This window comes from Pelophylax lessonae (genome assembly GCF_965119305.1).
Source record: "Pelophylax lessonae genome assembly, chromosome: 3".
NCBI classification, from domain to species: Eukaryota; Metazoa; Chordata; class Amphibia; order Anura; family Ranidae; genus Pelophylax; species Pelophylax lessonae.
This window is the reverse complement of record NC_138770.1, coordinates 181,138,620-181,210,708: the sequence shown is the minus strand read 5'-3', so window position 1 is coordinate 181,210,708 and position 72,089 is coordinate 181,138,620. Positions and strand designations below refer to the sequence as shown.

At 43.7% G+C, this 72,089-nt stretch overlaps 1 protein-coding gene across 1 annotated transcript; it reads left to right on the top strand.

The window, feature by feature from the left end:
- Positions 1-47,866: 47,866 nt before the first annotated feature.
- Positions 47,867-66,906, top strand: LOC309551328 (galactose-3-O-sulfotransferase 2-like). Its single transcript, XM_082251870.1, has 2 exons — positions 47,867-48,106; positions 65,889-66,906. The coding sequence occupies exons 1-2, from the start codon at positions 47,930-47,932 to the stop codon at positions 66,669-66,671; spliced, it is 960 nt and encodes a 319-aa protein (XP_082107996.1). The 5' UTR covers positions 47,867-47,929; the 3' UTR covers positions 66,672-66,906.
- Positions 66,907-72,089: the final 5,183 nt, after the last annotated feature.

The following is a 72,089-nucleotide window of genomic DNA, read 5'->3' as shown; positions in this document are numbered from 1 at the left end:
AGCACAGACAGGGCCAGATTAACGTAGGGGCTATTGGAGCTGCAGCTCCAGGCCCCTACCTTTATATAGGCCCCAGGTTGGCCATATTCACTGTTACCGCTCTTCTGTCACTTGTAAACACAGAAGTCTGGCTTCTATGCTCGCTTCCCCAGGCAGCTCCCTCAGAACCTCCCCACACAGCACGAAGGCCGGACAAGGAGGGACAGTTGCCGATGCATGGATGTGTTTATGGGCTTCAGAGACAGCATCCCATGTGGAATTAGGCATGCATGGCTGCACCCTTCCTCCTCTGGGTGCATGCCAAGGCACGGCCCTTAAGGCCCTTCAAAATCCTCAGCACCAAGCCCATGATGCTCTTAATCCGGCCCTGAGCACAGATGCCTAATAAATAATAAACTTCTAGTACTAGATGTCTTGTGACAATTAGCACTGTCTAGGGCTGTCAGTTAAAACCTTTTGTAAATTATCTAGTTGTGAGCTATGCAGAGGTTATTGCTAGGATATGGAATAGGATATGCTATTTCACTAGATACTAAGGCAGTCAAAGTGCTGACAAGGCCAGTTCAGGCTGCAGTTTGAATAACTGAGTGCCCTTTATTTTCAAAGGTTGTTTGGAAAAGTTAAAGATTTACCATATTATTTCAACCCAAAAATGCCATGCATGTGCCATGCTACCACTGGAATGCAATGCATTTGTAGTGCTCACTCCCATAGGAAGCCCTGGATTTGGTGGGTCTTTCCCCCTAGCAGCCAGACAACAAAATTGTTTACACTTTTTCAAAGCTCAATAGTCAGTCCAGGGGTTTTGGTTTGGTTTTGTTTATTTAAGGGATGAACTTGGATAGGAAATAGGGATGCATGGGATCAGGGGCGGATCCAGAGTCTAATCTCAGGAGGGGCACTGTCATTTTTATTTTTTTACTAGTAATGGTGGTGATCAGCGATTTTTAGCGGGACTGCGACATTCCAGTGGACAGATCGGACCCCTAACTGACATTTGTGACACTTTTGGGGGAACCAGTGAGCGACATTACTACAGCAATCAGTGCTAAAAATATGCACTGTTACTGTAATAATGACACTGGCAGGGAAGGGGTTAACACCAGGGGCAATCAAAGGGTTAAGTGTGAGCCTGGGGGGTGCTTTCTAACTGTGGGGGGGCTTGTAATATCAACACAGAGACCTGTGTTCCTAAATAGGAGGAACACAGGAGCTCTGCAGTGATTCCTGAGACAACAATGGTCTGCTGCGTTTACAACTGCAGACCGTCGTTCTCTCTTCACACGGAGCGATTGCGGGTGCCCGGCGCCAATCGTGGCTGCTGGCCCTGCGTCTCGGCTTCCTTGCTGACAAGTGGGCGCGCACGCCCCCAGGATCGCTCCCGCACACCACTGTACAGGTACATCGATTTGCGAGAACCTGCTGCCATATAACTGTGGGGGCTGGTCGGCAAGTGGTTAAAACAGTGACACTGTTTTAAAGTGTTCCATGCATCCCCATGCCCGCATGCCATTTATTTGTATTCTGACACATGGCTGCACTGTCCTGATATGACATGCTGGTGCAGGTCCATGAAAGCACCCTGCATGCACACCCGGAAGCATGACATATTGGGACACAGTGTCTGTGTGTCTCAGTAAAAATAAATGGGATGCCAGCACTTTATGCATCCTAAAGCCATTAAATGACAGCCCTGCATGTTAGACTCATGTCTGCAGCACACCCTGTGTAAAGGAGGCAGAAAACGGAATTTTTGAAAATCTTACCTGTAAAATTCCTTTCTCTGAGTCCTCCCACAGTCGCCGCCTCTTCATATTCGTCACATATGAGGTATTAGACTTTGCTCCGAAGGAGTAGCTAGGCAACAGAATATGTTAACAATAAAGCTTTAACATATCCCACCCTCAAGGGGTGGTCCCCTCAGTCAATACCCTCCTACTTCCTGCAACCATATCTCAGTTTTAGTGGAATAGCAGTAGAGTATACATTCAAACCCCAAAAGAGGGGCGGGGGCGGCGACTGTCGGAGGACTCAGAGAAAGGAATTTTACAGGTAAGATTTTACAAAAATTCCGTTTTCTCTTACGTCCTCCGACAGTCGCCGCCTCTTCATATTCGTCACATATGGGGACGTCCCAAAGCAGTGCAAACATGAGGGGTGGGAAACGCATCCGCGCCGAAAGGCAACGCAGTCTCCACATCAAAGAAAGGAACCTTACCAAAGGAAGGAAACCAGCTGGGCAACAGCAAAAATAAGTGCTCAACAGGAGCAACAACCCAGGAAAAGACAAAAAACCCAGGGGATACAAAAAACTATCCCAACAGCCAGGAGTCCCCACAAGGGACCCTAGGGAACAGCCGCACTAAGAACCTTGCGGCCAAAGGAAGCATCCGCCGATGCCTGAACATCTACTTTGTAGAATTTTGTGAAAGTGTGCACGGTCGACCAAGTCGCCGCCTTACACACCTGGGCTACAGAAGCCCCATGACGGCAGGCCCAAGACGTACTCAGAGATCTAGTAGAGTGCGCCTTCACAGGCACAGGGGGAACCTTCCCCTGCAAGGCATAGGCCTGTTCAATGGTCTGCCTGATCCATTTGGCGATGGTAGAGGCCGAAGCCGCCATGCCCTTCCGAGGACCCTCTGGAAGAACAAACAAGGAGTCCGTCTTACGAAAAGACTCAGTCGATTTAAGGTAAACCCTTATCGCCCGAACAACATCCAGAGAGTGCAATCTCATCTCCTTTGGATGTTTAGGCTTCGTGCACAATGAAGGCAAAACAATATCCTCGTTAAGATGGAATTCCGAAACTCGTTTCGGCAGAAAAGAAGGATTAGGTCGCAAGACCACCTTATCCAAATGAACAACCAGGTACGGAGACTTGCAGGACAAAGCCGCCAGTTCCGACACTCTGCGAGCCGAAGTGATCGCCACCAAAAAGGCGACCTTTTTGGACAACATAGACAACGAGATCTCCCTGATCTGTTCAAAAGGAGCACGTTGTAACACAGATAGAACGAGATTCAAGTCCCAAGGGGGCAAAGGATCCCTCCTAGGAGGAACCAGATGCCGCACACCCTGAATAAAGGTGCCAACCAAGGAGTTGGAAGCCACGGGACGTTGAAACAGAACGGCCAGCGCAGACACCTGACCCTTTATCGTAGCCAGCGCCAAACGCTGATCGGCACCCGTCTGAAGGAAAGACAGCACACGGGAAACCGAGTACGTGCGGGGTGAAAACCCCCTGGACTCACACCAGGCAAAATATGCCTTCCAAGTACGGTAATAAACCTTCCCCGAGGAAGACTTCCTCGCGTTGATCAAAGTATGAACGACCTCTGGAGAGAGACCCTTCTCCTTCAGGACCTCGGTCTCAACAGCCAGGCCGTCAAAGCCAGCGACTGTAAAGCAGGATGGTAAATCGGTCCTTGAGACAGTAGATCGTCTCGAAGAGGCAGACGCCAAGGGGCGTCGACCGCCAGATTCACGAGGTCTGCGTACCAGGACCGGCGAGGCCAGTCCGGTGCCACAAGAATCACCGTGCTGCGTTCCGAGTGTAACCTGCGAAGGAACCTGGACAGCAACTGAATCGGTGGAAACGCGTACATCAGCCTGTACTGATGCCACGGGGCCACTAACGCGTCCGACGCGTCTGCCCGAGGGTCGCGCGTCCTTGCCACGAACCTCTTCACCTTGTAGTTGAGGCGAGACGCGAACAGGTCCACATCTGGAAGACCCCACTTCGCGCACAACATCTGGAAGACAGCCGGGTGGAGAGACCATTCCCCCTGATCCAGGGTCTGGCGACTCAGATAGTCCGCCTGCCAGTTCTCCACTCCCGGAATGTGAACCGCCGTTATCGCCGGGACATGAGTCTCGGCCCAAGATAGAATGTCGGCCACTTCTCGAGCCGCTCGGGCACTCCTGGTGCCCCCTTGGTGGTTGATGTAGGCCACCGCCGTGGCATTGTCCGTCTGCACCCGAACCGGGCAGCCCTGCAGCCGGTCCGTCCAGCGATGAAGACAGAGCCTTATCGCACGCAATTCCAGAATGTTGATCGGGAGGGAAGACTCCCCCTCCGACCAGGTCCCCTGGGCGGACAGAACGCCCAGAACACCACCCCAGCCCGACAGGCTGGCATCCGTGGTGATTACCGTCCACGAGATCGGACGAAACGACTTGCCCCCGGACACCAACGGGGACTGGAGCCACCACAGAAGGTTTTCCCTGGTGCGATGACTCAACGAGATCTGAAGATCCAGAGATTGAGGTCGCCCGTCCCACCTGGACAGGATCTCCGCTTGGAGACCCCGCGTGTGAAACTGCGCGAAAGGAATCGCCTCGAAGGCCGAGACCATCAATCCCAGACATCTCATACACGTCCGCAGAGACGAGTGTGGAACGTCCCTGAGGGACCTGACTTCCTCCTGAAGAGTCCTGAGTTTGTCTTCCGGCAGGAAGACCTTCGCCTGCACCGAGTCCAGTATCATTCCCAGATAGGGGAGACGAACCGACAGACTCAGTGTCGACTTTGGAACATTTATCGTCCAACCAAACTCCTGCAGAGTTTGCATTGTGACAGACAGGTCCTCCTCCAGACCCTGTCTGGTCGCAGACCGAACCAGAATGTCGTCCAGATACCCCAGGACAGAAATGCCCTGGGCCCTCAATAATGCCAGAACCGGTGCAAGCACCTTGGTGAAGACCCGCGGAGCCGAGGCGAGACCAAAGGGCAACGCCACGAACTGGTAGTGATCCTCCGCAATGGCAAATCGAAGGTATCTCTGATGACCCTCGAATATGGGGATGTGAAGGTACGCATCCTTCAAATCGATGGAGGCCATGAATTCCCCCGGAACGAGGGCAGCCACCACCGAGCGCAGGGATTCCATGCGGAACTTGCGAACCCGCACAGAGCGGTTCAGAGCCTTCAAGTCCAGAATCGGACGAACCTTGCCCTCCTTCCTGGGCACGGTGAACAGATTGGAATAAAACCCCCGAAATCTGTCCCGATGAGGCACCGGAACCACCACTCCCTGAGCCCTCAGGTCCCGCACCGCCAGGTGCAGATCCCGCAGGCGCTCTGGAGACAGTTGAAGATTTGAGGGAAAAAATCTGCTCTCCGGCCGAGAGAGAAACTCGATCTTGTAACCAGATCGAACGATTTCCAGAACCCATCTGTCCCGCACACGGGCCAACCAGGGCTGAAGAAAACCGAGCAAGCGTCCCCCCACCCCAAAACTGGGTGAGGGCGCCCCTTCAGGCCGAACTGTTATGGGCTGCAGGTCCGGATTGGCCGGACTTCTGTTTCCCAGACCAGGGCTTCTTCTGAGAGCCTTGGCCTTTGAACGGTTTGCCCTTGTAGTGCGGCCAAAAGGCACGAAAGGACCCCTGAGGGGGCCGAAAATTAGCATGCTTCTTCCCAGAAGCCCCCTTAGCCTTGGGGAAATGGGGCAAGAGAGTGCTCTTACCCCCGGTGATCCCCTTAATCAACACATCCAGGGACTCCCCAAAAAGGCGAGACCCATCATAAGGCAGATTGGCTAAGGTCTTACGTGAAGATTGGTCCACCGACCAACATTTCAACCAAACCAGACGGCGAGACAACACCGCCACGCTGTGCACAAGTGCAGCCAACGGAATCAGGTCCAGGTCCGCATCACACAGATACATGACACCCTGGTGGATCTGATCCACCATATCCAGGGTCGCCGCCGAGGCCGAATCGGCCACTAGGACGCGCCTAAGCATCTGCGTCCAACTTGCGATCGCCTGGGCCGCCATGAGAGAAGCAAACAGAGCCTTAAGCATAGAACCCGTAACAGAATAAGTATGACGGGCAAGAGACTCCAGTCTCCTATCCGTGGCATCACGGAAAACAGGGGAACCCTCTGCAGGAATCGCAGTGGCTTTGTTCAAAACTGCAATTGCATGATCCACTGGCGGAGGCACACACCACCGTTCATCAGTGGCAGGCGAGAAAGGATAACGCAGCTTGAATTTACTTGGTACCGCAAAAGGCTTGCGCAGATCGCGCCATTGATCCTTAACAGCGCGCTGAAAATCAGCATTGCAGGGAAAAACCTGAGGCGTCCTGCGTTTCCTCTGCGTCCCATAAGCCGCCAAGGCAGCGGGGGGACACACTTCGTCCTGCAAACGTAGCGTCTGCTTAATGGAAGCAATCAACTCATCCATGATTGCAAGCTCTTCAGGCGAGCCAGGGGGAGAATTATCAACCCCTTCAACTTCAGCCTCTACCTCAGACCCCACTAGATCAAGAGAGGAGCGGGACCCCGATAAGGAGGTCCCTGCCAGAACAGCCCCATCACCTTCACCCTCAGAATCAGAGGACAGAGCAACTCTGGGCCGTTTAGTAGATTGAGCAGCCACCAGCATTTGCACCTGGGCAGCAAGGCCAGCCACAATAGCGGCTAAATCCCCCCCTGGGGGGGAAACAGCGGTCCCCTGGCTTTCCACCAATACTGTAGGAAACTTGCCCTCCTGAGAATCCATTGCCCCTGTAATGCCAGACAACCAAGGGTTAACTGCCCCCTTTTAGCAAGCGCGGCAAGCGCAGCCCACCGAACCACACTCAGGCACAATGAGACCCCCACATGGAATATACAAACTGAATACAGGCAATGGATAGCAAGAACAGAAGGATAAAACCTGAGGAGACCCCGCTGCTGCTGCTGCCTCGATCGGTGTTCCTGGAAAGAGGAAGTGATGCTGCCAGGGCGCTCTATGTAAGCCTATGGAGGCTACAAGAAAATGGCCGCCGTGCATGTAAACCATGCGGCCGGAGCGGGCGCCGGTAAAATGGCGTCGTTTGGCGCCGAAAACGCCGCTCCACAGTGCATAAAAACACACACATTACATCCCAATATAAGGATACATGTTAGATCGCCGCAGCGATCGCTGGATATGCCCAAACATGCCAAGAAAAAACATGCCCCACAGCACACAGCTTCTCACACTGCCCAGCCTGACACACACAGTGTCATACAGCTCCCCCCCCCCCTTGCAGCCCACAGCATGCAGCCGAGAGATAGGGAGACAAGCAGTGTGATTAAAGGCAGGTTACACAGTCCCAGACTGAGACCCTCCCAGACAGACAGGTCCCCACATAAATACACTTACCTCACATGGCGTGGGGAACCCGCACAGGCGAACAAGCCGCTGCACATGAGGCAGGGAGAGTCGCAATTCAAGACGCACACAATGGGGGTTAAGAAACCGCACAGCGTCCGGTGAGGTAGCCACCTCACCAATCATCCCTGCACCGAACAGGGATGGGTCGTTCACTGTGCCAGGAGCGTTACCTGGCTGAACGCTCGATGGCAGACTGGGAAGCCACTGACCCACGACCTGCGACCAGGGGGATCAGCCCGAGACCCAGTCCGCATGATCCTCTTCGTCCGAAGAACTAACTAATGCTGACAAAAATAACAGCTAAGTAAAGATAGAGAGAAAACTCAAACAAAATATTAAAAAGAAGAAAGAGTCTGGGACAGAAAGTCCCAGCACAGAGAGAGCCAGCCACTCCTGACAAGCTAGACATTAAAACTGAGATATGGTTGCAGGAAGTAGGAGGGTATTGACTGAGGGGACCACCCCTTGAGGGTGGGATATGTTAAAGCTTTATTGTTAACATATTCTGTTGCCTAGCTACTCCTTCGGAGCAAAGTCTAATACCCCATATGTGACGAATATGAAGAGGCGGCGACTGTCGGAGGACGTAAGAGAAAGATTATTTTCACTGTTATTCTATATCATCATTATCATCATGACAATCACACAATACAGGTGCTGTGGCTCAATGCATCTGTACTGTGTGCAGGGCAGCCATCAGGGGGGGGGGCAGCCCCTACACATGTAAGGGGCCCGGGCATTCCGAGGGGCCCCATCGCCCAGGCCCCAACCAACGAGACCAAGTTGTTGCTGCTGTAGTAACTAGCAAAAGCAGAGCGGCTGCAGAATAAGCCAATGCAGCTGAAGGGATGTCTCTTTGCTGAAAATATGAGACTGTCTCTTTGCTGGATTGGGATATATGTTTGCTGAATATATGAGGCTGTCATTTTACTGGATTGGGATGTGTCTTTGCTGAATATATGAGGCCGTCTCTTTGTTGGATTAGAATGTCTCTTTGCTGAATATATGAGGCAATCTCTTTACTGGATTGGGATGTCTCTTTGCTGAATATATGAGGATGTCTCTTTGATGGATTGGATTCTATTTCATATATTAAGTTGCAAGAGTGTTAAAATAGAAGCGGGGGAACTGAAGGACTTGGTGGGATGGCCAGTGGGCGAATTCGGTGGTACGGCCAGAGGGCGAGCCCTGCAGAATGTTGGTGGTCAGGCCCGGAGGGGCCCAGGTCTAAAGCTGTGTAAGGGGCCCCAAAACTTCAGATGGCTGCCCTGACTGTGTGATTATCATGATGATAATGGTAATGAAAGCATTTAGCTGCTTTATAATTCCTCATGGTGACTGGCCAGCAGCAAGGACATGGCATAGGTGAAGGGGGATGGGTGTGTTACTGTACCTTTTTGGAGACAAATGAATTCATTGCAGTTTAGATGTTTTCCTCACTGCCCCTGTCTGCTGTGGAGCCCTGTTCACACACACAGACGCTGCTGTGAGGACCTATACCTCTGTGTGTTCACACACACACACACACAGACGCTGCTGCTGTGAAGACCTGTCCCTCTGTGTGTTCACACACACACACAGACGCTGCTGCTGTGTGTTCACACACACAGACGCTGCTGTGTCTCCAGCTAATTCCTCTCAGCCTGAGCCCGCCCTCTCCTCTCTGCACCCATTGGCTGAAGGAGTCAGGCAGTGATGAGGCTGCTGCCTGATATCACTCCGCCTGGCAGGAACCTTCATTTTATTAATGCGGCTCCTGGTGGTATTAATCCACCTGAGCAGGGAATTTAAAAAAAAAACTCTCTCTATGAAACAGTATCCTGGGCCCCTAAATGAACTGGGATTATATTTTAGGTCTCCTGTGAGCCGGGGAAGCAGAAATAAAGTCCCTGCAGCTGCATTTAGATAAAGCCTCTGTAAACTTAAATCTGGTACTATTTTCTCGGGGGGGGGGGGATAGACTCGATGCCCCCCCCCCTGGATCTGCCACTGCATGGGAAGCTCAGAACTGAACAACTTGGATAAACACTTGCGGACTGGCTAATGTCTCTGACTGCTAAGAACTGACTACAACAGTGCTGCTCACCTGTGTGGATGATGATGCAGCTAAAAAAAACATCAAAAAGGTTCCAAAACTCCTTGCAGGAATACCAAACCACTTGGCTACCACTAACACAAGCTAGAGATGTGGAAATGCTTCAGGCTGCTTTGCGCTGGCTCTAAGCTGTTCCCTGGTCCCAGAGATGTAAAATATTGCAGCCTAACTGTCTTCTCTGTACAAGCTTGAGGTAAGTTGAAATGGAAGTTACTCACTCAGTCCCTTTAAATGATTTCTGGAATCTGTTAACTCGTTCACGTCAAAAGGCAGTTGCAAGAGGATTTTCCGTTTAGGTCCCAGACCCACGACCCTTCAGTTCTACTCCCTCGTGCAGTGAATTTTCCCCCTCTGGCCAGGAGATGTACAGGCACACAGCACTCAAGCTTGGTGGAAATACATCTGATTTGTTTATTTACAGCTCACACATTTATAGGTAATTTCAGCGGGAAAAAAACAGTTTAAACTGGTGTATAATCCATGGGTCAGCTTAACAATAGAATATATCTAATAAGACAATACATGAAAGGTTTTGTTGTCCCTAACACATTTATGTAAATGTGAGACGTCTTGTGTCTGAAGTTGCTAATTTGTGGAAGGACTTTCCCGTCTATGCTCAGCTGTCTGATGTGTTAATATGTAAGTACTTATCAATGTATTCAGGTGTCTTCTGTAATCTATATGTAAAGTCTAATTGTTAAGTGTCCAGTAGGTATGGCTGAGATGTGTTGATGCTGTCTGAAATGGTAATGAATGACTTAATGTAATTTCCAGAGACCACATTCCATTGTGAGTTGGGCACTAGCTGAAATGTATGTCTCTGGTATCGGGGGATGTCAATATTTTATTAAGGCACATTGATACACTCTTTCAGAATCCAATAAGTCTTGTTTTCAGGATGGCTTCAGATAAGCCTAGCTGAGGCAAGAAAAGGGAGCTGCTCTTTCTCTCTTCCTCTCACTTTCACTTTCTCCTGCCCTTACTTCTGCCCAGGGGCAGAGTCCCAGCACAGGGGTCCCCTTCAGATGACTGGACTCTGGACTATGCTCCTCTGACTGCTAGGCTTCTGAGCCTTGACTCCTCAGGGATTGATGAGAACTCAATAAATATTCAGACTGCAGTCTCTGTTCCTCCACCTAAGTTCTAGAACTATCCAGTGAGTTCTAGAAGACAGGTGGAGGTAACAGAGCCACAACCATGAAGCACTGCACAGTCTAAAAACAATAAAACCCCTGCACAGTCTAAAAACTAAATTTACCTACACTTAGTAACACTGAGGGTGCTACACATGGGGACAAGAAGTGGCTAAGAATAGGCGGCTAAAAACAAGTAAAAGGTGAAAGCATGACTTGCATTATTATAATAACAATTGTTTATGACCGATAGTGCTTTAGTAAACTGTATATCATTTAGTAAGGGTTTACACCTGCATTAAAGATGTCTGTAGACACCTGGATATAGTGCATCTAAAGACAAAGGAACAATTGGCAATGGAGGACACTGGTTTGCTTTAACCACTTTAGTACTGGCCTGCAATACCCCTTCTTTACCAGGGAATTTATCAGCTTTCATTGCTCTGATAGTTTGACATTTATTTGGTCATGCAACACTGGACCCGAATAAAATGAATATCTTTTTCATTTTAGACAGGTAAAGCTTGCTTTTGATGATTTTTAATAACCACTGGGTTGTTTCTATTCTTTATTATATTAAGGGAAAAAAATACTTTGAATAAATGGTTTCCTAATGTCATGCTGGAAAACAAAGCAAATAAAAATGGGAAAACTCCAAAATTACCCTTTTTTGGAAAGTAGACACCCAAGGTGATCCATTTTTTTTGGCACAGTTTGTTGAAAATGAAGAAGCGGTCTGGTATTGAGGAGGTTATAACATGGAGCTTGGTCTTGGTGCACTATGTACATTACTGTAAATGTACAGGTCATAAACAATGGAAGGAGGAGGTGAAGAGGATAATGTAGAAATATGCAGATTGAGGGAGGTGAGGGGTTATTGTACAAGTCATTGTATAGACATAATGAAGATTAGATACAAGGGGTGCAGGTGAGAGGGTTAAAAACAAACCAATGCTTCCTCTGACCTGAAACTGAAACTAATGAATACATTAATCATTAATTTGTAGTATTATTTCCTCCTTCTTCTATTGTAAGAGGAAGGGTGGGGTTAGCAATGTAAACTATTTACATGTATAACTGCTGTCACTGGTCCGCTCTGTACACAGTATCCGTGACTCAAGCCATCTGAGTACATAGAGGATTGACTGCTGCCAATCAAATCCTATTATCAGAGAGCAGGGGACGTTCTGTTTTTTCCTGCTGGTAGTGATCACAGCTGTCAGCAAAGGGAAGCGATGCCTTATGTTTTTACAATCAAAGGCACTTGTAGGCTGGTGCAGTCTACGCTTTACACAGCAGGTGGTGCTCTTCAGCAGTGGCCCTGTTGCTGGAGAGGAAGTCAGGGGCAACAAGGTCCCTCTATGGTTTCCTGGGTCACTGGGGAAGCTATCCTTTTGGATGCTGCCCCCACATTACTCAAGCAGCCATCTTGAAACAGGCAGAGCCTTTTTAAGGCCCTGGCTCCCGGTTTTGGCACACTTTGGCTAGTGGACAATTTAGGGGCAAGTTATCCATCTGTGAGGGATAGTAATAGTGCTAGGGAAAGGTTCCTGGTGAGTTGGGTAAGCATCAGGCCTCATCTCTTCTTGACATTCTCCTGATTGTGGTACTCAGCAAAGGTGAAATGCCAGGAGCACCGGCGGGGGACCCGAAAACTGGTGAAGAACTGGTTTGGGAGAGCAAGGCACTGGACTACTGGACAGGTGAGTGTATTTTTATTAAAAAGACAACAGCTTCAGCATTTGTAGCTGCTGACTTTTACTTTTTGTTTTTTTTTAAAAGGGGTGAAGAACAGCTTTAAAAATGATACTTATAAAAATGAAACTATTTGCAAATATTTGGATGGTTAATCTACACTCATGTACAATCTTGATAACCTATTAAATAGGGATGAAAAATTTCCATTGGGTCATGGTTGACGGAGCAACTCAGCTACAATATGTACGAGAGGAGGAGCGGAAGCCTTTGCCGGAAGCCGGAAGCTGCGGGGTGATCGGTGCACAGCGAGGGAGCTTTGTGTGTGAGAGGAGGAGGAGCGGAGGAGGAGCCGTGAGCCACACGTGCGGGGGAAGCCGCACCAGGGAGCCAGGGGCCGGGTGAAGGAGCCTCAGAAGGGTGACCGACCGACAGGGAGAGCGGGGACGGAGCAGCGGCGGCGGGGGTGACCGAGAGCTCTGCGACAGGGTGACAGAGCAGCGGCGGCAAGGACAAGGACCTGACAGGACCTGACCGGGGACGTAAGGTAACAACTGATCAGCTGGTAGGGGGGTGGGGCTGGTGGGGGGACTAAAAGCATAACACTACAAGCAATACAGGCTGCTAAGGGGCTGCTATCTGCTTAAAACTACTCTGCGACTGCTCTGCGACTGACTGACTGCCCTGCGACCGACTGCTCTGCGACCGACTGACTGCTCTGCAACCGACTGACTGCTCTGCAACCGACTGACCGCTCTGCGACCGACTTACCGCTCTGTGACCGACTGACTGCTCTGCGACTGACTGCTCTGCGACTGACTGACTGCTCTGTGACTGACTGACTGTGCCGCGACTGACAGACTGTGCTGTGACTGACTGCTCTGCAACGGACTGACTGCGCTGCGACTAACTGACTGCGCTGCGACTGACTGCTCTGCGACTGTCTGACTGCTCTGCGACTGTCTGACTGTGCTCTGCGACTGACTGACAGTGCTCTGTGACCGACCGACTGGTGAAGATCTTTTGACTGGTGAGTATCCTTGCGACTGGTGAGGATCTTTGCGACTGGTGAGGATCTTTGCAACTGGTGAGTATCTTTTGCGACTGGTGAGTATCTTGCGACTGGTGAGTATCTTGCGACTGGTTAGTATCTTGCGACGGGTGAGTTTCTTGCAACTGGTGAGTATCTTTGCGTCAGGGAGTATCTTTGCGACAGGTGAGTATCCTTGCGACTGGTGAGTATCCTTGCGACTGGTGAGTATCTGCGACTGGTGAGTATCTTGCGACTGGTGAGTATCTTTGCGACTGGTGAGTATCTTACGACTGGTGAGTATCTTTGCGACTGGTGAGTATCTTGCGACTGGTGAGTATCTTGCGACTGGTGAGTATCTTTGCGTCTGTTGGTATCTTTGCGACTGGTAAGTATCTTAGTGACTGGTGAGTACCCCAGGTTTAGTACCACGGGAGTTAGAGGTAGTGTAGGTAAGGAAGAGCAGGTCGTTAACATTATCCCCATAGAGTAGTGGGTAATAATGTCCGACAGGATTGGGGATGCCACTCAGTGCACTTCTTGCGCCATGTATGAGTTTCTTGATGAACCAATCGAGGACGAATACTGCTGTGCAAGATGTGAGCGACTTGTTGCTCTGGACGCCCACATTGTGGATCTAGAGAACACAGTGGCAAGACTGCGTCGCATCAACAACCTGGAAAGGAGCTTGGACATGACCCATCAGGCGCTGGCAGGGGCCAGCATAGAGGAGGGGGGAATAGAGGAGACGCAAGCAGCAGAGGTACGCAGCTGGGTGACTGTTAGGAATGTTAGTGGGAGGAGTGTCAGGGAGGCCAGTCCTGAGTTGGTACACCCTAACATATTTGCCGAGTTGCAGGTTGAGAGGGATATCAACTTAGGGGTGGCAGAGCTGGAGCAGGCACCCTTCCCCAGCTGCCAGGGGAGGGGCGGCTCCAGGAAGAACGGGGGCCATAACTCAGGAAAGGTTAGAAAGGTTGTGGTAGTTGGGGACTCAATTATCAAGAGGACAGAGAGGGCAATCTGTAAAAAAGATCTTGTGAACCGAACAGTATGTTGTTTACCGGGTGCCCGCGTTCGGCACATCGCAGATTTGGCAGACAGATTATTGTGCGGGGCTGGGGATGACCCAGCGGTCATGGTGCATCTGGGCACTGATGACAAAGTTAAAGGTAGGTGGAGGATCCTAAAGAACGATTTCAGGGACTTAGGTAATAGATTGAGGAAAAGGACCTCCAAGGTGGTTTTCTCTGAAATACTGCCTGTACCTCGAGCCACACAGGAGAGGCAGAAGGAGATTAGGGAACTTAACAAGTGGCTGAGGAACTGGTGTAGGAAGGAGGGGTTTGGGTTCCTGGAGAACTGGGCTGACTTCTCAGTCGGCTACCGGCTCTTTAGTAAGGATGGGCTGCACCTTAATGGGGACAGTACAGCTATTTTGGGGAGAAAGATGGCCACCAAGTTGTAGGGGCTTTTAAACTAGGAGACGGGGGGAGGGCTCAGAAGTAGAGTCAGTTAGGAGGGAGCAAAGGACTGAAGGCAGTTGTAGCGTCAGCAGCGACAGTAGGTCCACAACGTCAATCGGTAGGTCTGTGCGGGAGAACCTCAGACTAAACAGGAATAAACATAACCACCAATCACTTTTAACTTCCGTAAAACTAAGAGGGGTATATGCTAATGCCAGGAGCCTAGCTAATAAAATGGATGAGTTGGAAATGTTAGTGCATGAGGAGGACATAGACCTTGTGGGAATAGCGGAGACTTGGTTCGACCCCTCACATGACTGGCTGGCAAATATCCAAGGGTATTCGGTGTACCGGAAGGACAGGGTAGGAAAAAGAGGGGGAGGGGTATGTCTCTACGTCAAGAACAATGTAAGGGTGATTGAGAGGAGTGACATTACGGAAGGGATGAGTATGGAGTTAGAATCCGTATGGGTAGAACTCCATAGGGAAGGAGAAAAGGGAAAAGTAATTGTGGGGGTTTGCTATAGGCCACCTAAACAAGGAGAGGAGGTAGAGCTGGAATTTTTAGCACTTTTCGGTAAAGTGGCAAAGCTAGGATCAGTCATCATATTGGGGGACTTCAACTATCCAGACATTGACTGGGGAGAAGGGACTACACACTCACATAAGGCCGGTCTATTCATGGAAACCTTACAGGATAATTACATGTCACAGCTGGTGGATTCTCCTACTAGAGAAAATGCAATCCTGGATCTATTGATCACTAATGACCCAGACCTAATCTCGGAGGTAGGAGTCCAGGACAACCTGGGCTCTAGCGATCACAGGATGATCACATTTAGCGTAAATAACAATATAACAAGGCAAGTGGGGAACATAAGAACCCTTAACTTCAGAAGGGCAAACTTCCCAAAATTGTACTCATTGATGGAAAGGTTAAACTGGGACCGAACCCTGGGATCCCTGACCACAGAGGAAAAATGGGAATGCTTTAGGAACATATTAAGCAAAGGCATCTTGCAGTGCATTCCTATGGAAAATAAATTTAGAAGAGACAAAGCCAAACCTGGCTGGCTAAACCGTAGCGTTAAAAAACTTATTAGGGGAAAAAAATTGGCCTTCAGGAAATATAAATCAGAAGGCACAGTATTGGCTTTCGACCAATACAAGGAGGCAAATAAGAAGTGTAAACACGAAATCAAGATGGCTAAAATAGACTTTGAGAGACAAATAGCGGAGGATAGTAAAAAAAACCCAAAGAAATTCTTTAAGTATATCAACAGCAAAAAAACTAGGGCAGAGCATATTGCACACATAATTAACGATGATGGGAGGATGGTCACAGAGGACACTGAAAAAGCAACCGTGCTGAATGCTTTTTTCTCGTCAGTATTTACACAGGAAACGGAGGGGTACACTGACCATGACTGTATGGGGTACACTGACCACGACTGTATGGGATACACTGACCATGACTGTATGGTTAGTAGTAATACACAGGACTTGCCACTATGGCTAACAGAGGGTGAAATCAGGGAAAGGCTGGATAAACTTAACACAAACAAATCACCAGGCCCGAATGGCGTACATCCGAGAGTACTCAAGGAACTCAGTAAGGTTATATCCAGACCACTGTTCCTGATCTTTGCGGACAGTATTAGGACAGAAGATGTACCAGGGGAGTGGAGGAAAGCAAACTTGATTCCGATATTCAAAAAGGGTCAGAGGCATATACCCGGGAAATTATAGGCCTGTCAGTCTGACATCAGTAGTATGTAAACTTCTGGAGGGGATGATAAGGGACTATATCGTAGAGTTTGCTAAAGACAACAGCATCATCATTAGTAACCAGCACGGGTTTACAAATGGGCGTTCTTGTCAAACCAATCTCTTAACATTCTACGAGGAGGTGAGCTGTGAGCTAGATAGGGGCAGACCAGTGGATGTGGTGTACCTAGATTTCGCTAAGGCGTTTGATACAGTTCCCCATAAGCGCTTAATTTATAAAATAAGGTCTGCAGGTATTGACAGCAGGGTTTGCTCTTGGATACGGAACTGGCTAAAAGGGCGTGTCCAAAGGGTGGTAATAAACAGCGCATACTTAGACTGGTCTGAGGTAGTAAGCGGGGTTCCCCAAGGCTCAGTCCTGGGACCAACCTTGTTCAATTTATTCATAAACAGCATTGAGGACGGGATCAGTAGTTCGATATCAGTTTTTGCAGATGACACAAAATTGAGCAGGGCAATAACTACACAGCATGAAGCAGATATCCTACAGGATGACCTGGACAAAATAACGGAGTGGGCAACGACATGGCAAATGAGGTTTAACGTGGAGAAGTGTAAGGTTTTGCACTTGGGGACTAGAAACATAAAAGTACAATACACGTTAGGAGGGGAACCCTTGGGGGAATCAAAAATGGAGAAGGATCTGGGAGTCTTGGTTGATGATAGACTAGGCAACAGCATGCAATGTCAAGCGGCAGCTGCCAAGGCTAGCAGAATATTAGCATGCATAAAGAAAGGGATGTATTCCAGAGATAAGACTATAATCCTTCCACTTCATAAAACTCTGGTCCGACCGCATCTGGAGTATTCTGTCCAGTTCTGGTCGCCAGTCCTCAGAAGGGATGTGTTGGAGCTGGAGAGAGTCCAGAGAAGGGCAACTAAACTAATTAGGGGATTGGAGGACCTTGATTATGAAGAGCGTCTGCAATCGCTTGATTTATTCTCCCTGGAGAAGAGACGCCTGAGGGGGGACATGATAGCAATTTTTAAATATCTCAATGGGGATCTCAGCTTAGAAAAAAAACTGTTCAGTCGAAGGGATTGCATGAGGACTCGGGGGCATACAATGCGATTAGAGGAGAAGCGTTTTAACCTCAGGCAACGTGGGGGGTTCTTTATTGTTAGGGCTACAAGATTGTGGAATTCTCTACCACAAGAGGTGGTTTCTGCGGGTAGTATATTGGCTTTCAAAAGACTATTAGATGTACATCTCAAGGATCAGAACATTCAGGGGTATGTGCGATGATTACAGCCACACACACCTACACAGGTTGAACTGGATGGACTATTGTCTTTATTCAACCTCACCTACTATGTAACTATGTAACTATGTAACTTGAGAAGCAACTGACTTGCAGGAGTATGTAAACTGTTAAAGAGAGAATGAAATTGGAGAGCTCGTACCTGAGTACACAGAGTAAGTAGAGATGTGAGCAAATACAGGAGACAGATCATACAAGAATTTAGAATGATGACTTGGAATAAGGATATAAGTCTATGAAACGGAATTCCTGGTGGTGTGAGAAAGATCTTATTTAACAGTGATTGCTGTGAAGTGCTATTTCATGATGTCAAAGCAAAGGGATCATTGCGGGTAAGAAAAGTGTGACATTTACATCTATTATTGACTAACTTTCAGTATCCTGTACCTGTATATTGTATAAATTTTGTAATTTAAGTAAAATATGACTCATGTTATAAAAATGAATCCTGGTGTATATTGCACATTACATGCAGACCCTTTAGTAAGAACCACTGCACCTTGGTGTTTTAAGATAAAAAAAAAATGAACTGCCAGTGAAAGTTCATTTTAAAATTATTTAGGTTTATTCATAAATTATTATACCTTTCCTTTTTCTATTTTCATTACAAAAAGTACAATGTATATTTTTGCTTAAACCGAAGGGCAGTCTGTGCTGCCATTTGAGGTACAGCTTGGCAGACTTGGTGCACAAAGATACTGTACAGTATTATCTCCAGCAGCAATTGTCAGTTTTATCAATGTAGTCAAGTACAGAAGTGCAGTAGGTTGGCTTGCTTTTAGTCACTTGACTTGCTTTTAGTGAGCCTGATATAGTCAAAATGTACAGATGGTGGTTTACAAATTAGGAATAAACATTCCTTGATCAAAGATTCTTCTGGCATCACTCTCTCCAGACCCCGTAGCAAAGAAAGGGGAAGAAAATTAAGATTTTTCATACAACGTATTTGTAGGCTATTCATTTAAAAATATATCATGTGCTTGAAATGACACTAAACATCATCATTAGTCTACAAAAATAATTCATGTACATTCATTAATGGCCCTGTATTTTTTTTTTTTTTTTTTAATGGTTTCTTATTAGGTTTTTTCTGCCTCCTTATAACTTGCTTTGTGAGCACTGGTCTCTGTACACTAGAAATCCCATAGTCCATATTCTCTAGTCAATCTCAGGAGTGAGCAAGAAAGGGTGGCTACATTCTTACATAGAGTGGGACCATGGAGAATGAACCTAGCCGCCTTCTAACTCAAGAAGATGGATCACAGCAGCAAAAAAAAAGACTGGCTAAAAGCAATAGAAGTTTTTTTTTTTAAACTAGAGTTTAGTGTCACTTTAAAGTAAACAGGTGGCCAGGGTATAAACATTTAAGTATGTATATATTCTTAATATAATTAAATGAGTTTTAATACAAGTACTAAACTCATTATCTCTTGACAGCTCACCCTGCTCTCAGTGGAAAGCAAGGTGAGGTACCTTTAGGGCTCCTGCTGTGATCATTGTGGGTGAATTGTTCCACAGTGTCTGAAGCTACAGAGGTCAGTGAGGTTAACAATTCAACTTAAAGTGAAAGCGGTACCTGATCCCAGTTGCCTATTATTGGACCAGAGTTCAGCAAACTCTACAAAAGCTACACTTCAGTTTCATCTAGCTATACACAGTGATTAAGTTGTTGTTGAGCAGTAGTTTTTTAAGGCAGGGGGGGGGGGGGGGTCAAATATCTTTCTTAAGCAAGTGCCCTTTAGTGACTTTGATTGCAAATGATATAAGCACTTCTAACTCTCAAAAGCACTTACTCTCATCCCGTTAAAATGACCAGAATATTCTTGTCACAAGATGTGCTTGGATTGTGTTGTATGATTTATGCCATGTATGGCCACTCTTCATGTTAAAATACACTGTATGTTGATGTAAGGCCAGTACCAATATTTTAAATATAGGATTTATTCCAGTCCACTGTATGTAGCAGAAGCAATGCTCAGGCAAATCAGGATCTCACTTTGTGGGTCTTCATGATCATCATTCTTCTAATCTGGAAGCTATGTTCTTCACTGATTACAATAACAATAAATCATATCATATAATTAATTTGTAATAAGACCACCCTTGCCCACCTTTTAATTTCAGAAATAGCCAATCATTTTACTGGTCTTTTTCCTTATGGACATTACTAGCAGTCTTTGTGGTCTTACATCAAAGACTTGCCCCCAAATATTGGACACTAATTAGACATTTCTATATAATCCAACTGATAAAATATACTTTTCTTCACATAAACACAGCATTAACTTCCAAAATGCAACAAATATGACTCTAGATCTTCTAATGACATGTTTTTTTTTTTTTTTTTTTTTTTTTTAAATCTGGTCTGATTAGCACCAACAAAACCTTGGAGGAGTCAGGCAGATTAAAGATTTTAATGGGTAGAAGGATGTTTTTTATTTAGTTTACAAAGAACATTTACCATTTTTTTGCCAATATTAATGATCATTCTGAAAATTAGCCCACCCCCTTAAAGGCTGACTTTAATATTGTTTTGCATTATTTTTCAAATACATTTCTCTGCTTCTTTATATTTATTCATAGTTAGTTAAGACATACTATAACATAATGACAATCTGAAAAAATGTTTTTACCTCTTTTATTTCCTTTAATATTGTTTTATCAGCTTAGTTTATCTTAAAACTTCAATCACATTGTAACTCGGGTCGAACAGTTCCTTCTTGTGGAACTGTGATTTATGCACCTCTGACACACTGCATTGTCAGACAGGTTATACACTTCCTGATTGAGATTCTGGTTTGTGCCTTTATGTTTAACTTCTCTGCCTCCAGCCTGCTAAGTGATCATGATGCCTACATACGTCAATTAAAATTATTTTGAACCCTCCTTTTTAAAGCACTTTCAGAAGCTGATTTAAACACTCTAATGCAGCCTTTTTTCAATCAGGGTGCAAAGAAACCCTGGGGTGCCTTGAGGTTTCTTCAGGGGGTGCTTTGGCAAAATACTTGAAAATTGTCCAAAATTTGAATATAAGCTGGCCTGTGGATGAAGGTTGCTTTTAAGTTAAACTGTCACAGGTTTTCATTGTGCACCATTACAGCCTTCTAGCTGCCGGCGTCCTAATGACCAATGGCATCATCAGTTAATAAGAAGGATCCCAGTCGCCTGCATAGCATCTTTAAATGACCCTCCTCTGCCCCTCTTTATCAACGGTGGGGTCACATTAGCTGAGTGATGGAGAAACATTGAAATGCTAGTCAGTACCAGTTTGCAAAAGTGTATTTGCTTTGGAAGAATAAATCACCTCTAACGTTGGGTGTCCTACTTGAACTTGTGGAGGTTGCTGCAATTTGTAAAACTATTAGAATCATTTTTACATTTTAGAATGGGGTGCCTCGAGACTGTCCATAATTTTAAAAGGGTGCCTCGAGATTCTCCATCATTTTTAAAGGGTGCCTTGACTGAAAAAAGATTAAGAAACACTGCTCTAATCAATAGGCTGCTTCTTTATATTTTATTCCCTGCCTATGTTTTCTATGACCACTACCCCAGGTTTCCTGTTTCAGAATGGCTCCTTTCTCTTGCAGTGTTCTATAAAGCCACATAATGCTGTGTGCATTATAGTGTAGAGCTTACCCCCTGCAGGATTTGCCGGCGATGAAGTATTCTCTATTCTGCCGTGACTCAGTAAACGGCATGTTCCCCACTGACACACCTGGCTGTGGCATGAACCTTGCTCACACCTGCGTGACTAAAGCAGTAATGAGCTACCACTTTAAAACAATGCACAGAAATTAGACCACAGACCACCACATGGTAGATTAAGAAACTGTACTATAATGAATGGGTAAATTGGCATCAAACAATATAACTCTTTAAAGAGGCAGAATTAGGTCCATTGAACTCTGCCTTATGACAGTATGAAACAAGTGAACTGTAGAAATGTCAAATCAAAATTGAAATAAGGTAATTAGCAGTGAACATAGCTAGACCCAGCTAATGCAATAATAATGTTCTTGAGTGCACTCTAAATTTATACCCCGACTGTGGGTATCTGTAAGTATTCCTCAGCTGGGTACCCATAGAAGGTGATTGCAAGGTGTCTGGCACCTGAAAGTTAGTCAACACAGACTAATATCTGGAGTTTAGCAAAAAATACCAGACTGGCAAAAAAACTGAAGCTACACTGAACCTTCCCTTTTTGTACATGTATACAGTCCAGACAATGTTTTACAGGTATGAATAAAAGTTATAATTTAAATACCTATGGTTTATGGTACGTAAGGGAATGCATCCTTTGTTCAGTGTAGCTTCAGTTTGTTGCCAGTTGTTAAACTTCAGGTATTAGTCTGTGTTGATTGATTGTTGCATTTGTGTTAAGCCTCTACCTGGGCCAGATATCTCAAACTGGCAGGCTTCCCTGAGAAAGGAATTGACTTTGAGTCACTCTGTCTGGAAGCCAGCCAAGTATTTTCAAATGAGGCACTTGCTGTGCCAAAAGAAACAAATATTCATGAGACATTCAGACGCACACTGCGAGCCTATAAAAGATATAAAGATGCTAGTGGGAGGTGGCAAGCTTGGACATGTATATAAAGAAGCAAATCACGGTCCGTGGTCTGAGAATTATGATCGGACCTCATACCCACACTGAAAATCCAGAATTCATGGCAGGCTGGTACAAATTACAAACTGATAATACTTTCAGAATGATGCAATATCTGTTAGAGTTTGAGACATTCCAGTCAGTTGATCTGAATGCCCAACTGAAAGCCAAACAGACCAATATCCTCCAATATAAAGATTATCCAGATTTTAAGAAACTGGAAGAGAAATTACAAAGACAGCTTGAACAATATAAAGAGTTAATTAGAGTGAAAAAACACAAAAAAATTATTAGGGATTCCGAAGACTTTGAGAATGGGAGGGTCTATAACTGGGCTTGGAAAATGGAGGGGGGGACCCCACAACCCACCTACAGTTCAGACTCAGAGACCACTTGTGAGTCTGAGAATTCAGGCACAGAGGGTGGGATGGAGTGACCTAGTGACTCCAAGGAGTCACATCCCGGCTATAAACAAACCCCAATTCAGAGGTCGAGGTAGGAGGGGCAAAACAAGACCCCCAAGAAATAGAGATTATTATTTTTTAGGACAACCACAACATCTGAGGAATCGGGAAAAATGGGGAACCAAGAGGGGGGTGCAGCAAACAACAATAGATCCATCAACATCCACCAAGGTTGATTTGCAGGTTTATTTTCTGTCTCATTCGAGACTTACAGAAGCGCATTTGGCTGCACTTAAAAGAGGCCTATCATTTGTACCCACTCAGGATTTTGATTTATTCGAATGGGTAAAGGATTTAAATCTATTTGCCAGGAAACTAGCACTAAGAAAAGAGTATGAGGATAAACCGATCCAGCAAACTAATGATATGACAGCAAAGGATATTGAGGCATTGAGACTGTTGGAGTCACTACAAAAGGAATGTGAGGGAGGAAGTGGTGATGTAGTGGGCCCCCCTTCTCCCCATTTAAACTTAGTAGTATCTATACTCCTCCATTCCCACAGGGAAGTCACATTTAGCTTTTTGTCAAACTAGTTAAGAGGGACTTACAGTAACTGTAGGAAAAGAGGGGAGGCAGGCAAAAATCCTTTAATTCATCGTTTTGCAGAATGGAAAGCTCTAGAAGAATTGCGAAATAATAAGTCACTGGTGTTTAAGCCAGCAGACAAGGGTGTAAACATTGTCCTGATAGAGAGACACTTCTACCTCAAGATGTGTCAGGACATCTTGAGTAATGAAGTTAAATATGAAGTGTTATTAAAAGATTCCACACCAGAATACCTAGAAGAACTGAGAAGTATTTTTAACCTCCCTGGAGGTCTGATTATGTCAGAATGTTTGTGCTAAAAGCGGTACATTGTTTTGCATTGAAATATGTTGTTTTATATTTTAGGCCTGTAATTCTTAGGCCTCTTTCACACGGTCCGTCGCTTGCAGTGCGAAGAGGGAGGTGTCACAGCCCCCGCTGCTCTCTATGGGGGATCGGATGAGAGCGGACCGCCTGTCCGCTCTCATCCGATCCGATCTGATCCCTGAACCGATGGAAAAATAGGGTTTCCATCCGTCCAGATTTCACGGACAGGATCGGATACGGATGGCAGCGGGTGTCAGCGGAGGTGTCTCCGCTGACATCCACTGCCCCATAGAGCTGCATGGAGGATCCGATCAGATCCGCCTAAAAAACTGACAGGCGAATCTGATCGGATCGCCCGTGTGAAAGAGCCCTTAGGAATAACTCATATTACTAAGATACAATAACGAATTTTCCCACAAATCGCTATCGCTCAGTTCTTCAAATATTTCTGATTCACCACCGCTGTTTTCCAGTTCGTACAAAAGCGTTTTTGAGCTAAAAGAACGCTTTTTGGACGCTATGGACGTTCTCAATTTTCCAGGCACAAAGTACTGCAAAAAGTACAGGCAGGGCACTGGAAAAGCCACCAGGTGGAAAGGCATAATACAAAATTGTAATCCTAACAGTTCTGTATCATGTCATTTTTTTATTTTTTATATCTCCCGCCGGTTCCACCCACGTGCGACGCGGCGCTCGCAGGGAAGGGAACCGGAAGACAGGTAACGGCATTGGCCTAACACACAGCTGGAGGATGGCTGGAGGAAGGCTGGTAAGGACAGCAGGGGATCGCAGAGAAGGTGAGTTTCATTCTGGGGTAATCCTGAGTGTGGCTCGGGGTTACCGCTTTTGGCACTGAATATTAACCCCAAGCCACACTCAGGAATCCCGCTAGGGAGGTTAAAAGAGCACTTGATAGAGGCATACTTTCCAAGGATGAACATGCTTTTATTATCAATAATTTCCCTACTATAGCAACCTTCTACGCTCTCCCTAAAGTGCACAAACAGCAGGGCAGACCTCCGGGTCATCCAATTGTATCCGGCAATGAGAAACTGACGGAAGGAGCTAGAAAATATATAGACTTTGTCATGCGTCCACGAATTAACGTCCTATATTAAGGAGACACAAGGAACTTTGTGAACAAGCTGACTGACATAGTTTTGGCAGAGGATACATGGCTAGCGAACCTGGATGTTGAAGCCCTATACAGCAATATCGGACACGATTTGGGCTTACAGGCATGCAGATTCTTTTTGGATGCGGGAGGAGTTGTTTTCTGGATGCACACAGAGTTCTTTTTGGAACTATTAAGTTCATACTGGAACACAACTTCTTTCTATTTGATGGAAAAATATATAAGAAGCGGAAGGGCACTGCCATGGGCACTGCATGTGCGCCAACGTATGCCAACCTATCTTTGGGCCGGTGGGAGTGCACTTTGGTATTCAGTGAAGCTATGGATCATTACACATCAAGGATCCTTCTCTCGGTATGCATTATAGATGATATATAAATCTTGTGGAAGGGCCAGAAAAAAACTTTTGTGTAGTTTGTGAATTGTCTGAATGAGAACGAGATTGGCATGTACTTTACGCGTAAGATCAATTACAACAGTATCAATATTTTAGATCTGTCGTTTAGAAGGGATGCCCAGGGCTCAATTCAGACAACAATATATCGGAAATCAACATCCACAAATGCCCTACTCCACTGGGACAGGAACCACCCAGCATCCCTTAAAAAGGGTATACCCACTGGCCAATTTATGTGAGCCAAACAAAATTGCTCAACGGAGCAGGCTTTCCAGACAGAGAGCTCCTTGCTAATGGAATGGTTTTCACGGAGGGGTTATAAAAATGCATGACTTTAAAAGATCATATCAAAAGGTAAAAGACATCCCAAGAGAAAGTTTATTGGTTGACAAACGAAAGAAAAGGGACACACAGGCAGGTCTTCGAATCATTGGCTCATATTCTAATCAGTCGGGTTAGATTTTCAATGTCAAATTTCAAACGATATTAGAATATCTTACATGACAACAAGAACCTGCATGGTGTCCTTACCCAGAATCTTTTAATTACATATAGGAGGGGGAAAAAATCGAAGAGATATGCAAGGCATGCACATAAATCCCGACAACTAAGGAATTTGTAAACCAAAAGGATGATACAAAGATCCAATAGAAATCATTTTTCAATTGCAGCTCAGAAGGAGTGATGTACGCAGCCAAGTGTCCGTGCCCCAAAATATATATGGGCAAGACTCAATAGAGATAGAACCTTGGCTAAACATATGCGACAAGTGCATAGTAAGGAACCACAGCAACTCAAGTTTTGGGTCATTGAACAACCAAAACTGGGTGCAAGAAAGGGAAACCTGGATAAATATTTATTAAAGAGGTTGTAGACCCTCTCTTGGAAGTTGTACCTATAGGTAAGCCTTTAATAAGGCTTACCTAAAGGTATTGTAAATATCTCCTAAACTTGCACCGTTTAAGAGATATTTACTTTTAATGCAGCCGATTACGTCATCGGCGCATGCACTCTGAAGGAACGGCCACCCGTGCCATTCCTTCAGAGCCCTGTGCCGTGAACGGCGGCTACTGTGCCCATGTGCGGGAGTAATGTAATTGCACCTCCGGCCAATCAGATGGTCGGAGAATGCGAACCGGAGGACGCAAACATGTCGGCTGTCCTGTCGCTGTGCGGGCCGCACTGCAGGGGTTTCGTTCTAAGGTAAGTATTTCATAATGAGCTAGCATGCGATGCATACTAGCTCATTATGCCTTTGTCTTACAGGTTTTTTTTTCTCATTTTTTTTGTCCAGAGTTTACTTCCTCTTTAAAAACAGAGGCAAGGTGGATTTTCCGGTTAAACTCACTTGTGCCATCAAGCTTAAATTAGGGTTTTACTTATCTTCCCTTTATTAAAATGATCATGTTTTCCAGTGTGCATTCTAAGTTCCCCTTGAAATATAATATAAGCCTATAATGTTCTGGACTGTTAAAAATGTGTATAGAAGACTGGGAATATAAAGAAAGTGTATTTAGAGATAGACATAGGAATATTAATATGTCCTTAGTTAATTGTCTCTATGCCTACTTATATGGACTTTTAAAGAGGTCTCTTGGGGATTTGGGTGAATTTTTGACATTTCCCCAGATTGGGAGACTGTTTTATGGTTACTCCCCAACCAGATGGTGATATTCCCCACCGAAATTGCGTCTGGATGTATATTTAGGTCATGACGTGATTCCGCAGTAATGTCATGACGTCATATTATGTCGTGACGTCATGACGGGACGGGCGTGATGACGCAAATACGGAAATAACATGGAAAAACCCTATAAATAGAAGGAAGAAGGGGGCCCCCATTTTGACTCCAACCATGTGGGGATAGTTTGGTCCCCTTAATTTTCTTTCTTTATCTTTTAACACTTTTACTTTGGTGCATTTATTTTTCACTCCTGACAAAGCTTATTTACTAAGCAAAACATGTAGGGTTTTTGGTTTTTGGGAGCACAATTATGATTTGGGATACAGCATGGTTTGTGGGGAGGGTGTTTCTTTAGGGTTGCTAGGCTTTACCAGTGCTAAAAGCATTTCGTTTTTCGATGAGGCAGGCTTGATCAGCTTTTCTAGCCTTTTCAGAAATAGACTAGGCAGGACAATATTTGTCAGTCTATTTGTTAGCCAGCCATCCTACTTTGAGAGCAGTAGATATTAGGAAAGCTTGATGAGCAAAAGCCAACCAATTTAATAGTGTGTAGCTATCAAGATTCTGATATGGCCATATTCCCTGAGACAGACTTGACAAGAGAGCTTATGAGAGAGAGATTTGCTATGAGGCACGTTTGAACAGCTTTTCTAACCTTCAGATTCAGACAAGGCAGGCAATATTTGCTGCTTCAAATGTCAGACAGCTACTAAGCTTTGTGAGGAGTGAACATACAGATACTAGCTCCAGTCGATTGCTTTGACACAAGAGAAGATATTTAGGATAGATATAAATCAGAGAGATAGAGCCTTACAGCTTTCAGTGCCATGTATTAGATAGACTTGATGAATAAGAGGAGCAAGCATAACCAGTGGTGTGCGGCTACCTAGATTTTTATAGACCATCTTGTTTAGACAGGCACAGTTCGAGACTCTATAGAAGAGAATGATTGTCTTCTCTTTTCTCATTATCTATCTTCTCCTTTGGTTTGATTATTTATTTATTTATTAGTGTGTTCACTCAATCATCACTAGTGGTCAACCAATAAACCCACCCTTTTTTCTCGGCTGGGCTGATTATACTCCTCAGCGCTTGGCTATAATCTACCCCTCCGCTTCTTCTAGCTGCTCTCATTGTCAAATATCCGAGGCCTCCTTCTTCCATATAGTTTGTTCTTGCCCATTGCTCCAATTGTATTGGAAAAAGGTTGTGTTGGTAGTCTCCATGCTCTGAATGTGGTTCTGCCATTACACAAACTTACCTAAACAAGCCACAATTGTCCCAAGAACTTTTACAAGATTTGGTCTGCGTGGATAGACTCTTGGAGCTCAGATGTTGATCTAAATGTACAGCCCTGAGTGATTCTAACTGTCTGTGGGTGTGTGCTGGTACCAGAGTTAGGTTCTAGTCCCTATCCATCTTTTCCCTCCACCGGCCCTTTCCTGCCCCTCTCTTTGACTATGTAACTATGTAACACATACCATGGTCATGGAAATTTTAGCTGTATAAACTAGGGATCGACCGATTATGGGCAACACCGATATATCGGGGGGCCGATATGCACTTTCCCCGATATATCGGAATCGGCCTCTGAAGTTACCGATATTGCCGATATTTTCGTCACGTCTTTGTGTATGTTGCGCTGCGCACGTTCTGACTTCTAAGACTGCCTCCCACGCCTGCACGGTGCATACATGACGTCATTTTACCGCGCGCTGCACAGGTTCTGCCTTCTAAGACTGCTTCCCACGCCTCTGACAGCCTCGTGTGCAGCCAGCCTGGTCACAGTGCTCACGATGCCAGCCAGCCACCCACAGGCCCTGGCCTCAGCCACTTACCACAGGGTGCCAGCCGCCAGCCATCCGACCCACAACAGAGCAGAGTGCCAGGCCAGCATCCAGCCACCCACCCCACAACAGGGTGCCAGCAGCTAGCCACTCACCCCACAACAGGGTTCCAGCAAACCAGCCACCCAGATGACACCAAGCCAGCCACCCACCACCACACAGTGTTCCAGCAAGCCAGCCACACACAACAGGATGACACCAAGCCAGCCACCCACTACAGTGTTCAAGAAAGCCAGACAGCCACCCACCACAGTGTTCCAGCAAGCCAGACACCCACAACAGGGTGACACCAAGCCAGCCACCCACAACAGTGTTCCAGCAAGCAAGCCACCTACAACAGGGTGACACCAAGCCAGCCACCCACCCACCACAGTGTTCCAGCAAGCAAGCCACCCACAACAGGGTGACACTAAGCCAGCCACCCATTACAGTGTTCCAGCAAGCCATCAACCCACAACATGGTGACACCAAGCCAGCCACCCACCACAGTGTTCCAGCAAGCCAGCCACCCACAACAGGGTGCCAGCCAGCCACCCACACTGCCAGGCGTCAGCTACCGATCCACAAAGGGTGACAGCAGCCAGCCACCCCACAACAGGGTGCCAGCAAGCCACCCACACTGCCAGGCATCAGCCACCAACCCACAACAGGGTGCCAGAAGATCCTAACTGCTGGACAGAGTAATCACAGAGATGATTGTCACTGATAACTAGGGAGGATTGAACTTTTGAAAAGTTCGGTTTGGCCAAAACATCCGAACTACCCGAAAGTTCGGCCCGGATTTCAGAACCCCATTGAAATCAATGGACCCGAACTTCGGTAATCAAAAAACACCATTTTAAAGCCATAAAACCCAATAAATGCCCCTAAAAATTGCCTAGGGTTCTGGGTCATGCCCCAGGGGCTATTAATCACACAAAAAAAGTTCTTAAAAATTGTCATTTATGAAAAAAAAGCCAATTATTGAAAAAAAAAAAATAAATAAAAAAAGAGATTGGATTTAGTATCTGGGGGGTCTAAAAAGTGTACCTGTGAAGTTTCAGCTCTGTAGCATGTCCAGAACCATAAAAGAAAAGATTGTTTGTATTTTGTCACTTAGAAGTTAGAACACAGGTAGTTGGCTTCTCGCTTTTCACACCTTGCCGGTTTAATAGCAGGTGTTTTTTGGGCATTTTTTGGGGTTCTTTTGAGGCAGGAAAAACATCTGAACTTGTGTATACGGGTATATATACCACTATACACAAGTTCAGATGTTTTGCCTGCCTCCAAAGAACCCAAAAAAATGCCCAAAAAAATGCCCGCTACTAAACCGGCAAGGTGTGAAAGGAGCGAAGCCATATTCCAGATCTATAATTTCACTAATACAAATGATCTTTTTTTTTATGGTTCTGGACATGCTACAGAGCTGAAACTTCACAGGTACACTGTTTAGACCCCCCAGACACAAAATCACACAAAAAAAGTTCTTAAAAATTTTAATTTTTGATATTTTTTTGATAGAGGGCCATTTATTGAAAAAAAAAAAAAAAATTAAAAAAAAAAAAATTCTTTGGAGTCAGGAAAAACATCTGAACTTGTGTATAGTGGTATATACCACTATACACAAGTTCAGATGTTTAGCCTGCCTCCAAAAACCCCCAAAAAAATCCTGCAACAACGCACCTGGGCGTTTTTTTTTTTTTGACGCTAGCGTTTTTTGGGCATTTTTTTGGGTTCTTTGGAGGCAGGCAAAACATCTGAACTTATGTATAGTGGTATATATACACACATACTTATATGTATATACACACCTAGACATATATAGGTGTGATAGTAGCAGAAATATATGCTTGCGCTAATGAAATCATTTACACTAATACGGTTATGCTCCTATAACACCTATATATGTCTAAGTGTAAAATACATATAAGTATGTGTGTGTACACAAGTTCAGATGTTTTGCCTGCCTCCAAAAACCCCAAAAAAAAATGCCTGTAACAACACACCTGGGCGTTTTTTTTTTTGACGCTAGCGTTTTTTTTGGGCATTTTTTTGGGTTCTTTGGAGGCAGGCAAAACATCTGAACTTGTGTATAGTGGTGTATATACACACATAGTTATATGTATATACACACCTAGACATATATAGGTGTGATAGGAGCAGAAATATATTGGTGTTAATTATTTCATTAGCGCAAGTAGTTTTTTCTGCTCCTTTCACACCTGTATATGTGCAGGTGTATATATACAGACATTGGTGTGTACATATACCCCCTATACACATGTTCAGATGTCATTTCTGACTCCCAACATGTGCTCAAAAAAGCACTAGCAACGCCTGCAGCCAAAAATGCTAGCGGCTGCGAAGCCATATCCCTGCAGCGAAGGTGACACAAGAGAAACTAGCTTTTCTCTATAGCGGTCACCCTGCTATGGAAGGGTTTGGTCACCCTGCCATAGCAGTCACTGTCAGTTCACCCTACACTACATTACGGTCACCCTGACACTTCACACTTTCCCTACAGAAACTGAATAAATTGAAGCTAACTAAAGTGTAAAGGAGCACTCTAACTACACTAGATATCCCTTTCCTCACACTAATAAATGCTAAATGACACTTTTAAAGTAAAATTAACAGAACTGCTTCCATTCTCTTCCATGTCCTGTATAACAATGCTAGGAATATGGCGGGGGCTATCTTATATACTGGGGGGTGTATTCACTAATGATTGGTCTAGGGACCCCCCAGTCACTCCAATCACATTCCTAGCATTCTTCTGTCCCCTAAATTGGCTTTTACTAATAGTTCTGGTCCAATCACTGGCTTTTAAAGCCCATTTCCTGAAGCATTGCATTTTGGTCGGTTCTGGTTGCCGAATTCCGAACTTTTTGGGCAAAAAGTTCTAAATTCGGCCGAACCTCGAACACCCAATGTTCGGGCCGAAACGATGGTCGACCCGAACCGTTCGATCATCCCTACTGATAACCAGCCATTTGCAATGGTGTCTGACTCAGGATTTAAGCAGTTGATGTCCATACTTGGGCCAAGTTACACACCGAAGAGTGAGAAGTATTACCAAACCGAAATGCTGGGAAAGATTCACCAAAAGGTCGTTGAGAAAGTAAAGGCTATTCTGCAACCAGAGAATTCTGGCAACTCGCTCTCATTCATGACTGACTGCTGGTCGTCAGGACAAACAGAGTCACTAATGATTCTTACATGCCACTTGATTGACAGCGGATGGACAAAAAGGTAATTGGTGTTGAATACAAAAGTGATGCAAGGATCCCACACTGAGTACAGTGGAGAAATGTTTCTAGGCATGCTTGAAGAATCAACAAAGACCGAGTGATGCTTGTGCTATTTTAAGACAGTGGAGCAAACATGCGGAAAGGAATGAGGCTTGCTGATATATAAGACATCAGTGTCATGGCACACAACACCCTCCAACTTTCAAATGATGGTCTGTCAAGCCAAAGAGCTTTGAATGATATATGTTTTGAGAAGCATGAAGAGATTAAAAATGTTGTGCTTGCAAGTCTTTTGAATCCTCAATACAAGAACCATGCTTTCTCTTCTGATGATGTAGTGGCTAAGGCAAAACAATGGCTGACAGAAGATATTCAACAGGAGGCGCAGGAGGTTCCTGCCGAAAAGACAAGTCCAGAACATCATTTTTATAATCTGAAAGAGCAGCATGCTGCAAAAACAGAAAAATGTCCAAAAATAAGTCAATGAACAGAAGAGAATCATCTTCATCGTGGTCGAATTGATCAGGACATTTTCAGTGTTTTCTTGGGGCCTCATGTGGAGGATTCAATTTCTTCTGAATCTGCAATGAGCCAGGGATGATGAACTTCATCATCAGGAACCAGTAATTGACAGAAGAAGTGATCCTCTTCAGTGGTGGAAAGGAAATGAGGCACGCTACAAAAGACTTACTTCCCAGGCTAGAAGATACCACTCTCGCTCTGCTCCTCTGTCCTCCTCTCCTCCTAAACATGTTAATGAAGTGGCAGCATTATATGAACAAAACAGAAGCCGTTTAACAGGTGACCATGGACATGCTGAAATGTTCTGCTTTCTGCAGTAAAATATTGTTCTACTTAACTGGGAGTATTGAAAAGTGTAGTAGTAGTGTCTACTCCAATCCACTGTGTAGCTTTTGTCTAGCTTTTTTCTAGCAGTTTTGCACTGACTGCAGTAGTTGCAGTGAGTGGCCTACTGCAGCGGTAGTTCACTGACTCCAGTCCAATCCACTGTCTAGCTGTTGCCTAGGTTTTTTTCTAGCAGTTTTGAACTGACTGTAGTAGTTGCAGTGAGTGCCCTACTGCAGCGGTAGTCCACTGACTCCAGTCCAATCCACTGTCTAGCTGTTGCCTAGCTTTTTTTTTCTAGCAGTTTTGCACTGACTGCACTGCAGTAGGGATCTAAAATTATTGCAGTGAGTGAGTGCACTACTGCAGCAGTTTATTATGCATTAATGCACAATCAGATGATGTGAAACTGATGTCCCTGCAAGTGCACTTTTCCTATCAGTTTTCATGCAGTTAAGGTGTGAAGAACAAGCCCTTAATGTTAAAATAAAGATTAACATGTTCAGTAACAGATTTGTGTCGAAGTTTGTGTTTATTTTGCAAAATTTGAAATGTACAAAATATCGGCCAATATCGGCCAATACCGATATGCGATCTCCAAAATATCGGTATCGGTATTGGCAACAAAAAACTGATATTGGTCGATCACTAGTATAAACCTATCTTTGGCTGAATAGTATACTTTTTTATAGCCTATCAGAGCAATAATGTACCAGTCCTTGCCTGGGCCTGTGGTCCTACAGAAGTTCCTATGGAAATACAGACTTTCTTGGTACTTGGTATTGGTAAAGACTTAGGCATACTCTCAGCCCCTTGTATAAACTGTGCTTAAGCCTGTTGATGGGTTTTTTAGACAACTACCACTGCTGTGTGCCTTGAAGGGGACATGCCTCCTCATTCTATACCATTAAAGTCTCCATCTTTCTAAAGGTTTTGTAGGCACTCTGCAGATGTACCTAGTATCTAGGATCTAATGGAAAGTCACACCTTTAGTACATTTTCCCATAGGCTATCCAAACACATGACATAATTGTCCCCTAATGTAGCTAGTTTTAGACCACAACTGACCAGGAAACTAGTAATCAGTTGGATTGCATTTTTTTTTTAGATTAGACCACCTCTGGGATGTCCGATGGCTCTCTTTCTATTCACCACCAGAGACAATTTAATGTATAGGCAATCTGAAATTTTGGTAGTCACCTTAATCTTGTATGTCTAAAGACCATCTGATGTTGAAGGCTAGTTTTCCTTGAAAAGAATTACAAGAAGGACCTGAATTATATTTCCTGAAAAGTATTAGTAATTCTTTAAAGTTGATCTATATATAATATATATATCTTCTGTAAACCATATTATTTTGATGGAAATACTTCCTAGCATGGGGCATGTAATATATTCTCTTTGAGGTGTTCTCTGTAGATTGCTGCAGAAAAAACTTGTGGATAGGTCAAGGTCATGTGACAGGAAATAACTGGTTCATTCCTTCTGACATTTACTCCATGTGATTATAATTGCCACAAAGCCTAAATAAATATATTATTTATATTATCTCTACAGCAATATTCTGCATCTGAAAAGTGTAGGCGCTGTTCTCATTGTAACTGGTACAATGCTCCTAATTCTACAGATTTGGTCTTTCAAAGTCCCAGACAGGTAAGTGGATTTATAAAAAAAAACAAATAAGTGTGGAGCTCTAATATAATTCATCAGATAAATATTTACTGCAAAGACATGTACAGTTAAGTAAAGTTAAAAGCCAAAAACAGCTCCCACTAATCTCTGTGTGATCTAAAGTGTGTTTTTACTGTTGCAGCCAAATTTGAAATAAGATATACTTTATTAGATGTTTTCTTGTTAACCACTTTACGTCTGCTCGCGGTAATACTACTGCGGCAGAGTGGTTCGTTATCGTCTGACGACGTAGTATTAACGTCGTCAGACACTCCCCCTTCTGGGCGGCGCTTGCGCGCCGCCGGAGGCTTGCTCCCGCTGTTTTCATTCACAGTGGGAGTCGGGCCAGGGGAGGAGCAGCGGCGATCGCCGCTGCTCTGCCCCGATCGCCGGGGATCTAGTGTGGAGATCCGCCCGCCTGTGTAAACACAAGCGGGCGGATCTCCATAGTGACAGGGAGTGACAGATCGGACTGTTCAGCATAGCTGGACATCCGATCTGTCCATGACTCACTCAGTCACCTCCCCCCCTACACGTCAGTAAGCACCAGGCATACATTAACCCCTCCCTCTCCAATAAAATTAACCCCTTCCCTGCCAGTGTCATTTTTACAGTAACAGTGCATATATATAGCACTGATTACTGCAGTAATGTCACTGGTACCCCCAAAAGTGTCAAAAATGTCAGTCAAGGGTCCGCAATGTCGCAGTCCCGCAAAAAAATCGCAGATCGCCGTCATTACGCGTTAAAAAAAAAACACCAAAAATGACAGAAATCTTTCCCTTTGTTAGTAAACGCAATAACTTTTGCGCAAACCAATCAAAATACGCTTATTGCGATTTTTTTTACCAAACATAGGTAGCAGAAAACAAATTGGCCAAAAATTTTTTAAAAAATTGGTTTTTACATCTTTTTTGGGGGGAATTTCATATAAAGAAAAATATTAAAAATATTGTTATTTTTTCAAAATAAACGCTCTTTTTTTGTTTATAGCGCAAAAAGTAAAAATCGCACAGGTGATCAAATACCACCAAAAGAAAGCTCTGTTTGTGGGAAAAAAAGGACGTAAATTTAGTTTGGGTACGGCGTCGCACGACCGCGCAATTGTCAGTTGAAGTCGCAGAGAGCCGAATCGCAAAAAGTGGCCTGGACGGAAGACAGCAAAATCCTCCGGCGGTAAAGTGGTTAAAATAGTTTATTGCACATCGATACACTGGAGTCAGAAAAAGGTTAGATACATGTACAATATTGCGCCACAGAATATGTCATCAACATTTAGTACATAAAAAAAAAAACAAGAAAGGGGCCTTGGCCAGGCTTGTAGGATTAAACTGTGGCTGACATAGGAGGGTGGACCCTCTAGTGGGAGGAGGATAGGTTACACAGTATAGTCGGAATAAGGAGAAACAAATACATTCAGGCGTGAGGACAACCTATAGAGGTACAGTTAGGCATTTCAGAGGGGGAGGTGAAAGAAGGATGGTAATAACCACATCAGGGTACCTACGTGTAAACCTAAGGGGGAAGCCTGAGGGTCACCATCAAAATCCGTCAGTAGACATCTAACTGAAAAGTAGGAGGAGGGTGTTTTATTTGCCCATATGAGTAGGGTGAGACATAGGAAAGAATTCTCAGGGACCACTGGGGGTGGGTGTAGATGGAGAGAGAAAGTGAAAGCAAAGCAAAGCAAAGGGTGGCTTAAGGCTATGGAATGAGAGAGAAAGAAAGGAGGGCAACCTTGTCTAGAATTACAGCTTCAGTTTTAGCGTGGGTAATTGCTTAAGTGATTCTGTGTTTCATTGCTAGAATATTTAGGGAGGGAGATTTCCATGCTTTCTCAATGGTTTGTTTAGCTGCTGTGGTGATGAAGAGCAAGAGTTTAAGTTGGCGATGGGTCACAGCCGACGGTTGGTTGTTCAGGAGAGTCACAGTTGGATCAGAAGGTAAGGGCATGTCAAAGAGAGTCGATAGGATTGGGAATACTGCGTGCCAGTGTCCACTATGGAACATTCCCACCAGTTATAGTTGGTTTCCAGGGCTACAATGTTGGGGGAAGCCGATTTGGTGGCCTGCCAGATGTATGAGCAGTCAGCTGGTTCTAGCATAATATCAAGGTCTCGTTCCCACATGGTCACATATGTCGGTGGGGATGTTGAGGGGTAGGTAAGAAATTGGTCAGTTATAAGTCCCCTTCTATGATCGGTTTCCTTGGGCCTCCTAGGGTCCCCCACTGGCATTCCTGCCTCCTCCTCATCTTAGTGCACCACCACAGGAAGTTGCTTCCTATCATTACATAGCCTGTCCCCGCATCACAGAATTTGATTGGCAGCAGCAGGAGCCAATGCCCCTGATATGTAGCAGTATGACTTTTGGCCAAAATTTATGAGGAAAAATCACTAATTTGCTAAATTTTATAACAGAAATGAACAAAAAATTTTTTTTCTTCTTTTTACAAAACTTTCAGTCTTTTTTTTATTTATAGCGCAAAAAATAAAAAAACCCAGTGGTAAATAAATACCACCAAAAGAAATCTCTATTTGTGTGGAAAAAAAAAATCATATGGTTACGGTGTTGAATGACTGAGTATTTGTCTTTAAAAATGTGAGAGCACTGAAAGCTGAAAATTGGCCTGGTTAGGTAGGGGGTATAAGTGCCCAGTGGGAACTTGGTTAAAGAACAGATGGGTATAGCAGGTGCTCTACTTTAAGCCTTCAAACTTTAAAAATATGCCCAATCAATATGAAATAATAAATGAAAAAAAAAAAACCCCATGAAACAAAAGCACATTTTTTCCATGGAAGCCTTGCAGCAAAGGTTGTCGTGGATGGGACAGCAGCTAAAAGTGATTGCTGACTTCAAATCAACAAAAAATAAAATGAAAGACAAAATAGTCTCTAAAAATATTAACAATTAAAAAATAGGTTGGTTGCCCAAGGAGCTAACAATCAGAGTGAAAGTACAGTTTCCTGACAGACTCCATGGCAGCCTACGTGTGGGTTAGTCCCGCCTCCTCCTACCTCATAGGACCCCACTCCCATAAATTTCACTCTGCCCCAGAGACCATGTTCCTTTTTTGTCCTCCTCCTGTTGGATGGATATCAAGTCTTACCTCATGAAGATTTTCGGTCTATTTCCTGGTGATTTACACAATTGATTCCAGGCTGAATTCCTGAAGAGTCCAGTACGCCCCAGCTACTAGCGGGGTAGGACACGGGTGTGCAATCCCATGCATTGAAGAAGCATAAAGCCTGGCCACTGGCGGGCAAGCTGAATACGGCCAATCGTCGTAGCTACTAGCGGGAGGCCCATTAATACACCCCGAATCGATGTGCTGGAGGTTTTCGTGTCCCAGGTCAGACCGTGGTTTGGAGCGTGCTTGGTAACGTATGGCAGCCATTTTTTTGTATATGTATTTTGTCTTGCGGTGTTTTGGAACGCAGGTGCTTTCCATCTTGCGGCCCCGGCTCTTCCTGTGTCCCAGCGCAGCTTCCGGGTCACCGCTGGGTGTCTGGGGGCGGTGCCGGCGCAGTGGAGTAGCTGTTCCGTGCTCACACATGCGCACGGATGCTGTCTGTCACGGGGGGCGGTGACGTCATCATCTGGCGGCAGATTTAAACTGCTGTCACAGTGGATCACATTGGGATTGTACTGCGGGCATATGGGGCAGCTTCCCTGTGCTTGATCGGTCTCTGCTAGTGGTAAGCTTAATCCTGCTGGATGTCTGTGTTCAGTTTGGTGTATGCACTATGCAGCACTTCCTTATTCCTGTGTTTGTTACAGTCTTCCTGTTAAGAGCAGTATGGATACTTCACCACCCCCCAGTGGCCAACCCTTACTCTACAGGTAAGAGTGGTATTATTTTTACCTATCCCTGTACGGTTCGGATTTAGGGCAGTAGGGGTAATTTTTCCCTTTTCTCTTAGCCCTTCTAGGTCTGATAAACAAACTAAAGCACGCGAAGATAAGGACCTTACTAGGTCACAACGTCATCACACTTCTCCTGGCACTAGTCGCCACAAGTCTTCTACCAAACATCACAGGGAAGGCTCCACGGTTGCATCAGCACAAAGACACCCTGATAGAAGATCTTGCTGGGGTTGTGCAGCACGTGTTTCTGATGGCAAATCAATATGCGATGCATATTTTGCCCATGCTTCTAGAGAAAGGGGGAATGATAACCAGCAGGTGGAATCCCTGGTTAGACGGGTGGTCCAAGAATCCCTACAAAACCTGGAGGTTGACCGCACCTGTAGCCCCTCAGCTGGTATGGCAGACATCCCTGTTAGGGATAGCCTCAGTACTCCCGGCCCTTCTCAGCAGAGCATTTCCGGCTTCAACTCTTCGGATAGTGAGGACGAATCGGATACTCCTGGCTCAGGCTTTGATTTTGCCTTGGTCCCTACCCTGGTTAAGGCAGTAAAGGGAGCCCTAAAGTGGGAGGAGCCAGTAGAGTCACCATCTAAACAAAGAAGGTACTTCAAGCACCTAAAGAAAGAGCGCCATAACTTTCCCTTTTTAGGTGAACTTGGTGAAATTATCTCGGATGAGTGGGGATGTGCAGAGAGGAAAAATTCTCTGGTACCCAAAGTTTCCAGGATGTACCCATTCAAGAGTGAGGATGTGAAGCACCTGGAGTCAGCGCCCCTAGTGGATGCCGCCCTCATGAAATTAGCGAGGCACGTCACTCTTCAACTCAAAGACACAGTGTCTTTTAAAGATGGGCTGGAAAGAAGAATCGACACTGACCTTAAGAAGATTTATGTGTCTGCTGGAATGGCTTGTAAGCCAGCCCTAGCCATTGCGGCTTTATCCAAGGCCATGGAGGCCTGGACAAGAGAGGTGGATTCGGATCTAAGGCCTGTATCAGAAGAAGTAGCCAGAGCTTCAGCAGTGAATGAGCTCAGACTGGTGGCTTCTTTTCTGGGGGATGCTTCCCTAGATATTATTCGTCTGGTGGCCCGAGGCAATGCTCTCTTCAGTGACAGCTAAACGGGCTCTATGGCTGCGCCGCTGGCTGATCCTTCCTCCAAGCAGGCTTAGTGCCGTATTCCATTCAAAGGGTCTTCCTTGTTCAGGAACAAGCTGGAGAGCGCTATTTCACGGGCCACGGGCCGTAAGTCTTGGTTCCTCCCGCAGGATCGTCGTCTGCTGGGTCAGAGAAGGACATCTTCGGATAGAGCGAAGGATGCTCGAGGTTACAGACCTGGTGGGGAATTCTGGAAAACATGGAGGAAAAATCCATCTTCAAACCAAAAGGCTTCCAAAGGAGCCTCTTCTAGTAGCTGGGAAGCGGCTAAGTCCTTTTGATGTTGGGCCTGTCCAGACGGTTCAGGTCGGTGCTCACCTTCTCCGGTTTCGACACGTCTGGGCAGCCTCGATAAAAAGATTTTTGGGTCATCAGGACAATCTCTACAGGACACACTTGGTCGTTCTGCAGTCCACCTATCCTCAAGTTCGTTCCCACAGCTCTTCCACGGTCGGAAGAAGAAAGGCAAATCCTTTCAGCATACGTAGATGCGCTGCTACTTAAAGGTGCAGTAGTTCCAGTACCAGCCAAAGAGAGGTTTCAAGGCCTCTATTCTCCACTCTTCTTAGTAATGAAGAACGGCTCCTGGAGACCGGTCATAGACCTCACACATCTAAACTCCTTTATAAAAAAGGGAAAATTCAAAATGGAGACACTATTGACAATCCGCCAGGCGGTTCAGCCAGGAGATTGGCTTGTGTCAATAGACTTGAAGGATGCATATTTCCATGTGCCTATAGCAACAGAGTTACAGAAATACCTGCGGTTTGCTGTGGATCAACACCATCTTCAGTTTACATGTCTCCCATTCGGGCTCACATCTCCTTGAGTATTTTCAAAACTCTTATTGGCTGTGGTAGCCCTGATCAGAATCAAGGGAGTGCGTCTTCACCATTATTTAGACGACTTACTACTTCTGTCGCAAGATCGAGAGCAACTCCTGGTTCACAGAGATCTAGTCACGGCGACTCATCTCGAGTTCGGCTGGTTGCTAAACTTGGAAAAGAGCCATCTGGAGCCCACACAGGCACTTATCTTTCTCGGGGCTCAATTCAATACAGTCAAGGGCATCATCTCCTTGCCTCTAGAGAAAATCCTGATTATCAGAGACAGAGTACAGCTGGCCATGTCAACATCTCATCTCCGGGTCTCACAGTGCCTCAAAATAATAGGTACTATGGTGGCCACGACACCTATGGTGAAATGGGCTCAATGGAGGATGCGTCATTTTCAAACAGGATTTCTTCGCCAATGGTGCCCAGGCGACATGGATCATCTGATTTGGATTTCCCCAGTAATGCGGGACAGTCCCCTGTGGTGGTTGCAGAAGAGGAATCTACTCAATTGCCATTCTATCCTTCCCATCTCTTGGGTCACGATAACCACGGACGCAAGCAACACAGGTTGGGGCGCTCACTGCCTATCAGAGATAGCCCAGGGCAAATGGAATCCTCGGTTACACAGGGAAGTTTCTAACATCCTGGAGCTTCGAGCAGCGTTTCGAGCTCTCCAAGCATTTCATCACCTTACAGTGGGAACATCTGTCCTCCTGAGGCTGGACAATACGACGGCAGTGTCGTATATAAAGCGTCAAGGGGGAACTGGCAGTCACTCTTTATTGAGAGAAGTCGAGCCAATAATGGTCTGGGCTCAGAAATACTTATCCAACCTCACTGCGGTTTTTCTGCCAGGGACACAGAACATCCAGGCGGATTTTCTATCACGAGTCTCCATGGACAACGAGTGGAGTCTTCATGCCGATGTGTTTCAGTGGCTAAAATCCCTAGGGTTCCTTCCGGAAGTGGATCTGTTCGCTTCCCCGTGCAACTTCAAGTTGGAGAAGTACTACACGAGATGCAAATGCCCACAAGCTTTCGGGGTGGATGCCCTAACAGAGCAGTGGAGGTTTCACAAGGCTTACGCCTTCCCACCAGTTCCAGTCCTCCTTCGATTCCTGACGAGACTCAGGTCGGAAGAAGTGGAGGCTCTTGTGATAGCCCCATATTGGCCGAACAGGCCCTGGTTTCCGATGCTGCTACAGCTGAGCTTTCACGAGCCAGTTCCACTACCTTCCAGGCAGTATCTCCTGTCTTAGGGAACGGTGCTACAACCTTGCCTGGCCCATCTGCGCCTGATGGCCTGGTTTTTGAAAGGGAAAGGCTGGAGGCATTAGGGTGTCCAAGTGGAGCTATCTCCACACTGTTGAATGCGAGAAGAGCTGGAACAAATAGAGTCTACGAAAGGATATGGAAGAAGTTCATGTCTCATATCTCCGGAAATATGGATGTGCAAGGCACTCCAAAGGTTCAACACATTTTGAGTTTTCTACAATCTGGCCTGGATCTGCCTTTATCAGTCAGTTCTCTTCGAGATCAAGTGTCAGCTATCTCGGCTTTCACAGGAACATCCTGGGCAAAGCATCCTCTAGTGAGGCAATTTTTCAGAGGAGCTTCTAGGCTCAAACCACAAAGGAAGCCCAGATTCCCTAAGTGGGATCTTCCACTGGTTCTGGATTTCTTTGCAGACCTCAGAAAAGATAACCTGGTTCAACTCTCCATCAAAGAATTGTCTCTTATAGTAGCGTTCCTGGTGGCAGTCGCCTCAGCAAGAAGGGTCTCTGAGCTAGGAGCTTTGGGATGCAAAGAACCCTTTTTGTCGTTTTTCCCGGATTGGGTGGTTCTGATTCCCATGTTGGATTCGCATCCAAAAGTATCCTCTATTTTTCATGAAAATCAGGAAATTGTCTTGCCAACATTCAAATCCTCTGACTCTGCGACTCATCCACTGGATGTAGGGCAAATTCTGAAACTATATCTGGAAGCCACATCTCATTTCCGCCATTCGGATTATTTGTTTGTCCTGTTCTATGGGAAGAATAAAGGCTTGCATGCTTCGTCTAGAACGATCGCATCTTGGATTGTCCAGTCTATTCAATGGGCCTATAGAGCTAAAGGTTGGCTCCCCCGGAGGCGGTGACAGCGCATTCTACAAGAGGAATGTCGACTTCTTGGGCAGCGTTTCGTCATGTGGCTCCTGAAGTTGTATGCAAAGCGGCCTCATGGTCCTCAATTTACACTTTCATAGCTCATTATTGTGTCGAGCCAGCTTCTTTATCATCTGTTGATTTTGGTTTGCGGATACTATCCGTTGATGGTGCAAATTAAATTTCTTTTGAACAGCTGATTGCCCACCCTGGTGTGTTTGGCTAGTTATTTCCCACACGTAGGCTGCCATGGAGTCTGTCAGGAAAACGGAAAATTTATATCAAATACTTACCGTAATTTTCCTTTCCTGATGGACTCCATAGCAGCCGGAGTCCCCACCCATCTGCCGGAGGAGGCTATTTTATGGAACATGGTCTCTGGGGCAGAGTGAAATTTATGGGAGTGGGGTCCTATGAGGTAGGAGGAGGCGGGACTAACCCACACGTAGGCTGCCATGGAGTCCATCAGGAAAGGAAAATTACGGTAAGTATTTGATATAAATTTTCAGTTTTCTTAACTGACCCTAACCTCTACCTATGCAGTTTGTCAGCTTTCTCTATGCTTTCCCTACCTTAGCTTCTAGTTTACTGACACCATGGGTGCTCTGTAACCCCCCCCCATTATAGTGACAAAGCTGGCTTATCCAAAAGCCCCCGTATTGGCCCTTCTAGGGTTCATAGTTTAAAGGCCATGCAGTGCTCTATGGCTTAACAAAATCTCCTAGCTGAATCTGTACCAATGTTTATTAGGACCACAAATCTCAAACCCACAGAATTCACCTCACATCCATGGTAGCAGAGAACCCAAGCCCCAACCTCATCCCTACTCTGGACATGTCAGGGGCCATAATTACGATGATCTAAATTTCCAAGCTGGCCATTACTAGTAAAATGCAAGATGAATAATATCAGATGCTGGCAAATTATAACAAGACTCCACAAATTGTTTGCAGGTGTCCATCGCAGTTGTTAATGGTCTAAGGCCCTGTTCACTAGGGATGATCGAACGGTTCGGGTCGACCATCGTTTCGGCCCGAACATTGGGTGTTCGAGGTTCGGCCGAATTTAGAACTTTTTGCCCAAAAAGTTCGGAATTCGGCAACCAGAACCGACCAAAATGCAATGCTTCAGGAAATGGGCTTTAAAAGCCCGTGATTGGACCAGAACCATTAGTAAAAGCCAATTGAGGGGGCAGAAGAATGCTAGGAATGTGATTGGAGTGACTAGGGGGTCCCTAGACCAATCATTAGTGAATACGCCCCCCAGTATATAAGATAGCCCCCGCCATATTCCTAGCATTGTTATACAGGAAATGGAAGAGAATGGAAGCAGTTCTGTTAATTTTACTTTAAAAGTGTCATTTAGCATTTATTAGTGTGAGGAAAGGGATATCTAGTGTAGTTAGAGTGCTCCTTTACACTTTAGTTAGCTTCAATTTATTCAGTTTCTGTAGGGAAAGTGTGAAGTGTCAGGGTGACCGTAATGTAGTGTAGGGTGAACTGACAGTGACTGCTATGGCAGGGTGACCAAACCCTTCCATAGCAGGGTGACCGCTATAGAGAAAAGCTAGTTTCTCTTGTGTCACCTTCGATGCAGGGATATGGCTTTGCGGCCGCTAGCATTTTTGGCTGCAGGCATTGCTAGTGCTTTTTTGAGCACATGTTTGGAGTCAGAAATGACATCTGAACATGTGTATAGGGGGTATATATACACACCAATGTCTGTATATATACACCTGCACATATACAGGTGTGAAAGGAGCAGAAAAAACTACTTGCGCTAATGAAATAATTAACACCAATATATTTCTGCTCCTATCACACCTATATATGTCTAGGTGTGTATATACATATAACTATGTGTGTATATACACCACTATACACAAGTTCAGATGTTTTGCCTGCCTCCAAAGAACCCAAAAAAATGCCTAATAAAAACACTAGCGTAAAAAAAAACGCCCAGGTGTGTTGTTACAGGCATTTTTTGGGGGGTTTTTGGAGGCAGGCAAAACATCTGAACTTGTGTATAGTGTACCTGTGAAGTTTCAGCTCTGTAGCATGTCCAGAACCAGAAAAAAAGATAATTTTTCAGTAAAGCAGGGATTGTGGGACCCCCCTTTTACACCTATATGATCTTTTTTTATGGTTCTGGACCTACTACAGAGCTGAAACTTCACAGGTACACCTTTTAGACCCCCCAGACACAAAATCACACAAAAAAAGTTCTTAAAAATTGTAATTTTTGATAGATTTTTTATAGAGAGCCAATTATTGAAAAAATAAAAAAAAATAATAAACATTAAAAAAAATAAAAAAATGTCTTTGAATTTAGTGTCTGGGGGGTCTAAAAAGTGTACCTGTGAAGTTTCAGCTCTGTAGCATGTCCAGAACCATAAAAAAAAAAAAGATTGTTTGTATTAGAACACTTTCAGCACAGGAGGTTGGCTTCTCGCTTTTCACACCTTGCCGGTTTAATAGCAGATGTTTTTTGGAGCATTTTTTGGGGTTCTTTTGAGGCAGGAAAAACATCTGAACTTGTGTATAGTGGTACTATACACAAGTTCAGATGTTTTGCCTGCCTCCAAAAACCCCAAAAAAATGCCTGCAACAATACACCTGGGCGTTTTTTTTTTGGCGCTAGCGTTTTTTTGGCCATTTTTTTGGGTTCTTTGGAGGCAGGCAAAACATCTGAACTTGTGTATAGTGGTATATATACCACTATACACAAGTTCAGATGTTTTGCCTGCCTCCAAGGAACCCAAAAAAATGCCCAAAAAACGCTAGCGTCAAAAAAAAAAAACGCCCAGGTGTGTTGTTGCAGGCATTTTTTTGGGGTTATTGGAGGCAGGCAAAACATCTGAACTTGTGTACACACACATACTTATATGTATTTTACACTTAGACATATATAGGTGTTATAGGAGCATAACCATATTAGTGTAAATGATTTCATTAGCGCAAGCATATATTTCTGCTACTATCACACCTATATATGTCTAGGTGTGTATATACATATAAGTATGTGTGTATATATACCACTATACACAAGTTCAGATGTTTTGCCTGCCTCCAAAAAACCCAAAAAAATGCCCAAAAAACGCTAGCGTCAAAAAAAAAAAACGCCCAGGTGTGTTGTTGCAGGCATTTTTTTGGGGTTTTTGGAGGCAGGCTAAACATCTGAACTTGTGTATAGTGTTATATACCACTATACACAAGTTCAGATGTTTTTCCTGACTCCAAAGAACCCAAAAAATGCCCAAATAAACGCTTGCTACTAAACCGGCAAGGTGTAACAGGGGCGAAGCCAACTACCTGTGTTCTAAGTGACAAAATACAAACGATCTTTTTTTTTTATGGTTCTGGACATGCTTAGACCCCCCAGATACTAAATCCAATCTCTTTTTTTATTTTTTTTTTATTTTTTCAATAATTGGCTTTTTTTTCAAAAATGACAATTTTTAAGAACTTTTTTTGTGTGATTAATAGTCCCTGGGGCATGACCCAGAACCCTAGGCACTTTTTAGGGGCATTTATTGGGTTTTATGGCTTTAAAATTGTGTTTTTTGATTACCGAAGTTCGGGTCCATTGATTTCAATGGGGTTCTGAAATCCGGGCCGAACTTTCGGGTAGTTCGGATGTTCTGGCGATCGGCCGATATTATACTAGTTAATGCCCAGCCATCTTTGACCGATATCGATATTGTGAACGAAAAATACTGTTTGAAAAAAACAAAAAATTCTGTCGTCTCGTTTGCGAATGAACGATATTCTTTACGTTGGTGTTAAGGTCGTTCATTTGAAATCTGTAGAACCTCATCACGCATGACCGGAAATACTCGACTGACGAACCCTGTTTCGATGGTCAGCGGTCAACGGCGATATTCGGCCCATGTATGTTGGGAACGTTTTCGACCAACGAACACTTTTTCATAAGTCGGTGGTCGAATGATTGGGCGATATTCTAATCGTGTATTCAGGCCATTAGGTAATGACCACAGTGTTTCTGCTGTGAAATTTCATGAATAGCTTTACATATCCTGCAGAGATCAGTGAAAGCTTGTTTGCAAACTCATTCGCTGCTTGTTGATATATACGGTTGTAGCCATCCTGTCCTAAAGAGGGGCTACAAGTAAATTTAGCTGTGCTGGGTTGTAGGTAACCTGGCTAATTTGTAGTCTTTATGATCATGTGGGTTTTCTCCAAAGTTCAATGTAGCTGTAGTATGATGAGCTGCAGGTAAACTGGGTTATGAATATGCATACTTCTCTTAGCCAACCAGTAGGAGTGTTCTTCTACTGTTGCATGCTGGGAGAGAGTATACATATTGTTGGAGGTCAAGTGATCAGGGTCATCCTACCCAGACTTTGGTCTGGTGTAGGTGTTTAAGGATTTGCTGTGCTGGATAGGCCTGAAGCTTAAGGCCTAGCCATGTACTCCAGGCTCTAAAAATGGAGGACCTGTATGCTTTCATGAAGGAAAGGATGGAGACCTGAGATGAAGTAACAGAAGTCACTCTGCCATAGACCAGGGAACTGTGGAGAGCCAGGGATACTGTGAACATGGCCTTATTCAGACAATTCCTGCACATTACTGTGAGTTATTTTTGCTAAAGGACACAGCTGTTACTACAAAAGTACAGATCGCTGGGCACTGCCTAAAGGCCGCTTTTTCTGTACTACTGTCAACCTTTTCATTTTTTTTTTTGAGGAGTCTGCTAGTCTGCTTGCCAACTTGTTTTTGAGTGTCCTGTGCCCTATCCTTCTCTCCCTGAATTTTTGTTGTGTTCTCAATAAACCTATTTTTGTTCAGCATTAAACATGACTGGTACCCATTTGTCTACACTGTCCACCATGCCTAGCAGCTTGCACTTTGAGGTGAAATATCAGCCCTCTCTGATGCCGGGGGTTAAGGGGGGGGGGTGCTACACAGTAAATATATGAATGTCTGCAGTTTGAATACAGGTATACTTGAAAATGATTCTGTGACTAAACTGAAAGTCTATATAACATATGTACCTGTGAAGAATAAAGTAAATGTTTACCTCTCCTGCTGTCCACACCACTGAATACCTCTCCAATAAAGAGAAATCCCTAGCTAAAGTTTCTTCGGAAATTGACACTTTCAGGATTGCTGATCTCCTGGCTCTTCACAGGGATATGTAGTTCCTCCCGCCAACCCCTACATAACTACTGTGTCCAATGGTGACATAGGGGCTGGTATAGGGAACCAATGAGTGCAGCAGGGAACAAGAAGGTGAAAAGTCGTGTAATGTGTTAGAATGGAGGGGTATTTAGTGGTGAAGGACAGGGAAAGAGGGTTTTGAGAGGGAAGTACTGACTTTCTCCTTTACTGACATACCTTTTTTTTGGACTTTCAATTTGGTAACATGTTTGTGCTTAGGTAAAAATTACAATATCAAATCAAAATGCATACTCACAGAAAAAAAACACTATCATTATGTTTTAAGATCTGAAAACAGAACAAACCTCAATAAAGGAAGAAGGTCCTGTCAGCCCAAGAGAAACATCTTTTTTTTGAAGACCCACAAAACAGCCAGCAGCACCATCATGAACATCCTTCTGCGCTACGGTGAATTCCACAACTTAACCTTTGCCTTACCTGTTTGCTTTACGTATTTCTTTTACCCAAAAATATTTTCAGCCTCGTATGTGGATAGCTTTTCTGAAAAAGGAAATACAAATTTCAACATCATGTGCCATCATATGCGCTTCAGGTTCACAGAGGTGAGAGAGACTTTTAAACTTACAAATACTTATAGTTACACAGTTACATAGTAGTTGAGGTTGAATAAAGACAATAGTCCATCCAGTTCAACCTGTGTAGGTGTGTATGGCCGTAATAATCTCTCATACCCGTTAATGTTCTGATCCTTAAGATGTATGTCCAAGAGTCTATTGAAAGTAGCCATACTTCCCACAGAAATTTCCTCTTGTGGTAGAGAATTCCACAATCTTGTAGCCCTAACAGTAAAGAACCCCCTGCATTGCCTTAGGTTAAAACGCTTCTCCTCTAATCGCATTGTAAGCCCTCGATTCCTCATGCAATCCTTGCAACTGAATAGTTTTTTTTCTATGCTGAGATCACCATTGAGGTATTTATAAATTGCTATCATGTCCCCTCTCAGGCGTCTCTTCTCCAGGGAGAATAAATTAAGCGATGGTAGACGCTCTTCATAATTAAGGTCCTCCAATCCCCTAATTAGTTTAGTTGCCCTTCTCTGGACTCTCTCCAGCTCCAACACCTCCCTCCTGAGGATTGGTGACCAGAACTGGACAGAATACTCCAGATGCGGTCAGACCAGAGTTTTATAGTTTTATCTCTGGAATACATCCCTTTCTTTATGCATGCTAATATTCTGCCAGCTTTGGCAGCTGCCCAAAGGGTTCCCCCCCTAAAGTATATTGTGCTTTTATGTTTTTAGTCCCCAAGTGCAAAACCTTACACTTCTCCACATTAAACCTCATTTGCCATGTCATTGCCCACTCTGTTATTTTGTTCAGGTCATTCTGTAGGATATCTGCCTAATGCTGTGCAGTTATTGCCCTGCCCAATTTTGTGTCATCTGCAAAAACTGATATAGAACTAATGATCCCTTCCTCAATGCTGTTTATGAATAAATTGAACAAGGTTGGTTCCAGGACTGAGCCTTGGGGGACCCCACTTACCACCCCAGACCAGTCTGAGTATGCGGTATTTATTACCACCCTTTGGACACGCCCTTTTAGCCAGTTCCGTATCCAAGAGCAAACCTTGTGGTCGATGCCTGCAGACCTTATTTTATAAATTAAGCGCTTGTGGGGAACTGTATCAAATGCCTTAACGAAATGTAAGAATATTTAATAATAAATATCCTGCGCTCGTACTTCATTATGTCAGAATATTTATACTGCTCTGAATATAGCAGTGTCTATTTATGGTGATAAGCAAAGATCTGTGCGGAAGGAGAATCTCCACTTATGCCAAAAATCTATTTGTCGTGAATTCTTTTTAATTGATTAATTTCTTTTTCAAAGCATATACCAATCTTAGTGAGTACAGTCTACAGTATGGAATATATATAAAATATTTATTCGCCAGACATATAATCACAATATATGATCAAACAAGAAGTGACACAAAGAAACAACTCTACAGAAAAATATTAACTTCAAACAATCAATGCAATGTGATGTTTAGCTCAATAATGAAAGTGAAAGTGAAACAAAATGAAAGTGAAAGCAAAATGAAAGTAAGATTACCATTTCTCCAGGTATAGTATAAGCCATAAATTAATGTTCTATATAAACAGACTACAATGGTCTGCGCAATGCATAGCCGAAAGTCACTTCACTGCAGATGAGTGAGAATAAGCCATGCAAAACGGAAGACTTAAAATTGCAAATAATGCACTAAATCTGATATTAATAAAAATGTATAAAAACAAAAATCGGCTATTTAGAGAAAAATCTACTATGGTTTATACGGCTGGGATTGTAATCTTATTACCCTTTAAATATGCAATATAAAACATATAAGGAAAGAAATAAACAATATTGAATAAAATCAAATAACATAGCAAGGCATATTTACCACACTTAAGATGGCCGCTAGCTTCAAATGGTCGTTACCAGAGTGCTAAGATGGATGCCTTTCTTAAGATGGTGGCTTCCCTTCAAGTTTCAGATGAATGATGGACAAGATGGAGTATGTCTGGATGAGTCTGTCGAGGAATGTAGTAGCGTGTGTGATGTAAGTGTGAGGTGTGTTGTCAGTAGTGTAATGTAATGTGATCCTCTCATCTGGGTTGTCTTTTATATAGTAATAACAAAGAGCTATAAAAATTACCATAAGTAAAACCCAGAGGGATGAAACATTATCCCAATTGGTCGGGATATTCTATACCTAAACTGGTGAGGTCAGAGACACACCTCTTTTGATAATTAACCCAATACTTGGTATAATAAAATTAAAGGATGATTTCTCTATATGTAAGAGTAATCATAAAACACATATAAAACTTTGTCCAGACTCCCAGTACATACATAAATGTCCATCTGTATCTCCATCATTCTCTGGCAATTATTGGATCTGGTAAACCATTTCAATAATAATTATTTTTAGTACAATATAATATTTCTATATGGGAATATCTGAAATATCCCAAAACTGCATTTGGTATTTCGTCTATAGAGGGCAGTATCGTACCGTTCATTAGATTCAGCGTATTTAGACTAATTATAAGACATCCTTATCTGATGATCTTTGACCTCTGGCTAGTGAATAGCCATTACTTATTTGACCATGCCATAGGGCTGTCAGACATCTCGTCTAGGATTGGTATTTATGATACCTTTGAACACTTAAACACAAACTTCTCTGAAATGAGGTAATTAGTGACTAGATACATATGTTCCTACACTTAAAAATAATGTATTCTAAGTAAGATTACTACTATAAGAATATAAACCCAAAATGTGGTATAACATTCCTAAATATATATGTATATGCCTTACATAATATAATGACATAATTATGGCTAATATCTTCTCACACATAATGATGTATCTTTAAAACTTATATATAGCTCATTTTAAAATACAACTAGAGTATACTGGGGTATTGTCCATTGTTAAATACAGATAAGATTATGGCTAGACTAGTATGGTGTCTCGCTAATTGTCCTTATCTGATAGAGATGTCAAAAGGGATCTTATTTACGATTACATAGATACAAAGACCTCTGTTTAAATTCTATTCTGTTTTGTAAGCTTGTAAGAGACATTTTGTTTAACAAGTACGTATATGAACTTTGTTTCACCCTGAACAAGATGGATCCTGTCCTGTTCAGAATCTTATATGACTGAATATACATGGCTTTTAAAATCATTTTTATTCTATTAGTTAATTAATAACCCCCAATAATCCCGACAGAAATCCAGGTACACCACATCCACTGGTCTCCCCCTATCTAGCTCACAGCTCTCCTCCTCGTAGAATGTTAAGAGATTGGTTTGACAAGAACGCCCATTTGTAAACCCGTGCTGATTACTGCTGATGATGTTGTTGTCTTTAGCAAACTCTAAGATATAGTCCCTTATCATCCCCTCCAGAGGTTTACATACTATCTTAGACTGAGCGGCCTATAAGTTCCCGGGACATGCCTCTGCTCTTTTTTGAATATCGCTATCACGTTAGCTTTCCTCCAATCCCCTGGTACATTTCCTGTCATAATACTGTCAGCAAAGATCAGGAACAGTGGTCTAGATATAGTTTAACTGAGTTCTTTGAGTACTCTCGGATGTACGCCATCCGGGCATGGTGATTTATTTGTGTTAATTTTATCCAGCCTTTCCCTGATTATACTTATAGATGATTCCAGGCTTTTTTATTCAATGCATACCTTATTTTTATTTTCTTCCCCATTCTTCTCACAGTGACCTTTTTCAAAAAGGGCAGATACATTCATCTTCCTTTACTCTCTGGAGCTTTACTTACTGGAACTTTCGAGGCCTGCACTGTGACAGTGGACATCATCTGAAAGGAAAGGCATTGTGATGTAGCCTACCCAAGATGCATCTTTGAGGCTTTGGCTGCATCACCTATTCTGACTCCAATTGTAATATTGACTTATCTCTTCCTGAGACCTCTATGCCTGGCCTACAGTAGATATTAGCATTTGCAGTATTTGAAGGTCAAAATTAATATTTCTTTCTGAGCCTCATTGTGCGTCTTGCAGGAACAATACAGGAACCCGCAATGAGAAAGGAAGTAAGTTACAATTATATAAGGGGGAGCATAGGCTGAAAATTGAGTTCATTTAATACAATGACCTCAAGGTGGCAACATATCCATAAATAATTTTGGTAGGAGGCTGAGGTCTGTCAGAACATCCATGGTTAGGGAACAATTTTATATTAAAGTCTAATATCTTGAGTGGGCATTGGTTGTATTTTCCATCTGCATTAAGTAAAATTCCTTAGTATATTGCTGTTATTTAGTTTGTGAGTTTGCCTGTGAGGATGATAAACACTAGTGAGTGAAAGGCAGTACATATTGTGTGTTACTGTGGTGCAATATTCCTATTAAGATTTATTTTATGAATACTAATTTTATTAAACATTATTTTTAGGTATTTGAATCGCAAAATAGTAAAGTGAGATATATTTCATGTACAATTGAAACCTCACACCATTTTATCTCTTTTAAATCCTATATGTTATGATTTGTGGCTTTCTTTGATAGAAAAATGCATAAAAAAACTTTTTCTTTAAGTGAAAATCTTGCTTCCTACCCCCCACACTGTGATGCCCTTTGCTGGTAGAGTAACAGCCAAACTTTTCAGCACCAACATTCTCACACAGACTTGTTTTGCATAGAAGGAGGAGTGGTGTAGTTGACCATGACCAGAGCACAGGGTCTAGTGGACTGCACAGTCATATTTAAACTCTCTACACAGATGGGAGAGAGGAAAACTAGGAAAATGAAAGTTTTGACTCCAAATGGTATTTTTTTATTTAAGTTGGACAAGTGTGCCCAATGGTATCTACAGTTTCCCTATGAAAGTAAGCAAAATTGTTAACAATTCTAATTTAACATGGTATATCAACTTGAAGACCATGGCTTTCCTGACATTTTTGTATACAAGTTTCTAAAAAGTTACTTAGAACCCCCAAACTTTATACAAACCCAATTCCAAAAAAGTTGGGACACTGTACAAATTGTGAGTAAAAAAGGAATGGACTAATTTACAAATCTCATAAACTTATATTTTATTCACAATATAATATATATATAACAAATCAAATGTTGAAAGTCAGACATTTTGAAATGTCATGCCAAATATTGGCTCATTTTGGATTTCATGAGAGATACACATTCCAAAAAAGTTGGGACAGGTAGCAATAAGAGGCCGGAAAAGTTAAATGTACATATAAGGAACAGCTAGAGGACCAATTATCAACTTATTCGGTCAATTGGCAACATGATTGGGTATAAAAAGAGCCTCTCAGAGTGGCAGTGTCTCTCAGAACTTAAGATGGGCAGAGGATCACCAATTCCCCCAATGCTGCGGCGAAAAATAGTGGAGCAATATCAGAAAGGAGTTTCTCAGAGAAAAATTGCAAAGAGTTTGAAGTTATCATCATCTACTGTGCATAATATCATCCAAAGATTCAGAGAATCTGGAACATTCTCTGTGCATAAGCGTCAAGGCTGGAAAGCCATACTGGATGCCCGTCATCTTTGGGCCCTTAGACGGCACTGCATCACATACAGGAATGCTACTGTAATGGAAAACACAACATGGGCTCAGGAATACTTCCAGAAAACATTGTCGGTGAACACAATCCGCCGTTGCCGGCTAAAACTCTATAGGCCAAAAAATAAGCCATATCTAAACATGATCCAGAAGCGCAGGCATTTTCTCTGGGCCAAGGCTCATTTAAAATGGACTGTGGCAAAGTGGAAAACTGTTCTGTGGTCAGATGAATCAAAATTTTAAGTTATTTTTAGAAAACTGGGACGCCATGTCATCCAGACTAAAGAGGCCAAGGACAACCCAGGTTGTTATCTGCGCTCAGTTCAGAAGCCTGCATCTCTGATGGTATGGGGTTGCATGAGTGCGTGTGGCATGGGCAGCTTACACATCTGGAAAGGCACCATCAATGCTGAAAGGTATATCCAAGTTCTAGAACAACATATGCTCCCATCCAGACATCGTCTCTTGCAGGGAAGACCTTGCATTTTCCAACATGAAAATGCCAGACCACATACTGCATCAATTACAACATCATGGCTGCGTAGAAGAAGAATCTGAAATGGCCAGCCTGCAGTCCAGATCTTTCACCCATAGAAAACATTTGGCGCATCATAAAGAGGAAGATGCGACAAAGAAGACCTAAGACAGTTGAACAACTAGAAGCCTGTATTAGACAAGAATGGGACAACATTCCTATTCCTAAACTTGGGCAACTTGTCTCCTCAGTCCTCAGACGTTTGCAGACTGTTATAAAATGAAAAAGGGATGCCACACAGTGGTAAACATGGCCTTGTCCCAACTTTTTTGAGATGTGTTGATGCCATGAAATTTAAAATTAACTTATTTTTCCCTTAAAATAATACATTTTCTCAGTTTAAACATTTGATATGTCATCTATGTTGTATTCTGAATAAAATATTGAAATTTGAAACTTCCACATCATTGCATTCAGTTTTTATTCACAATGTGTACAGTGTCCCAACTTTTTTGGAATCGGGTTTGTATATTTTTTTTTTTGGGAAAAAATACCCGTTTTTGAATTTTAATGCAAAAAAAAAAAAAAACATTACATAATCCATTTTTATTGTAAAATATAAAAGATGATGTTACACTGAGTAAATAGAGACCAAACATGTCATGCTTTAAAATTGTGCATGCCGCCGCAATGGCGACAAACAAAGTAAACTTTAGTATCCATGAGCGATGCTTTAAAAGCCTATACAAGTTAACACTTAAAATTTATATTTAAAGTGTTACTAAACCCACAACAGTAAAATCAGTCTGTATATGCAATAAAGCATGCTTGTTATACTCACGGTGGAACCTAAGGGGTAAATCCTCTGCATTGTGTAAAAAGGCTGCTTGATCCTGTATGCACAAATCATCCTTCTTGCATTGTCTCCAGAACCTCTCAGGATAAAACAGAGCCTTTGGAGGCAGGCATGCTCAGTTTGGTATGTGTTGCTAGAGATTTTTTTTTATCTTTTTTTCTTGGGAGGGTGTATGTGATCAGCACAGGGCCAATCAGCACAGAGCCAATCAGCACTGTCCAGATATGTCCAGACAGAGGATCAGGGGTCAGGGGTCCTGATAGGACAGCTCAATGCAGTATTAAAACTCCTCCTACAAGCTTCACCAATCACAAGCCCTGCTATATACTGCTGATAAAAAAAGGTGTTTAGCTGTTTGTCTTTACTAAAATAATTGCATTTCCATGTTCTGTGTACTGTGGGAGACAGTGAATGCAGGCCCCTGGGTTTAATAACATTTTTAAGTCTAGTGCTAGAATTACTGGCCATGATAGGATGTTCGTGGTAATACCTTGCTGTTTGCGTGCATGTAGGACTGATGCGCGCATTCACCTTTGCACAATAGCATTCAAATTTTTATGTTTTTTACTAGTAATTTTTTTTACACTCTTGATTTAGAAAAAAAAAATCTCACTTTTATTGCTGTCGCAAGGAATGTAAATATCCCTTGTGACAGCTAGTGAAAACTCAAGATTAAATTATTGTGAAAAAGTTTAATAAATATAGACTCATGGGGTCACACTCCAATCAGCCAAATAATTCAAAACACCTGTAAAGGTTTCCTGAGCGTTTAAATGGACAGTTTGGTTCAGTAGAGAGACTGTGTGTAATGAATCTATATAAAATATAAGTTCCACATTTTTAATTGAATTTCTGAAAACAATTAACTTTTTGATGATATTCTAATTTTTTGAGATGCACTTGTAGATAGATAGATAGATAGATAGATAGATAGATAGATAGATAGATAGATAGATAGATAGATAGATAGATAGATAGATAGATAGATAGATAGATAGATAGATAGATAGATAGATAGATAGATAGATAGATAGATAGATAGATAGAAAGGGTTCTTCAAAAAGTTTCCAAACTTTTTTAAACACTATAATACACTGCTCAAAAAAATTGAAGGAACACTTTTTAATCATAGTATACCATCAAGTCAATTAAACTCCTAGGATATTGATCTGGTCAGTTAAGTAGCAGAGGGGGTTGTTGATCAGTTTCAGCTGCTTTGGTGTTAATGAAATGAACAGCAGGTGCACTAGATGGGCAACAATGAGACGACCTTCAAAGCAGAATGGTTTTACAGGTGAAGGCCACTGAATTTTTTTTCCCTTCTCATCTTTTCTGACTGTTTTCACTAGTTTTGCATTTGGCTAGGGTCAGTGTCACTACTGGTAGCATGAGGCGATACCTGGACCCTATAGAGGTTGCACAGGCATTCCAACTCCTCCAGGATGGCACATCAATACATGCCATTGCCAGAAGGTTTGCTGTGTCTCCCAGCACAGTCTCAAGAGCATGGGGGAGGAACCAGGAGACAGGCAGTTACTCTAGGAGAGATAGACAGGGCCAAAGAAGGTCCTTAACCCATGAGCAGGACCGGTATCTGCTCCTATGTGCAAGGTGGGACAGGATGAGTACTGACAGAGCCCTACAAAATTACCTCCAGCAGGCAACTGGTGTAAATGTCTCTAACCAAACAATCAGAAACAGACTTAATGGGGGTGACCTGAGAGCCCAACGTCCTCTAGTGGGCCCTGTACTCACAGCCCGGCACCGTGGAGCTCGATTGTCATTTGCCATTGAACACCAGAATTGGTGAGTCCGCCACTGGTGCCCTGTGCTTTTTGCAGATCAAAGCAGGTTCACCCTGAGCACATGTTACAGATGTGAAAGGGTGTGAAGAAGCCGTGGAGAACGTTATGCTGCCTGTAACATAGTTCAGCATGACCAGTTTGGTGGTGGGTCAATGTTGGTCTGGGGAGGCATATCCATGGAGGGACACACAGACCTCCACAGGCTATACAATAGCACCCTGACTGCCATGAGGTATTGGGATGAAATCTTTGGACCGATTGTCAGACCTTACGCCGGTGCAGTGGGTTCCTGGGTTCCTCCGGGTGCACTACAATGCCTGGCCTCATGTGGCAAGAGTATGCAGCCAGTTCCTGGAGGATGAAGAAATTGATACCATTGAATGGTCCCCACGCTCACCTGACTTAAATCCAATAAAACACCTCTGGGACATTATGTTTTGGTGCATCTGACGCAACCAGGTTGTACTTTAGTCTGTTCAGGAGCTCAGTGATGCCCTGGTCCAGATCTGGGAGGAAATATCCCAGGACACCATCCGTCGTCTCAAAAGGAGCATGCACCGATGTTGTCAGGCATGCATACAAGCACGTTGGGGCCATACAAACTACTGAGTACTTTGAGTTGCTGCAATGAAATTTCAGCAAAATGGACTAGCCTGCTGCATAATCTTTTCGCTTTGATTTTCGGGATGTCTTTGAATTCAGCCCTCTGTAGGTTAAAAATTTTCATTTCCATCAAGCGATGTGGAATCCTTTAGTTCCTAACACATTACCCAGTCCATATCAGTATAGATATCCAGCATTATATTTTTCCCCATTGAAATCTGATGTGTTTCAAAGTTTTCCTTAAATTTCTTTGAGCAGTGTATATATAATAGAGCGGAACTTTTTGAAGACCATATATACTGTGTGTATATATATATATATATATATATATATATTTTTTTTTTTTTTTATAAGAACCCCCAGTAGAAGTCAAAAGTGACTATACGTGGCTATACGGCAAAACGCAAGTGCTTGTGAAGGAGGTGGAGGAAGAGGGAAGAGCGCCTCTGAGTGCAAGGTAATAATTTATTGCAGGGATAAAAACATAGTAACTTACATTACAGTAAGGGTATCTGCATATATTCTAGCGCGGCAGCTCCAAGGTGGAATGGCGGGGGGTCCTCAGGGTCTTGAGGAGCCGTAGGTGCAGACAGCCATGCCGGCTGGCTGTGTGTGTCCGGGCGGGTGGAGGGCCGCGAGGCGGGGGCTGGAAGGCGTCTGACGTCAGGACTGGAATTTTCAAGATGGTGGAAATGGCTTTACAACGCATTTCAGAGTCTGCGCTAAACCCGGACGGGGCATGCCCACTCCTTTTTCAAGTGAACAGGAGAGGTCTGATGTAGGCGGCTGCAGGGGGCATGTGTTAGTCAATTAAAGCATCAATAGAGTCCTAAAAGCGGCAATACATCTGGGACAAGTGCATAGCAGTTGCTATAAGCGACTGGGGAAGGAAGGCATCTTGTATAATAGTGATGTAACAGTGTTACCAATGCTTATGATGGCATAGGAAATATGAATAGAGGGATTAAAAGACGTATAATCACAACAACATGGGTAATCATAGGATAATGCAAACCTAAACATTACTATGAGTACAGATTGAGATAACGATGGTGATCCAATTATTATCATAATAAAATAAAAAGGAATAATATGATAATACAATAATGTGATAATATAATGATGATGAAAGAGTATTACCAATAATGGTAATAACAATAACAACAATGGTGGGTACAGATTATACTGATTATACTGATTTACACGAATGGTATAGAGATGACCTTGCGGTTCGCCCGGTGGTCGGTTCGCGGCAAATTTTGCTTGTTCGGAAATTCTCAAAAAGGCGGACTTTTGCCGATGTTCGCGGCGGCCATATTAGTTTACATTGGGGAGAACTTTGACCCATGACACAGCTGTCAGGTGGAACGGGACAGCCAATTGAAACATTTCAGCACATGGACATGCCCCCTGCCTTATAAATAGACCAGAGCTGTCGGCCAATTCACATTCTGCTTTTTGTCAGCGTAGGGAGAGGTCTGCTGTGTTCATCAGGGAGAGATTGCCAGTGACACAAATAGCTCTGTTAAGATCCACAAAAGTCCTTTTCAGGGCTGGTATTTGGTATATGTCTACTACAGTCTCTTTTCAGTTTAGGGACAGGTATGCTGTGTTCATCAGGGAGAGATTGCCAGTGATACAAATCGCTCTGTTAAGATCCACAAAAGTCCTTTTAAGGGCTGGTATTTGGTATATGTCTCCAGTCTCTTTTCAGTTTAGGGACAGGTATGCTGTGTTCATCAGGGACAGAGATTGCCAGTGACACAAATCGCTCTTTTAAGGTCCACAAAAGTCATTTTAACGGCTGGTATTTGGTATAGGTGTGCAGTGCACTATATAGGGGTGTAATCAACGCATAATATACTTTGAAATATAGAAAGCATATTATAGTGGATTTGTATTGTGCACTGTGCAGCATTGTGACTGGTGTGTTGAGCGTTGCTGCAGCAATACTACAAACAGTGACAAAAGCACTTTTAATGTATTATAACTGGTGCGATAGACCAGTAGCCCCCCAATACCACATATTGACACATATTGAAGTGGGTTGTTATTTAACAGTATACTTTTCTAAGAGTATATTGTAGTCCTGCAAAAATTTGGCCTCTTTTGCTGCGATAACCATGCTACACACAGTGACAACAGTTACTGGCCAATTATTTGTAGAACTGGTGTGATTAAACTGTGGCCCCCCAATACCACATATTGAAGTGGGGTGTCATTTGAGTATACTTTCATAAGTGTATTTGTGTCCTGCAACAATATTGCCTCTTTTGCTGTGTTAACTCTGATACACACAGTGCCAAACTCCCTGGCCAATTTTTTGAACAACTGGTGTGATAGACCAGTGGCCCCCCAATACCACGTATTGAAGTAGGGTGTTATATGAGTATACTTTCATAAGTGTATTTGTGTCCTGCAACAATATTGCCTCTTTTGCTGTGTTAACTCTGATACACACAGTGCCAAACTCCCTGGCCAATTTTTTGAACAACTGGTGTGATAGACCAGTGGCCCCACAATACCACATATTGAAGTGGGTTGTTATTTAAGAGTATAATTTTCTAAGAGTGTGTTTTAGTCCTGCAAAAATGTGGCCTCTTTTGCTATGTTAACTCAGCTACACACAGTAACAACAATTACTGGCCAATTATTTGTAGAACTGGTGTGATAAACCTGTGGCCCCCCAATACCACAGATTGAAGCGGGGTGTTATATACCTTTTTCCAGATATACTGCGATTCTCTAGAGACTTTTGTCACAGGGTAATTTAAAAAATGACAGGCAAAGGAAGAGGCAGGCCCTTCCGCAGGGGTGGTAGGGGTAGGGCAGGAGGAGTAGGCTGGAGCCAAAGTGTGACGTTTCAGAAGGTGCGTTTGATTACGTCAAAGGACGCACCAGACTTGGTTGAGTGGCTTCCTCTTCTGCACCCTCCTCATCCTCTCTATCTGCACCCTCTTCACTCTCTGCTGTGTGCACCCCCAAAGACACCACCACAAACACCACCACCATATACCCTCCGCTTGAGTCACTGGAATTCTTTTCCGATCCATCACAAGACATTTGCGATGCGCAGCCATTCTTGGCATCGGATCAGGAAGAGGAGGAAGCAACAGCCACCACTCAGCAGTCTGACGACAGTACCCAGATCAGCCAAAGGAGGTTGGTCCCCGCTGTTGCTTCCTACTCCGGGATCTTGAATGTTAGGTGGGGAAGGTGACGTGGATGATGACGTGTCTATGGACGTCACGTGGGTGGCCACAAGAGAGGAAGAGGAGGGGAGTTCAGAGAGAGAGAGACGGACCAGTAGATAGGGAGGAGAGGCAGGCGGAACTTACATTGCACAAGAGGTACAAAGCAGACTGCAAATGTATCAGGAACGAGCCATCAACCATGTACACTCACATCTGGCGCTCCCAGGACGCCGGCACATGGCTCCGCAGTGTGGGATTTTTTTAATGTGTCTGTTGATGACAACAGTGTTGCCATCTGCAGCCTTTGCAGTCAATGCATAAGTCGCGGTAAGCCCAACACTCACCAAGGGACGACCGCCTTAAGAAGGCACCTGAACTCCCATCACTGAACCCAGTGGGAGCAACACCATCAGAACCCACAAAGCCGCACTCCAGGCTCTCACCGTCCAGCCTCTTCTCCTTCTCCTCTCTCCTCACAATTGTCCTCCACTCCACCTTCCATGATGCCGTCGTCACGTTGTTCTGGAAAAAGGCAGGCTTCTGTGGCCCAAATGTTGGAGCGTAAAAAAAATGATGACGCCTGATAACCCTCTTGCCCAACGTTTGACTGCTGGCTTGTTGGAACTGATAGCCCGCCAACTACTGCCATATCAACTGGTGGACTCGGAGGCCTTTCGTAAATTTGTGGCCATTGGAACACCACAATGGAAGGTCCCAGGCAGGAAATATTTCTTTCAGAAGGGCATTCCAGAGCTGTATGGCCATGTTTAGCTGCAAGTGAATATATTTCTAGCACACAGTGTCGGTGCCAAGATACATCTGACCACAGACACATGGTCTAGCAAACACGGGCAGGGAAGGTATATCACTTTTACTGCCCACTGGGTGAAACTTCTGACAGCTGTCAAGCATGTAACCCGTGGCACCCATGTAGATTTGGTTGTACCGCCTGCCTCTTCTTCTCCTCCATCCTCCCTCTCCTCCTCGGCTGACTCCTCCTTTTCCGCTGTTACTGTCTCTTCCGCTGCACTGCCCAAGATGCCCAGAACCTATTCCACATGCCAGGTGAGACGTTGCCATGCTGTGCTGCGTCTGTTGTGCCTGGAAGCCAAGAGCCACACTGGTCCTGCACTCCTTTCAGCTTTGCGTTAACAGGCAGATCAGTGGCTGACACCGCTCAATTTAACAGTTGGTAAAGTGGTGTGCGACAAAGGTGCCAATCTGCTGAGCGCGCTGAAACAGGGCAAAATAACACACGTGCCATGCATGGCACACGTCCTGAACTTGGTCGTGCAGCGATTCGTTGCCAAATACCCTGGGGTCCAGGACGTCTTGCAGCAGGCCAGGAAAATCTCGGGCCATTTCAGAAGATCTTACACAGCCATGGCTCGCCTTGCTGACATTCAGCGGCGACACAACCTGCCCATCAGGCGTCTTATTTGTGACTGCCCGACGCGATGGAACTCTACGTTGCATATGCTTGATAGGCTGCTCCAGCAGAAACGTGCAGTTAACGACTACCTGTACGAACTCTGCGGCAGGACAGGTTCTGGGGAGCTTGGGTTTCTTTCACTTCGCCAGTGGCTGCTCATGTGGGACGCATTCAGACTTCTGCAGCCATTCGATGAGATCACCAAACTGGTCAGTCATGGCCAGGGCGCCATCAGTGACATTGTACCTTGCGCCTTCTTTCTGGAGCGTGCATTGCGTCGTGTCATTGATCAAGCCATCGAGGAGCAGGAAGATGAGGAAGTCGCAATGTTGGATGAATTCCCAGTGTGTGCTACTCCATGTGAGACAAGTCAACAGGAGTCTGAAGAGGAGTCAGAGGAGGATGATTGCGGGGCAGATGAGGAGGAGCAACTAGAGCATGCTTTAAACCTTTCCGGGATCCCTGGTGTTATCCGTGGATGGGAGGAGGAGAACGAGGACGACATTATCCTAGATGATGAGCTGGAGCCAGGCCACTACACCGCTTCCAGTTTAGTGCGAACGGGGGCCTTCCTGCTCCAGGGTTATAAGGGGGACCCCCGTATAAAAAGCATGAAGGGCAAGGACCAGTACTGGGTGGCAACATACTTAGACCCCCAGTACAAACAAAAAATGGCGGAAATGTTACCAGCATCACAGAGGGCGGTCAGAATGCAGCAATTCCAGGCCTGGCTGAGAGAAATGCTGCATTCTGCTTTTGCGTGCGCTGGCAGAGGAATTTCCAGTCACAGAGAGACAGTTGCGGGTAGCAATCCAACAGTGCCTGCAAGAAGAGGGAGGTTTGAAGATGTCTTGGTCACTTCAGATATGAGAGCCTTCTTTCAGCCGAACCCTCGACAGCTGTACTCTGGATCCAGCATCAGGGAACGCCTAGACTGACAGGTGTCTGACTACATCGGGTTAACGGCCGATGTGGATGCTCTGAGGAGTGATGAACCCCTGGACTACTGGGTGGGCAGGCTTGACCTCTGGCCAGAGCTTGCACAATTTGCAATGGAACTGTTGGCTTGCCCCCCGTCCAGTGTCCTGTCTGAAAGGACGTTCAGAGCAGCAGGGGGGATCGTGACCGATAAGCGCACTCGCCTAGCTCATGAAAGAGTAGACTACCTCACATTTATAAAAATGAATGAGGCATGGATCTCTGAGGAATTCAACACATGTGACCAGTAGACCATGTTTCATTGAAATTCCTCATGACAGGCCACAAATATCTGCCAGACCGCCATCCACCCACAACAATTCCTGTTCCTTGTCTTCGCTAAATACAGCGGCATAAATGCATTTCATGTCCATCGAATGCCTAATTTTTGAAGCCTTTCATGGCCGACAATTATTTTTTCTTTCAATGCCTAATGAGCCTTCAGCCACAGAATACTACATTCTTAGCTTTCAGGTAAACCCATGTGGGCTAATTTTTGGGGCCTTTTATGGCCGACACTTACTTATTTATCCTGTGAATGCCTAATGTACCTTCAGCCAACAAATACTACGTTCTTAGCTGTCAGGTAAACCCATGTAGGCTAATTTTTGGGGCCTATACTGGCCGACACTTACTTCTTTATCCTGTGAATGCCTAATGTACCAAAATGTAGTTCAATTCTCCTGCGCTCTAGTGCAATAATGGGAAGGAAGAGGCAAGTTTCCAAAAAATATATGGATGGGTAGGACTGAAGGTCTTGCTGCCACCTCAGGACCAAGGGTATCCGATACAAACTGAAGAAAAGATAACAAAAAGAGGGGAGCACCGACCTAGTGCATTACCACTAAAAACATTTATCAAAATAGCAAAATGCATAAAATATACTCACAAACAAAGTGTCATAATACACACATAACAATTCAATGTATAAGTAAAGACGTCTCCAAGGAGGCCAGGCACTGCGTAGTGCTGGATGGCATGCGGCAGAACCGCACGGAGCTGCTGTAGCTTAGGCTGGCTGACGCGTTTCGAGGGCTAACCCCTTCCTCAGAGCCAAGAAATGCCTAATTTTTGGGGCCTTTCATGGCCGGCAATTATGTTTTCTGTCAATGCCTAATGAACTTTCAGCCACAGAATACTACGTTCTTAGCTGTCAGGTAAACCCATGTGGGCAAATTTTTGGATCCTATACTGGCCGACACTTACTTCTTTATCCTGTGAATGCCTAATGTACCTCCAGCCACAGAATACAACGTTCTATGCTGACAGGTAAACTCATGTGGGCTAATTTTTGGGGCCTTTTATGGCCGACACTTACTTATTTATCCTGTGAATGCCTAATGTACCTTCAGCCAGAGAATACTACGCTCTTAGCTGTCAGGTAAATGCATGTGGGCTAATTTTTGGGGCCTGGAATGGCCGACACTTACTTCTGTATACTGTGAATGCCTAATGTCCCTTCAGCCACAGAATACAACGTTCTTAGCTGTCAGGTAAACGCATGTGGGCTAATTTTTGGGGCCTGTACTGGCCGACACTTACTTCTTTATCCTGTGAATGCCTAATTTTTCAGACTGGAATTGGAAATCAATGGGTCTGTAAAGGTTCCACCAAATTGTGGAATGGATGCAGTCCCATTTTACAGATGTGTGAATGGACCCTATATGTATTTGACATGTATTTACCGGCTGCTGTCAGTTCTGGCTGATTTATGAATAAAAAACAAAACATTTTTTTGCTATTAAAAAAAAAAAACTTTTCCAATTGCAATACTTCAGTTATGACATTGTCCATGTGGTGGGACTATTTGTGCACAGCTAGTAAGTCTTTTGTGGCTGCAAATATGACCTAAAAGTTTTTAAAGTTCGCCTCCCATTAAAGTCAGTGGGGCCCGCCGTGAACTTGCGGTTCGTGGACATTTGAGAAAATTTGCGGCTGACGTTCGCGAACCACCCCGGCCGATGTTCGTCCATTTCGGTGGAAGTCCTTTACGACGAAACGCGTCAGGGTGTGTGTGCGTGGTCGCCAATTACTGATGTCACGCTTGGCCACGCTACAGGTTCCTAGTGGATATGGGACAGCGACAGCAGGGCTTATAGAGTGTGCATGCTTTTACTAAATGCCTTCATTTCAATTTACTCTTGTAAGTAGAACCTGGAGGGGAGAGGGGCAATTGTGTTTTATTTCATTTCATTAAAGTGTTTGCGGAATTACGCTATGTGCCCCCACTCTATTTATTTACATGATATGATGAATGGAGTACTTTATGAAGGCTACTAAATGTCATATGGAATTTGGATCCTAAGAGATTGGAGTTACATCATCCGAGGATCGGGGCATTGTCTAAGGGAGAGTTCTGATCTAGCATCTGGTGAGTGTCTAGAGAGAGGGGGGAGCACCGGTGATTGGTGGAGTTTTGGTGGATGATTGAGAGATCCTTCACACCCTTCCCTTTATTTGGACTGATCCTCACTGGATTTTTGTTTAGAAACAAACCAGAGACTTTGTCATCATTTCTTTCTTGCAGGATTGACTTTAGTATTGTATAAGCATAATATTTTGTATCCCATTAGCGCTGCTAGTGTTGTGGGCTTATCTATATTTTTAGATTTTTCTATTACACCATTGTTATTTATTTTTTATTATAGCAGCAGCTGTGACCCATACTTTTAGGGTTCTTCTTTTATATATAATTTGCATCTCTTGTACAATTTGAGCGCAGAGTGAGTTCTGCATATTTTAAGCGCCTATTGTGCATTTTCTTCACTCCATTTTATCATATTATTTGATTTATTGCACTAATTTGGTGAATATATATACTGTATATATATATATATATATATATATACGTATATATATATATATAGCACCAAACCATTCCTTCATGTCACAAAGACCAACTAATGCTTCGTGTCTTTTTTTACAGGTTCAAAAAGTAATGCCAAATGACACTTTTTATTTCACTGTCCTGCGGAACCCAATCTCTCTAATGGAGTCGTCTTTTTCTTACTTTAAGGACATAGGGTCATTTGCAAAGGCTAAGAACCTGGAAGACTTTCTCACCAATACATCTACATATTATGATGTTAAAATGGATGAACGCCACTTAGCTAAAAACTTAATGACTTTTGATTTAGGATTTGATCCCAATGGACCTGACACCATTAAAAATGCAAAGTCAGTGCAAGGGACAGTAGATAGAATCTTTGATCTAGTGCTTATCATGGAATACTTTGACGAGTCTCTTATTCTTTTGAAGGATGCCCTTTGTTGGTCATTTGATGATGTCTTGTCCTTTCCACTGAATAGGAGAAGTAATACCACCAAGAAAGCCCTCACTTTGGAAACACAAGAGAAAGTGAAAAGATGGAACAGCCTTGACTGGCAATTGTATATCTATTTCAACAATTCCTTCTGGAAACATGTAGAGAAGTTTGGAAGGAAGCGAATGCAACACGAAGTTCATATATTACAAATGAAAAGAGCAGAGGCTGAAAAAAAATGTCTGCAGGGTGAGGTTGTTCCCTGTCACATAAAAGACAAATTAATGATGCCATATAAGTCTGGAATAGCCACAATTCTTGGATACAACCTGAAACCTGGAATTACAACAAACAAGTCCCTGTGTCAGAGACTTATTATACCAGAGATCCAGTATAGTAATCTCTTACGTTTCAAGCAAAAAAGAAAACAAACACAAATTTGTTAATATAAAGCCAGAGCATAACATGCCAGACTGGTAATTGTTTCTGTAGGTATGGACCTGTTCTAAAGTCTGATATAGTGCAAGGCTGGGCACTGGTAAAAAGGCATGGGATAAAACAATTAAAAAGCAGGCTGAAACAATTCCTTGTCACTATTAAACAGTTATTTACCCTGGCGCTACCTGATTGTGAATAAATAAGGTGTACAAAGTGAAAAAATATTGTAATGGAAAATGTACTGGTGGCCGGAACACCTAATGTAAAAAAAATGATAATAAAGTCCACAGTAGATTCTTATAAATGTTAGACAAATAAATGTGACAAATCAAATTTTTCAGACGTGGTATATACACCAATCCACTTCCTTGATATAAGCAAGTCCTCATGTGTTAGTGAACAACCAACAAGTGCACTTCCACCTCAGTGCCTCTGTGCTCACATAACTCCCAACTTAGTTATAATTCAAAAAAGCCTTAAGGTGAAACATGGTAGATGGTATGGTCATCCAGGAAATACCAATATTCTCCCAATCCACCCAGGTTTGCTTGTTCAATAATAAGGTGCTGGACCCTTTAAGGTGCCAATGTTTCTGCTCATCAGCATGTTGGGATAAAGCACAGAATGCCTCCCATAGTGTAGTATTGTAAAGTAACACCAATTTATTAAGTTAAAAACACTCTTACATTTAACAAGTAATTAAAGTGCATAGAAACAATCTGTATAATCATGTATGGCATGTATTAGTACTTGACATCACTTCCGGTCTGGGATACTCTACACGTGACTTCATCAGGGGGGCATGATTGGTTGTGTACTAACAAGAAAGGTGTCAGCTGCCATTTTGTTGGAGCCGTCATAGTCTATACATGTCAGGCAATTTTTATTGTCACCTAGAGCCGTAGTCCGTGTGCTAGAGAACTATGGTAGTACTCCTTGGTGGCCATTTTGTTGTGGATTCATCCATTCAGGCACACATAACTGCATTAAAAAAATGATTTAAATATTAACTCAGATTGGCGAATTTACAGTAAAAAAGGAAAGGTTGCATGTGTCCCCCAGTGCGGGAGTGATGTCTTGGGTTCACAAAATAAAACTTTACTTCAGACATAATAACCTCTTTCATGTGTCCAAAATCTATAATTACACTCAGTTGTCCTATACTCAGATATACAGCATGATCTTAACTTGCCACCCAAGCCAATTCTGCTTCTTCCTTCTCTTCTCTATATGTAAAAATCATATTTTTTTCTTGTTAGAAAATTCCTCAGAACCCTCAAATATTATATATATATATATATATATATATATATATATATATATATATATATACACACGCACACACATATATATATATACTGTATATATTTAGCAAAGACCCTAGGGAATAAAATGGCAGTCGTTCCAACTTTTTATTTTATGTCACACAGTATTTGCGCAGCAATTTTTCAAACACAATTTATTTGGAAAAAAAAAAAACACTTTCCACTTTCATGAATTAAAAAAAAAACACAATAATTACCCCAGTCTGGCATCATCCAGATATCGCCACTTCAATTCCCCGACATCATATGTTAATGCCCCTTTTAAATAGGTGTTAGTAATATGATTATTAGTAGATATAATACGTACAGTCAGTTTATCAGTTATTGTTGGATGGGGCTCTGTGTATCTCCAGTATATGTAGAACCAAAAAAAAATAAATAAATAATAATTATAAATATATTAATAATAAAAAAATAAAATTAGGAAAAAAAATATTAAAATAACAAGGGTAAAATAGTACAATATAAATTAACCTTAAAAGGCCACACTCAAAAATTACTAATAATACAATTCATATTGAATTCTACATTCAAGCCATCAGGAACCAATGTCTTAAGAGTATGTATCCACCTTGATTCCTTTTAGCTGAGTGTTCTGACTTTATGACTCCCTCTCCATGATTTATTATATTTTTATATATCCCAGAATTAAATTAGCTAGATCCTTGTTATGTAACAGTGCGAAATGTTTGGATACGCTGTGTTTATGGTATCTCTTTCTAATATTCTGTATGTGCTCTTGGATTCTAGTATTCAAGGCTCTTGTGGTTTGGCCAGCATATTGTAATTTACAAGTACATTCTAGGATATACAATATACTACTTCTTCAGTACTGTGGCTAATAAAGTCTTTTATCTGGTAGGTGTGTCCTGTGTTTATGACTGTAAATCCCATTTGTTTGATGTTAGGTTTATTTGTATTTTGCATGCATACCAATGCTTTCATAGGTAAAACCCGTTCCCCGTGAAAAAGGTGAATTCTCTTTTGGGCGGTGGTTCAATCACATTTTTGACAATTTTGTCTCTTAGTGTGGGGACTCTCTTATACACAAAACTAAGTTTCCCAGATAGTATACTCTGTAGATGTTTATCTGCCTTAAGAATGTGCCAATGTCATTTATTTAACTTTTTCTACTTGCTTGTGTTTGATATTATAGTCTAAAATGAGTGCTGGATTCTCTTGTATTTTATGTGCTGCTTTTATTTTATTTTCGTATACCATTGAATTCCTCTCCATTCCTCTCCACTCTAGCCACCTGCTCAATTTGGTCTTGTATGAATCTGTGGGTGTATCCTCTGTCCATAAATCTTCCCATTGATTCTGCTTGAGTCATGAAATCCTCTATTTTAGTGCAGTTTTGTCATAACTTCATTAATTTGCCTTTCAGGATGTTGTATATAGACGTGTGCATGATGAAAAAATGTGCTTCATTTCTTTTCCATTTGTTAATCTAGTTAATTTGTTTTAGTTAAATTCAGTTGACTCCTTCAATTCGTGATCAGGATTCGTATCCAGTATCCATATTCGGAATTCATTTTATGTATTTTTTCAAATTTTCTTTGAATTTCACAATTTGTTTTTCTTCAAAACGCTCAAATCAATACATTTTGAATAGGTTGAATCGAAAAATGTATATTTTTTTTTCGATTCCAATGTGGCAGCCAAAATGTTTACATTTAAGAAGTGCATTTTGTTTAAGGAACTGACTGACAAGTACCTACTGAACCGAGTCTGACCAAGATTAGATTAAACCATCTATGGCCAGCTTTAGGGACTCTGGGTTGGTCTAGGTTGTATGCCTAAGATTATTGTCATGTTGGAAGGAATGAGAACATTCAGCCCAGCCTGAGGTCCAGAGTGCTGTCTGTAGATGCGGAAGAGATTTTCACCAAGCCTTAAACCATGGACCCTGAAAAGTCTACCTGTCCCAGACCAGTCTATAATGCTGTTGGAAAACACACACAACCCCACAGCAGGACACTGCCCCGCCACCACCATGCTTCACTGCTGGGATGGTATTGGGTAGGTAATGAGGAACAAGACTGGTTTCCCAACATATATAACATTTACACTTGAGGCAAAAAAATTCTAAATTTCTCTTTCTTCAAACCAGGGAAAAAATTTTTTTCCGGGCAGTCTAAGAGCCCTTCGGGGGCTTTTTTAAAAAATCAAAATAGACTTTTATGTGTTTTGCAATAAGGAGAGGCTTCCATTGTCATCTAGCCACTCTGCCATGATAAAGACCCCATCAGTGGAGGCCTGCAGTGATAGTTGTCTTTACCATTCTTGAAAATTGTCCCATCTACACACAGAATCTCTGGCGCTCAGTCTGAGTGGCCAAACATCTGGCTGCTATTTTTTACACATTGAACTTGTTTGTATTATTAATATGTTTATTCAAAATATGTGAAGTGTTCTAATTAATAAAAGTAATGTCTTACTTTCAAAATTTTACTATGTACAATACTGTGCAGAAGTTTTTGCCAGCTGAGAATAAATATTGTCAAGTACAAATGCTTTCAAATATATTTTACAGTGCCCACATACAGTATAGCTGTGCTGGGCTGTGAATGGAGACTACCATAAAAGAAGGGAGGTGGACACGGGGGGGGGGGGGGGGGGGCCTGTCAGTGTAGCTGGAAGTGCTTGGGGTCTCAGCTCACAATATACAATGATCATAGTACAGGCAACCACACTACACGTCTACATTTCCATTAGTGCGACTTGCCTTGCGACTTTGAACACACAAAGTTGCATGAAAAGTCACAGCCAAGGTACCTGCACAACTTTGATCCAGAGAGTGTAAAGTTGGATCAAAGCCGCACTCTAAATCATGCGACTTTGGGGTCGCAATAGTGGAAACATAGGCTAAGGCTCTGTTTCAACTAGTGAGACTTGCCATGCGACTTTGAACACACAAAGTTGCATGACAAGCCACAGCTTATTGATTTCAATGGCACCCATTCCAATCTCTGCTACTTTGAAAATCAGCGACTTTGAAAACTTTGGAGTCGCACTAGTGGAAACCAGTGGCGGCTGGTGAAGTTTTAAGATGGCGGGGCGCAAGACCTCACCCTTCCATTTTGACCCCTCCCATTTCTCAGAAGCCCCACCCCTTATAGACTCCACCAATTTTGTCCCCTGTATTTTGCTTGTGTGAACAAATTCTCCCAATATATCACATATTAAGGGGTCCATCAGTACTAGTATATCCCATAATAGGGAGCAGGGGCCCTATTATGGGATATACTGGGAGAGACACCCTATTATAGGATAGACTGACTGAGAGTGGCACAAACCCCACAGTACAGACCCCCCCAGCACAAACCCCTCAAGCACAAACCCCGCACAAACCCCCTAGCACAAACCCCACAGTACAGGCCCCCTAGCAAAAACCCCACAGTACAGGCCCCCTAGCACAAACCCCACAGTACAGGCCCCCTAGCACAAACCCCACAGTACAGGCCCCCTAGCAAAAACCCCACAGTACAGGCTCCCTAGCACAAACCCCACAGTACAGGCCCCCTAGCACAAACCCCACAGTACAGGCCCCCTAGCACAAACCCCACAGTACAGGCACCCTAGCAAAAACCCCACAGTACAGGCCCACTAGCAAAAACCCCACAGTACAGGCCCCCTAGCACAAACCCCAAAGTACAGGCCCCCTAGCACAAACCCTGCAGTACAGGCCCCTAGCACAAACGCTGCAGTACAGACCCCCTAGCACAAACTCCACAGTACAGGCCCCCTAGCCCTAATCCCACAGTACAGGCCCCCTAGCACTAATCCCACAGTACAGGCCCCCTAGCACAAACCCACAGTACAGGCCCCCTAGCACAAACCCCACAGTACAGGCCTCCTAGCAAAAACCCCACAGTACAGGCCCCCTAGCACAAACCCCACAGTACAGGCCCCCTAGCACAAACCCCACAGTACAGACCCCCTAGCACTAATCCGACAGTACAGGCCCCCTAGCACAAACCCAACAGTACAGGCCCCCTAGCACAAACCCCACAGTACAGGCCCCCTAGCACAAACCCCACAGTACAGGCCCCCTAGCACTATTCCAACAGTATAGACCCCCCCCAGCACAAAACCCAC

Excerpts from the sequence above, each read along its gene's own strand:
- LOC309551328 (XM_082251870.1), top strand. The coding sequence starts at position 47,930 with ATGAACATCCTTCTGCGCTACGGTGAATTCCACAACTTAACCTTTGCC. Across the intron at positions 48,107-65,888 it reads TGCGCTTCAGGTTCACAGAG|GTTCAAAAAGTAATGCCAAA; the intron begins GTGAGAGAGACT and ends CTTTTTTTACAG.